The following is a 71,566-nucleotide window of genomic DNA, read 5'->3' as shown; positions in this document are numbered from 1 at the left end:
GCAAACGTGAACACATTCATGTACGTATTGTTATTGAATTTTAGCCTGGCGTAGAGGTTAGGATCTTCTGTTTTCAATTTTTCCCAAGTTGATTTTTCAAATATTTTTTCATACGAGTAAATAGTTAATTGTTAATCAATGTATTTTTAGATCTTCAAACGGTTTTTACAAGCCAATAAGTGGCTAAAAAAAATAATGCCTGGGGAAAACTTGCCACCACACAGGAAAAATCCTGTTATCAAAACACTGGACACTCCAGAGTTTAAATCAATTTTCACACCAGAGTTGGAAACGCTGGTTGATATGTTTAAAAGACACAAACATGAGTTGAGGATTGCAGGTGGAGCCGTCAGGGACATTCTTATGGGCATCAACCCAAAAGATGTTGATTTTGCAACAACTGCCACTCCTAATCAAATGAAAGAGATGTTTGAGAAGGAAGAAGTGAGAATGATTAATACTAATGGAGAAAAGCATGGAACAGTCACATCTAGGATCAATGACAAGGAGAACTTTGAAGTTACAACACTCAGAGTTGATGTTGCAACTGATGGCAGGCATGCAAATGTCGAGTTTACCACCGATTGGCTTTTAGATGCCAGTAGGAGGGATCTGACAATAAATTCAATGTTCTTAGATTTGGATGGCAAGGTGTATGATTACTTTTATGGCTACGACCATCTGATGCAGAAAAAAGTTACCTTTGTCGGTGACCCTGCTCGAAGAATACAAGAGGACTTTTTGAGAATTTTCAGGTAAAATTTAAAACGTCAAAATCGATCAAATTACATTTTTTGTTTGTTTAACTTATTGGTGCGATGTTTTACACAGGTATTTTCGCTTTTACGGTAGAATAGCTGATACTCCAGATAATCACGATGAACAAACAATACAGGCTATTAAAGATAATGTAGAAGGGCTTCAGAGGATATCAGGAGAAAGGATGTGGACAGAGTGGAATAAGATTCTGCAAGGAAATTTTTACAAAGAAATGACAACGATGCTGATAGACTGCGGGTGTGCCAAGTACATGGGTCTACCAGAGAATCCAAACGTTGAACATTTTTATGAAATCTGTAAAAAAGCAGAGGATAACAATGTTAAATTGCGATCTATTTCACGGGCTGCCGCTTTGTTGAACAGTCAAGAGGAGGTGTTGCAGCTTTTCATGAAACTGCGATTTTCCAACATAGACAGAAATATAGCACTTTTCATAGTAGAGAATCGTGATGACGATCTGCTGGGCGATCGTCCGTTGAAAAAATACCAGTCACATGTTTTGAAAACTATTGACAGTATCCGCGATCTGAGAGAAATGATATGCGAATTTTTAAGGTACAAGGGCGCTCTAAAGCTCCTCGAGGAGTTTGAAAAGTGGGACTCGTACTTCCCCGTAAGCGGATCGATGTTGAAACCCTACTTGGGAAATAAAAATCAATTGATTGGAATCATTATATCGAAGCTGAAGGATATTTGGGTTGACAGTGATTTCCAGATGACGGGGGAAGAGCTGCTAAAGTACGTACCAGAAATGGTCGAGGATGCAGAGACTGAATTCCAAGAGAATCTAAATAAACGGAAACAGAAGAAAATGGAATTGGGTATGAAACAGAAAGCACTCAAGAAATCAAAGATGAATTGATCATCCATTTCTTACGACTGTAAACTTATTGAAACGGACGCGTAGTTTAATAAAAACATTGTATTTTTCTTACAACAATTTTGTATAGGTTTATCTTCATTTTTACGACAACATCTCTACTTTTTTGTTAAATTTGTTAGTATACGAGAGAGTTCATACATCCACCGGTTGCTACGTACTTTATCGAGCGGGTCAGCATTCAATCCTAAAGCGAAAGTAAGTTTGTATGCCAATGATTGAATATTTTACGATATGCACTCGGTCCCACTCTCGCAGGTGTGTATACTGATTCCTTTTGGCGATAGATTGGCTTTTGGCGCTCTGAGCACGTGAGTTGGGGGAGCTGTTTTGAAAAAAAGGCGATTAAATCGATAAAATTCGAGAAACAAGAGCTGGAGACAGCTAGTTTGTCAGTTAGCAGCAGCAGCAGCAGTTCTGATTATTGCAAGCCACGAACTCGTCGGCTCTCACTCCCCGGGAAAAGAGTGTTTGTCAATAAAACACGCCGACACACCGGGTTAAACTATCCCCGGCTAGAGCTTTCAGTGGAGTCCAGCAGCAGCTTTGCTGTAGCGAATGAAGTTTTAATTAAATTTATTCTCGGTTCAACGGCTCGTCTCTCTCTCTCCCCTTTTCTGTATGCATGTGTACCTACACAGGTCCTACACACGTTTAAGCGTGTCAGCTTTTTTTTGTTATTCTATCTTTACTTTTATTATTATTTCAGCGCGTTGACGCGTACCTTTCAGTGATATTTTTCGAACGTCGAACGTGTCCTGGGATAACGATCCTGATTTTACTGGCGTGTGCAAACATCAAAAGCCCGGCAGAAGGGAAAAACACAAGAGAGACGATCGCTTCTGTGACACACTTATTCATGTATATGATGTAGGTACAAGCTTCGGCACTGTTTTTCTGTTTTGCACGTCAGTTTTCGAAACAACCATCAACCGTCCCGTGAAAAGCTATACATCGACTGCTAGATGATATTTAAAAAATATTTTTCCGATATCGCTGATGGAAGGATCGTTTGAATCGGCACACTTTCATCCAACTTGTACAAACAACAACGGGACTTATTTAAAAGGCTTATTCTTAAAAATAATTTTCATTTCCAGTGTATACATATATATTAGGCACACAAACATCCTACTCATCCAATATATTGTTGAAATACATCCAAGGAGATTTACTTTACATGTATCTTTTTTTTTTTCCACGCATACATGCAGGTGGGTGGTCTATATTGCACCAAATGAAGCTCATCGAGCGTATCAAAGCGAACGGAAAAACAAAATAAGCGCGAGCTCCAATAATCGTGCAAAAGAAAAGAAAAAAAAAAAAAAAAAGGACAAATTGTGTATATCGAATGAAGCTCAAGTAAATTCGCAAACCAGTATCTGTACAACACAGGGTATGTACGCATAAACGCAGAGAGGAGCGCGCGCGTGGGTATATATATATTATGTACCTATACCATATAGAAAAATCTCAAAATCGCCTCGAGCTTTTGCTTCCGCGGACAAAAAAGCACGCACCGCGTCGCGCGTATAATGAAAAGAGCCGACGCAGCAGCCGTATGGCGAGCAGATTCGAACGTATATATAGTAGTACTGGGCAACAACGATATAAAGAAAAGAAGGAGAACAGGAGGGAAAAAAAGCTTCATTCCCAATTGGACGGTGCACGGTGTACACCCCTGAAAAGGCTAAAGGAAAATGTGCTAAAAGCGCAGAGGAGACACACAGTCGTATATGAAAGGAAAAAAAAAAAAAAAAAAAGAGAGAGCTAGTGCTGGGGTAGGGGAAAAAAAAGAAAAAAATAAAGATACACACACACACACACACGTACGCGTTTAAAATGAACGAAAGCTGCGGAGCGCGAAATGGAGCCGGGGATGGGTATTATCTACTCCGCAGGGCTGGATAGCTGTCCTCTGCGTATACACAATACCGTTCATCCTATTTACAAATGCTCTGGCCGATGTCGTCCTCGTATAGTTTCGAAAGAAAAGACCCTGCTTCTCTCTCTCTCTTTATTTCTTTAATTACTCGCGAAGCTTGCAATTAAAGCTCGGTTAGCCGAGGAGACTCTCTCTGCATGTACCAACGTTGCATTTAGGGTATACATATATATACCTGCAGCAGCTCGTGCCCTGACTTTTCTCCTTCTTCGTGGTGGTATATACCCTTTTCTCCTTCACCTCCTCCTCATCACAGGGACCACGCACGTGGCTCGCCTTGCAAAGCAGCATGCAATTTTTTTTTTTTTTTTTTTTTTCTTTCTTTCTTTCAACCGGTCCCCTATTAGCTTTTATAGCCCGACGTGACGGACGTGGAAAGCTCGTGTATATTATTTTGCAGTAGAGAGAAAATGAAAAAAAACAAAAAAAAAACGGGCTTAATGGTGGGCGTGGGGGCTGCGTTGTTACCGCGAGTTGGGTATGCAACTCACTGTTTTCCGATTACCCGGAGAACGCTCATTGAGCAATTAATCCATGATTTTCTCGTCGATGATATTTACCGCTCGGAGCTTGACTTCCATCGATTTCACACGATTCTCTTGTACACGTGTTGTATCTTCGATGAAATTTGATAAAATACAATACAATATCTGAAAGATTGGAAATTTATTGGCACCGTATAGCTCGGAATTTCCTCACGGTACACCAGAACGAGGATCTATACATGCCGATCGAATGAAATGCATCTCCTTTCTTTCGAGCACACGCAATTCCTTCTTTCAAACGCGCGACTACAGCAGAGAAGAGACGGGGTAGATTGTAGCCCTACACATGTACGCCGTCGCAAAGCAGGTGTCGGCGCGTTCGCCAACACGAATTTGATAAAAATTAAATACAAGCGGAATTCGTTCCATTTGTTGTGACTGCGTATAGCTATACTATTTCTTCGCCTCTACGCGCTGCTTTTTGTCCATTTCACATCGAGTTACTCGATCTGGTGAGAAGAGACGTGATTGAATTACAGTTCAGTTCAAGCATCTTGTTTACGTTCTCAAGCGATAGAACAAAATTTTTGGATGCTATCACTGTATTGTATTGTACACCCACTCAGTAGAACAAGCCTGGTATGGTCAGACGTGGAATCGGTTCTTTGGCATTTAGTAATTAAAAGTACTACAGTTTTCAAAACATTAAAAAATTCCAGTGAAAAGAAATGGTTCTTTACTATTTACTGTTGAGTATTTTTAAAGTTTTAAAAAAAATTCAACGTGCCAGAGATAATGTCTTCCACAGAGTCAGACGTTAAAATTAAATCCGAGCTGTAGTAACGTCTTGTCAGAATTTTTTAAAAATAGTTTGGAGTACAAAACGTAGTCAACGTAAACTTTCCAAGTGTGTGCAATTAAAATGTAACAGTCGCAAGAACAAAGCTTATGCAGTTACAAAGTAACGATTCTTACAAGGATTATACACTTCCATAAATTCAAATTTTTTCTTTTTTTTTATGACCACACGATGACGTGACTTGTACATTAGACTCGTACCTTCAACTTTCATGCATATTATATATGCACAAATGGTTTATTGTCAAGCTGCGAAAGTTGTAAAAATCTGCAGACGTAGTATTCGTATTGTACTAATTTGTGTATAGGTAAAGTTATTTTTTGAAATTGTACAATGTTCAAATTGAAATTGGATAAAAACATCATATTTGCCAATACTCTCGTGTCTGGGCGTAAATGCGCGTCTTTAACAGAAAAAAAGAACCCCCGAAAAAATGTATCATCCACGTGAGTATGTACACAAGTGTTAATTAAGCGAAGCAAAATTATACACACCAAGTATATGTACGTGAAAAGAGCAGAAAAGCAACTTTGTGTTTACTCTCATTTTATGACTGAAATTCGAAAAAAAACCTTGTTTTTTTTTTATGTGCGTGTGCGTATCCTAATTGAAAAAAATTTACCGCGAAATGGAAAAAAAAAGTAATCATCCGCATGTGTGTACGCAAGTATAGCAACTAATTAAAAGGAAAAGAAATCACCCGAGCGCACGCACGTAGTATGTGTGTGTGTGTGTACAATACTCTCGAGATGGAAAGAGAAGGGAGGCGCACGGTGTGTATACAATACCCGGCTAGCTCGCCACGGAATCCTGTTTACCTTTTTATTACCGGAACTTTTTTAATCACCTCCTCCTCCTCCGCACTTGGACCCCGATCTCTCTCGGCTGCACGATGGGCTCTCGCTTATTATTCGCCCGTGCAAAAAAAAAAAAAAAAAAAGCAGCGCAGTGAAGAGAAAGAAATTAGAAATTCCAAACGATGCGTCAGGAGCACACCGCAAAAGGGAAGACAGAAAAACAAAAAAAAAAAGTAACCGATCAGCTGGTTCATATTTATATAAATTACGGCAGATTCAAAGCTCCGCTGCTCTCCTACGAGGACACGTCGAGGCGCCCCGAGTTTTCCACCGCTGACCCGGTTCCGCGCTGCCCAACTTCCACCACCAGCCAAGGATTTGGACAACCACGTAGCCCTCCCCAGGACGCTGCTCCCTTTCGCCATCTCTTCTTACTCCTCCCTCGTCCATCTTAATTCCACCCCTCCTCCTTTTTTTTTTTTTTTCTTCTTCTTCTTCTTTTCTACCCCTCTCGTCCGAGCTTTTTATCTCCCGAGTCATTAGGCACGAGCGCTCGCCGGCTCGTCGTGTCCCCCTTTTCTCGCTGTTCTCAACGAGTAGCCCCGTGCATGTAAATATACATACCTGTGTTGTACACGTTTAGGTGTGTCTGAATAACAACGTGCGCGACAATCGGGAGCTAAGCAAGAAATGGGAACAATATGAAGAAAAAAAAGCAGTACTTACACAAAAGGTAGAAAACGAAGCCACGAGAGCTCGGATCGAGAGGTCTATGCGGAGAAGGTGTACGTTATACTCATCGAGGCTGAACTGTAGATTATACATACCAGGAGTTACGAGAGGTATATATATATATATACATTTTTTTTTCCTCGACTTCTCAGGGGACGCCGTCATATCCGGCTCTTGTATATAATATACTGGTAGTATTTTATAATTACACCGTCCACGGAGCCATGGGACAGGGGCTTGTTGTCGCTGAAACGTGGCTTCGAAACTTTTTTACCTCCGTTGATCCGAAATCCCGCCGCTCTTGGGGCCAATAGACTACGCTTCGATGCTCGAATGGCAAACAACAACAACAACAATGGGGTTCGGTTGAAAAAAAAAACAAATAGTAAAATTGTCGCGAATATGAAAAGATATCGCAGACCCGGTGCAAATGGATAATAAAATACAATAGTTGTTTGCTTCGCTATACGGAGACACAAATTAAAACATATCTAGCGATTCTACCGTAAATTATACCCTAATATTTCAATGCGCCGTTAGTGATTAGCAACATTCATTACAACATGTACATAATATAGCAGAGATAAAACACTGAAAAACAGAAGGAGGGGCGTTTGCAAGTTTGATGAGTATATTTTTTATAATCCCCCATTTTCTTATATGTCCATGGTACAACAGAGACAACGTCGAAGACTACAGTCAAAAGCATCCCAGTAACAGGGTAGGAATCGGTGTACGGCCGATCGAGCACTCATTAGGGGATGAATTCCACTCGCCCGGAATTTCTCTCCTACAGGTATAGGGTGGATCGACCAAAACAGGGGTAGTGCAGCCGGTTTCGTATGTATACAGGACCGGCCAAAGGAGGGCTGTAGACAATGGGGCGCCGCGGGAGCTATAGGGGTAGGTAGTATACACGTGATTTGACTCGGCCCGGGAAGTTCGGCTACTCGCGTCCTCTCTCGGCTGAAGCCCCGGAATTCCGTCTGTTTCGTGCTTCCTCCATGATGATACTTTCCCCCCTCGCTGTATACCGATCTTTCGTCTTCTCCTTAGGTATCTGTGGGTTATACCTGTATGTACATATATACGCTTGGTGCGGATGTTTGGTATAAAGTGTACGTCTGTACCATCGCGGGGCTGAATAGTTGCGTATACATAGGTACACGTCCGGTAAATAGTCGGGGGATTGTTGGTGGAAATCGTCAACTGGTGACTGGGAACTATATGTAAACGCGGATAATAGGGAGGTTGGGCATCAAAATAAAATGTATACATATAGGTAATGATTGTGAACGACGTTATATTTGAGGCCAATCAAGCTTGTGGCCACCTGAGACCTCGTCGCGAGCACGTATACGCGATAATTCTGTTTTACCGCGTCACACACGTGCAATCAGTTTGGTAATTAGCAGTCTGTTTACCCCCGGCGTTGCCGACTCGGCTTCGATCCTCTCTCCCTCTAGCTAAAAGTGAGCTGATGCGATACTATACACGCATAGCATGTATAATTTTTATCTTTTTTTTTTTTTTGGACTCCCCCTTACTTTGGTTATTTTTGTTTTGTTTTATATTGTTGATGCTCTTATTTAATATTCCATCAGCTGGTTCGCCGTGATTTTATAATTTTAACTGTAAGTGTGTCTGCGTGTCCACTGTATATACACTCTTTGCAAGGCAATGTACAAAGTTTTTACCATAAATGGGCCATGAGTCCATACGATATTGCGTATGTAAATCTATACAAATAGTTGCGGATATTGTTTTTTTATTTTTTATCTTCAAGATATATATATATATGTCATTTTAGTGTAAGGATGACATGTTTTTAATATTATTTCGTAGAGGTGGGAGTTCGTGAAGTGGTTATCCCGAGGTAGAGACGAGAAAGATTACGGAAGAAAGGAAAGAAAAGAGGGTGTGGTGGCAAATTGCATATGCAAATAGTACGCAAGTGCACTTTTATTTTGCTTACCATGACTGTTACTTTATTTTTCATAAAAAAAATTGAAGATGCATATTCTCGAGTAAAAAGGGAAAGTAACCCTGATGACTGCCACGGAAATTTTGTACTTATAGCCGTGCATATTTAATGCATTTGCGTTGTCTTTTACGTAAAATGAACCACGAATTTCGAGCGTTTCCACGAGTTTTTTTCACTTTTTTTTTTTAACATATTTTTGCATGAAGATTTCAGCTGCGAGAAAACATTTGCATTTATTCAACCTTTTTTTTTTTATTCTTAAAGATATTCTAAATTTGGTAAGCATTTATTTATTATTCCCTTAGTTGTCCGGTGTTTGCTAAAGTTAGTGCCAGTTTTCCATGAAATTATTGGGTAAACATTTGGAGTAATTCTATATCATTAAAAAAAAAAAAAAAAAATCTGTATCATTTGAATAAAATCGTAAAATATACTTGTATTCAGTCGTAGTGTAAAATATAACATTTATATACACATATTTGTGTTCTAGTTTTTAAAAGTGTATCGTTAAATGAGATAATATCAAATGTAATAATTTATTTAAAAATCGTGCCTACGAAGATTCAGATTTTTCACTCTCACGAACAGTAGACTTCTGCAAATAAATCAAATTGTTAACCGTCTTTGCTGGAAAGCAGTATTCATCTTGCACCATGACATCACACTGTTCACAGGCAACAATCACCAAAATAAAAAAAAAAAAGAAAAAGAAAAAAAAGAGTTTAATCCCCACCGTCCAACTAGAGGGGGAGAGATGGACGAAAATATATACAAGGTCTTTCCATCGGAGGCGCGCACGGAAGCGCTAATATCGACAATCTCCCGAAATAGCTCGTATTCCACGTAAATAGGCTTTAAACGCGGAACTAGAGGCGCATCAAATTCTCGTGAGCGGAAATTGGCTCGTCTTTTAAATTTGCGCCGTTATATTTTTGAAGTAAGAGCCCAAAGGCCAGGTATAATACCGGAGCCCTCCTTAAAGACTCGGTACGCCCACATAATATACAGACACACTCCAACATGATCTCATGATACTTATCGTGTATATACACTGCGCGATGCACCGACGATGGTCGCTGCGGGAATTGGGTTTTGGCGTACTCCGTTATGGGATTTTCTCGAGTGCTGCTTCTCCTTTTCTCTATTATTGAACCTGTTTTTGGATGTGTTTGAGGGTCGAAACTACGCGAGACTCAGTCATAAGTTCATGCGAGGGAAGTGGAAATTTTAAGGCTATACGTTATTACCATACGCGTATCAAAATATTATTGTTTTTTTTTTTTTTCTTTATAGGTACACATAAGCACAAAGTTATTGATTTATCATTTTTTAAAGTCGATTGAGACAGTTTTTCGCGTAACGATAATACAAAAATACAATACCGATTTTCAACAAAATCTCCTTAATACAATTTGATAATGGAAAACAAAGTTTCTGTTTATAAATACAATCTCACTAACGCATACGCGATTTTATATTAAATTATTCTAAAAGCTCTCGAGAGAGCGCGTGGTACTACTTAAGCTCGCAAAAATCTTTGTGGTAGTGAATCAACTTGTTTCGTTAATTAATTCAGTACCGAACGGAGTATGATTAAAAAATGAAATCCAAAAAGTCCTTCGACAGTATTTATAGTGTAAAAAGGGATTTGCTACTTTTTTTTGCGCAGCTGTGAAATCCAGAGAATGCGTTAGAGGTATTTTTTGTATGCACGCATGAACATCACTGTTGTACTGAAAAATTAATTACAAGCCGTAAGCAGAGCAGACTAATTTTTTTTTAGTAATCTCTACTTAGATTTAACAACATTTACTTGCAAATACATGAATTAACACAACACAAAATTTTCTCACCCAATCATGTCCTCGGTGGCGGTATATATGTGTGTGTTGGCTCTTTGTAAACTCCATTGGTATTACAAATAAAAAAAAAAGAAAAAAAAAGAAAAAAAGAAAAAAGCACTTTCTCGCGCGCTTAATAAAGGTAGAGGGGGAAAAAAGTCATCGCTCCGGCGCGCACAAACGACTTCTCCTCGTACTCTTCAAAGAGAGAGAGAGAGAGAGAGAAAGATCGAGTCCGCAAGAGAGTAGCAGCGCAAATATCTTTCGAGCCATATCTACTATATACTTTAACCATCGGCTCTGCGCCTTGTCTATGGGCGTATGTATGTACCTTCGATCGAAGCGCACCGTAGAGCACACCCACACGAGACTCCAACGTATATTTGCTCGTCTCCTCCCCGTATACACCTAATACGTGTATATGAGCCGGGAATGTATGGTAGAAAGTGCACTATGACGCGTACGCGGTGCACTCGGAGAGAAATGGCGTATGGCGCGTTTCTCCCGTGGCTATGTGTTTTACCAAATAGAAGAGCCCGAGCTATGGGGGAGCGAATGAGGGAAAAGAGAGGAGCGAGCACACGTATATATATATATATACTTTTGAGAACCGGGTGGCTCCTCCGAGGCAAATTAGACGAGTCTCGTGGAAAGTTTGCGGCGGTGGCTGGTCGTCTCGTGTTTATTTGTCGAGCTCCGATGGATCGCCTCGCGCGAGTGGACATTTTTTTTTCTACGGAGGCGAGGATATATTGCACGAAGACGTGGGCCCCCCGAGGCCAGAGTTAACACGCTCCACAGGGACAACGAAGCCGGCACTCATTAAGTCGACTCTCCTCTATAGCTTTGATCGATCGATCGATCCATTGTTTTTTTTTTTTTTTTCCAACAACTGTGTGTAGTACAACTATCGTCAACATTTTTGGCACTTTATTTTCATACATTGATCTAGAAGGTGTATATTAATTACGAGGGGCAAAGCGCTACTATGTACCTTAAAATCAATCAAGTGGCTCGACTAAATGTATACCCTCGTTCGTTTCAAGTAAAGCACAAGGCTTTTATAAACGCACAGTTGTCCCGACAAAGCTTCCACGGTACATATTGAACTTTTCATAAAATTTGAAGAAAAAAAAAAAAACATCAGCAGTTATTTATTATGAATTGTTTTTTTTTTCGTGCTTTTTGAAATCGATTGTGCATTAATCATAACAAATGTAAGGACATGCGTAAACAATTTCCGATAAACGCATCATGATAATCGTGACGTATAATCGACAGTCCCCTCGTGGAGAGGTAAGATAATCCGATGGATCATCACGCCCGATTATTATTATTATTGTTGATAATAATGCCAATACTTCAAGTTTTGCCGATGCAGCGAAAAAAGTAAAATTTCTTATCGGCGAGGACCCTTGACACGGAAAATTTTAAATAGCACCGTCGATCGAATAATACGTATAGCTCATCTACACGTGTGTCCCGGTTAATGCAATCGGCGTTGGTGAGAGGAGGAAGGAAAAGTATCTGCATACGCCAAAACCAAAGCAATTGACTCGAATTCCACGTATGAAAAAAGCTCTTGTGCCTCCCCCCCCCTTGTGGAGCTTCCATCGTGTCGCGATGAGACACGACACCCGAGTATATATAGGTACAGGTAAGCAGCACCGCAGAGATGCTCCACTGCAGTTGTACCAAACTCGAGAACGAGGGGGTAGAAGGGCTTAAGCTGTTAATACTTCGCTAACGAGGAAGGCCGTGTCCGCTTTCGCTGGAGAGGGGCGGGGGCCCGGAGCTTTTGCTCCCCGGCGCACGTAGTCACTCGCGAAACACGAGAGGACACGACGACAACGACCCTCTTCGTGCTGCATAACACACAGAGAGAAAGAGAGAGAGAGAGAGCATATAACTATATACGTACAGGTACGCGCGAAGCGAATAAGGGCCGGGGAAAGAGGAGCGAGAGAAAGAGAAATGATAGATGAGCCTGGGCCAAACTAGGCGGCGGATGAGAGGATATGGAAGTAGAAGAGGGGGAGGGAGGGAGTGGCTTTTTGCTGAAATAATCTCGCTCGGGAGTTTTAGCGGTCGTATACGCGCGCGCTTTTGCTCAAAATGTGATAATGGCTCGGGGAGCCTCCCCTGCTCCCAGTAGCTACTTCATCGCGTTGTCTCCCCTGCACCGTATATAGCCGCTCTTTTGCGTGATTAATACATCAGAACGCGGTCCGTATGGCTTTTCCGTACCCCCACGTATATTGTAGTTACCGTGTATACACATGGTATACGCAGCTCCGGCTGCTCATGTTATAGGTATATAGTTATAACGTAGGTATTCCACTTTTAAAATCCAAGTGATAAAGGGGGGTGGGGCGAAAAGTTTAATGCACTGCTCGTTTGTCATAATGTACGTATACCCAGTCACTCAGCTGCTGATTCGCCCCGAGAACTCTCATATCCCCTTCTCGTATGTTAACCGGGTGTACGACTGAGGAGTTCTTTGGGACTTTGATGGGTGTTCGCGAGCTCCGCTGCTCGCAAACGCTCATCCTTCGTTGCGTCTGAATAATTCACCTCGGGATTCCTATCTCGCGGTGACTCGAGAGATACACTCGCCGCGGGTTTTGTTACTGGGAAGGAAGGGGGTGAGGAAAAATTTTGCGGTTCGCGTATATGCAGTGTAATTTGGTAATGCGCTTTTTGATATCTCGGAACTCGTTTGGGACGAATACTAAAGTAGTTTAATTACTGAATGTGTCATAGTTTCTTCGCGGTGCCCTGCAAATGATTAATCGATGCGACACGAGGGCAGAGATACCTTAGTTATACATCGACCCGAGATTTCGTTAGGTGACAGCTGCGGTTACCAATTTATTTTAGTCAATTAAATAATAGACCGCTACTTCGAGTTTAACGATCGCGTACTTAAAGATTCAGTTGACAAGTGAGGCACGTAATATTTGACGAGGAGTTTGATGAAATCAAATTGAGATGGTTAACCTGATTTTGAGCGGATAACCGAGATGCAATCGAGATAACTCTACAACAGCAGTGAAATACATTTTCTAGCTGGCCATAGTCAATGCTCAGTAGCTTTTCCGGAGATATTAACCAAGTATGACTTGGCTTTAATGCTCATCGTGAGCTGTACAACTCTCGGTGTCATCAGCAAAGTGCCTTTTTCAAGCCTGCTCGCGTGAGGTAGTCCCCTCACCGTTGTCTGACTATAACGCGATGTTACTACTGGCTCTTCCGACGCCGCTCAGCGAGATAACGAGGAATGGATGGACTACGGGTCATATATTGACTCGTAAACAATATGTTACAATAATACAGTGCACAAGCAAATATTGAGCATCTGTCTGTGGTGGCCTTCCGTATCAGTACGTGAGCTCACCTTTTTTTTTGTCGCTACTATCGTCAGTATTGTATATAATCTGCAATACAAATTTTGTCGGAGGCAGGGTCTAGACGCATCCTCATGTTAAATATCCCTCGATTCGAATACAATCGAATCTTTCTCCCACTGGAGCATAGACAGGAGCTGCAAACATACACGTTTCGAGGCAATATATCGAAATCGGCAAAACCGAGGGAGTATTAGGAAGCGAAGCCTTGGCTCGGTGTGTCAGGGGAGGTTGGAGTCTTGAGCTCCTGCTGCTTCTCTATTATTCCTTTATTCGCGTGTGTATACGCAACTTTCGCCGCATAAATGTTTGAGGATTTGCTGCAGGCTTTTCCAAGTGTTAGGCCTATACAGCCCCCCTTCCCTTCTCCCGGCTGCTACCTAAGCCTTCAGCGTGTATGTACGCACACACGTGCGAGCACTCAGAAACCACAGAGCTTATTCGTGTATCCTTGTGTACCACGTCCACCGCGGCAAAGTGCAAAGCTCCTAGCTGTACGTACAACGTATGTATTTATTATTATTATAACGGAAGTTTTTTTTTTGGATCTACAGGCGCGCGGGTTTTGTGGTTCACGTAGTTGTCGCCGTTGTTGCTATTGTGTTTTATATCACCAGTTGGCGATGTTATTATTGTTACTTCGATTGTTTTTAAATTCAAATTCAAGAAAATTAATGAATTCAAGATTTTAAGTAATGAAGTTTGGTGTTTTACTTTTATGTTGTACAGCTTGAATAAATAAATATATCCTATAACGTTGTTACTCGGTTCTGGTGGAAGCCAAGCCACGGAGTCTTTAGTAAAATCAATAACTTTTTCCTGTCAGCAAAAAAACTGACAATATTCTTTTAATGTAATGTTTCTTACTAACATTTTCGTTAACTTTTCTTTAATTACTTTAATTGCTTTATCTCACGTGCATGTAACGTTACAAATGAGCTCAACTTGACCTGTAGGTATTAATATCTCAAACCACACTCTAAAATAGCGCGAAAGTAGAGTTGAGAATCCAAATACAGCGAGTCGAAATAAAGATGCATCCATCGACGCGCTAGTCAAATTTTATCTGAAAGTGTAAACAAAGTTGATGGCAAAGGTGGATATATATATAGTCTTTATGTTCACCCGCAAGGAAAATATTTTTTACAGAGCACTTCTCCTTTCGACTCATAAAACGCGTTGAGAGGCGCGATCTATACGCGAGTCTGTTTATGCTTCAACAGTCAAGCACAACAGCATACCGCAAAATTCCGGTATGCTGTCTCTCCAAATTCTCGGAAAAGTTTGCATTTCTCGCATATAAAAAACACGGGTGTAAATACGAAAATTTCCACGATTCGTGCGGAATGGCTCTTTTTACCAAGAATTTGCCCCGAGAAATTTCAGACTCTGGTCATTAAAAATGCAGGTAGTTGCTTTTCCCATCTAAAATTCATTTGATCAGATAGGCCAATCGTATAATCCACTGACTAATAAATTTTTTAGAAAAAAAAAAAACCAAAAAAAAAAAAAAACCAATGTCCCTCTCCGCAGTCCCATATCGTGACAAGATCGGAGCGAGCGAGTACAGGAGCACCAAGCAAGCCAACTTCAGACGGCACTAGTAAAACTAAATTTTGACGTCCATCATGTAGGTGTACCCAGTAGATACTGTATAGCTTTGTGCACATGTATTCGGGAGACCGTATATAGAAGCACCGGTACGCAGTGCTCGAAGTCACCGAGAAGCCACAGACAACAACAACAACAACAACAACAGCCGGGGTTTACCCACAAGCAAATTACAAAGTTCGGAGCCACACGCGTGTGCAGCCATACGCAAAAGTCCACGGGACATACCTGCATCCTCCCAAAGTTTCTTACTGGCTCCATACATACACGGTCAAACGCAGCGCGCTCTGATGACGACAACTGCCGTCCCCCGGCCTTTCGAGCACTACTCCTCGTAACCTGTGCACAACAGCCTCCCGCACGCGAAATGGACTCCCTCGACAGCGAATCCTGTTTTTGCAATGACGACGACGAGGATGAGGAGGAGGAGGAGGAGGAGGAGGAGGAGGAGGGTGGAAACGACGGTGCGTCCTGCGGTCGATCGACCTGCTGCTGCTGTCGGTACGACCCGTTCGAGGACGACTCGCCCGAGTCGAAGATAAAGGACCTGCCGTTCGCCCTGAAGAAACTAGCGGTGATGAGGTGCCAGATGAAAAAGTGGCGGCTCGAGAGGCTCGAGCTCGAAAGCCAAGCCAGATCGCTCACGAAGGCCCTACAATGTCACGGTGGGTCATTCCGACCATTTTGAGGTTATTTTAAAGGCTGTATTTAAAATGTACGCGCAGTGGTGCACGAAAAAAAAAAAAAAGCTCTTCTTTCCACGCGATTGGAAAAGCTCGGCAGAGAGAGGTAAACCGTTGGGCCCGTGTATAGGCGTGGAGGCCAAAAGCGTGCTCAAGCCAGACCCGGTGGTGGTGCACCTGCGCTGCGAGAACGCGAGACTGGAGCGTCGCACGGCCGAGCTCGAGGACGAGGTGAGGGACCTGAGCGAGACCCTGGCCGACCGGGAGTGCTGCGAGGACAACTCCTGCGACGCGGTGGCCTACCTGAAGGAGAGGACGCTGGCCGTGAGGCACCGTTGCGCCGTCGAGAAGAGACAGTGAGGGAGCACCCAAGACCAACCACTCCCCCCCCACCCCCCTGTGCATCGGCATGATTTTTCCTTGCGTTTCCGGTGCAGCATGCGCGACGCGATAGCTAAGCTACAGCTGAGACTCCAGGCAGCCATGGACGACGGGTCGTGCGCGGCGTTGAATCGGCTACGGGCCAAGCTGGGGGAGCTCATGGGCGGGGACTGTCCCGAGCGGGTGGCCTCCGTTGCCCTCGAGAAGTCGATAGAGACCCTGGGCGAGGTGTGCGGGAGCTGCGACCAGCTGAGCCGGGAAAACGAGCGGCTGCTCGCCGAGGTCGAGAGCCTCAAGTGAGTGCGCGAGTCGGGTATGGGTACGTGGGGGAGCTCGAGATTCACAGGGTCCCCCTCGGTTGGATCGGGCAGGTGCGAGATCAGGGAGGAGCCAAAGTTAACTGGCGAGGGGGAGTCGGCGGAGCTGGCCGACCTGTCGAGGCGGATCAGGGCTTGCGAGTCGATGGCCAGCCAAATGCGGCTCCAGCTGGCCGAGCGCGATGACGAGATAAACGAGCTGAAGAAGAAGCTGTTCGCCGAGAGGCAGCGCACGAGCAAACTGGAGCACGAGCTCGAGGAGGTGGGCCTTTGCCGGAGGAGCCTCGAAGCCCAGGTCGAGAACACCACCGCCGAGCTGGGGGAGAAGAACGAAAAGGTACACAACACATGTGCACTCCGAGGCCTGGACTGCATTGTATACTGGTTGTGTGGGACAGATAACCAAGTTGTTGCGCGAGCTGCGGTGCTCCACGGAGCTGGCGATGGGGGCTGGGGAGTTGGAGTGCGAGCTGGAGCGTTCGAGGCTCGAGTGCGTCGATCTCAGGGAGGAGAGCGGGAGGTTGTGCGAGGAGGTGGCCAAGTTGAAGGCGGCGAGCAAGTCCCTCGAGGCGGAGAACGAGAGGTTGTCGAGCTGCCTCGGGGAGCTTAGGAGCAAGCTCGAGTGCGTGGAGTCGGAGAGGAACAAGCTGCGGTGCGGTGAGGATGACGCTCGGATGGAGTGCGCCAAGTTGCAAGAGGAGAGGGTGACGCTGCTGAAGTCAAGAGACGAGCTGGTGGAACGGGTGAAAGCACTGGAGACGAGCTTGGAGAAGGCGCGTGGGGATCTGGGGAGGATGTGCAAGGCTTGCGAGGAGCTCAAGAAGCAGCTGGCCCTGGCGAAGAAGGAGAGCGATAAGCGCAAAGAGGAGGGCACGCGGTTAAGGTGAGGCACTTCTGATTTCATGAAACGAGTGTGTACACACATTTTATTCGCATTGCGTATACGTGAGCTGTGAAATTGACGAGTTTGACGTTGATATCGACAAAAATTATTTCCTAGAGAGGAGCTTGACAAGTCGATAGAGGATTTGGATTCGGCGAATCGAGAGATAAAGAAGCTACAGGCAAATCTGTGCGCATTGTGTACCGTCAAGGGCAGGCTCGAGCGCGAGTTGGGTGATTACAAGTGGCAGTTGGACAAACTTAAAAAGGGAAACGAGGCTTGCTCCAACAGCGAGCAGTGCAGGTTTGAGTTTTCTCATTGATTATCTGTCAATGTATGAGAACAGTCGTCATCAATATGCGTTTGAGTGAGTCGTGCGTTTTAATGCCTTAATAGCATTTAAGCGGTATAAGTAGAGTAAACCTATGTATGGTCATCCAGTTCTGGTTTATCTAATTTTAAACACTTTTATCGGGTTTTCCATTTTACGAGGAAATAAACCTTGTTATAGAGAGCTTTTATTTCGAATTTGACATTTTAGTTGCAATACTGAAGAGCATTATTTTCTATTCAAATCAAAAAAGAAATGTTCGGTAGATGTAAGTAGAGTAAGTCCATATGTAGTCAGACAGACTGATATTTTTTTACATTGTGTAACGTTAGAATTGTACTTTGACAAGATTTTCCATTTGGAGTTATAATAAGTATCTAATTCATAGGAGTGGCGTAGAAACACGTAGCATCTTTTTTGTGATCTAGATCTCGCTTGCGTGTAATAAGGTGTCAATCAGACTATTTTCCATAATATGTATATTTCTACTTAATTTGGATGCGCTCTTATGTTGTTTAACATTGTACTTGAATTTTATCAAGATGTTATATTACACGTTCCTTAGTCCAATTACAACGAATCAATTCCATTTGACATAATTATAATCTCTTGATGTATATTAGTAGAGTATGTCCATATGTGGTCAGACGATGTAACGTTTTTTATACGGCATTTAATTTTTTGATAGCAGATCTTGAAAATAATATGTTATATTTTAACTAAAAATATAAAAATTTGGTTAAAGTTAGTATACGTTTTGTAAAAATTTCCTTTTTAACGTTCAAGGTTTTAATTGGCAACTTCCATTTATAATTTTTTCAAAGCGATAATAATTACTTAACAATATATACATCTATCAAGTCTAAACATAATCAGAAAATTTGATCTTTCTTTTTCAGCGTTAAAATATTTTTTTACTACGTATAGAAACAAGTGTTATAAAGTGTAAGTAGAGTAAGCCAATATTCGATCAGACAGGCTGATTTCTACTTCTCAGCATTTCATATTTTAATTGCGTACTTTAATGGGATTTTTCTATTTGATGTCAAAATAAGTATGTCATATACGAGCAGTGTAAGAATTTTTTTTTTTTTTTTTTTTTTTTAGAGTTAAACACACATATTAATATTTAAAAGTTGAGCAAGTTTTTATTATGTGGGATCAAGTAATCTTATTACTTTATTTTTCAAATAATTGGCTTATTAATTAGAATTTTTTCTACTTACTGATTTCCATATTCTTGAAGTGAAAGTTACGCCTGACAAATGTAAGTAGAATAGGTCCGTGTGTCATCAGACATCTTCGTCTTTTTTTTTCTTTTCTCATATCAATGCTTAGACATAAATATTCTTTTTAAAAGAACGAAAATAAGTATTCAACAATCGTAAGAAGAGAGTATGCTAGGTAGCTAGACAGTTTCATTCTAGACATAGTTAGATATACATTGAAAAAAAAAAAAAAGCATTAATCATATTTGTGTGAAAATAAGTATATAACAATGAAACGAAGGAAAAAATCCATCGGATGCGTTTGAAAAACATTAAAAAAATTATTAAACAACAGTTCGAAGTCGGAGAAGCCGAAAAAAGTAAAGTCGGAGTGCAGCAAGGCGAAAAGAGCACCGAACGAGCCGAGCCGGAAAAAGAGCGTCGACGCGTCTCGCTTGGCCAAGGAGCTCGAGGCGTGCAGGGCCGAAAACGCGGAGCTCAAAAGCAAGGCAGAAGCCCCCGAGCTCAAGGACGCCGGGAAAGAAAACAACTGCACCGAAAAAGTAACTCCCAAGGACGACAAGCTCGTGCAGGCCAGCAAAGCCCTCAAAGTCGAGATGGAGAAACAGATCGAAGGTGCGTCGGCCGAGTATTTTTTACCTCTTGGTTGGAACACTTTAGTCGCGTTAATCAAGCCCCACCGTTGACCGACTCGCTTAGCCGTGGCTCGAGTGCGGGGGCTCATAAATTATGCAGAGGGCAAGGCCGATGAGAAGCCAGGCGCGGCGGGGGACCTGTTTGCTGGGGGAAGCGACAGGAGGGAATGGTCGGTGGACGAGATAAACGAGCTGTTCAAGACGTCGCAGCTCTTGTCGGGGGCGATAGTCAGGACTGAGGAGGAAGTCAGGGAGCTCGAGGACGTGGTGAGCTTTTAAAACAATGGTTATATATAACCGAGACCGCGTCGTTTGCTCGAAATATTTTCCAGCTGAAGAAAGTGCAGCCGGGCGAGGGTAATTGCGCGTGCGACGCGGACGCGTGGCTACAGGTAATTACACCCTTTCCCCATACATATACGGAGGTCATCGAGTTGTGGACGAAAAAAATCTCCACAGTCGCTGACGCTGCCCGAGCTGGCTGAGCTGCACGACAGGGTTTGTCTGTTGACGTCGAAGCAAAAGAAAGCCACCAATGGTCGGGGCAATGCCACGGAGCGGCTGTTGGACGCGCGTATAGCTACTCTGCAGCGGCAAATTGGTGAAAAGAAGCGAGAGGCTGTGGTCAGGGCCAACGAGATGCAACGGGCCTTGCTTGCCGAGCAGGTTCGGCTGATCGGGGTACCGGACGATTTGACCTCGAAGCGCAGGTAAACCGGTGACGGTAAAATGGTGTTTAAAATATGTATGGAGTTTTCGCGTGAGCTTCCCAAGTGACGTGGATTAACAGTTGGCGTATTTTTGGTACGCTCCGAGTGACGTTACGTATGTGTCTGCCCCGAATTCTATTTTGGAACAGTGTGTACCGCGAAGCGCGATCCAATAATTCAGAGCTCCGTTCAATGGTCAATGCAAGCATTTCCGCTTTCGATTCAGTAATGCTACCGGCGATCTAAAATAAAAATTTGAATATTTTATTTGAATCCAGTTCCCGTACATGCCCTAAATGGATTTCCAAACGCGTTGAGGATTTAAAATATTCGTTGCCATCCTCTAGTTTTGCGGCGTTAAATATAGTTCCCACCTTCGATCCACAAATACTAATGCGGTAGTTTATTTGATTTTCTTGTATTTTATTAAAATTAGATTTCCCTTTCGTGCGCATACATTTACCATCTGGAAAAATCAATTTCCGTATCAAAAGCGTCCTTCCACCCCCTTTTCCGCCGTTCGTCTTTTCTATTTTTTCGGATTCACGTACAATTCGGGTCAAAGGAGGCTTTTTTCGTATCCACAGTGTCAACGCCGGCGTATTGCCGATGGACGAGAGCACTGGCTGCTACTGCGGACAGGAGGAGTGCACGAGGACCGGCCACGAGGCTTCCAAGCCGTCGGCCGTCTGGTGTCGGAAATGAGGTCATCCCTTTTTTTACCCGAAGAATAGCGAATACCCTCTTTTGATCGTCTACGTTTTTGTTCTCTTTTTTTTCATTGGAAGAGCTCTTTTTAGTGACTCCTTGGTGTCCGTCGGTCGGGTGAAATTCCATGAGCTCTGTCTTTCTTTTCTTTCTTTTTTTTTCATCCGAGAAACGAGTGCACGCGGATTTATGCAAATTTGATTTTGGATTTTCACTGGTTTCAAGCGAGTTTTGCCGAGAGACTTCTGGAACTTTTAACAATCAAACTTACCTGAATCATCGAACTTGGCGCGAGTTTCCCCCCCTTTTTTTTTATCGCTTTCTCCATGCGGCTTAAAAGTTTTCGAGAGAAACAATCGCTCCGAAGCTCGAACGATTTTCCGGCTCGAGCGCCCGTTCCTTTGCCGAGTACCCTCGTATAATGTACTGCTTTCTGACGCAAGACGAAAAAATTGCTTGTATAAACTGGACTCTGTTGAAATAAAAAACTCACCATACTTTCAGCCATTTAACTCGTCATCATTTAATTATTTGTTATGACCTCAAACAAAAGAATAACGTGATGTATCCATTATTATGTATAATATGAAAATTAAAAATCTTAACAAGAATCGTGCAATTGTTTTAAAACATGTCAACGAATACTTATAGCCTAGAAATGAAAAATGTTTTTTACCCCCACCTCGTAAAGGCTACTTCGAAAAAACAGAAGACCCAATCCTCGATGAGGCCATCAACAGACCACTCGCAATTCAACGTCACCAAGCGATGGAAAAAAACCGAAAGGAGGAAGGTCGAGAGAGAAGGAAAAAAGGCCGTGATTGAGCCCAAGAGTCGGGCGATAGCAAACGTCCTCTCGGAGCCGCATAAATCACAATTAAATAAATGCGTGCGTTAGTCTTCGGAAGCGGGTAGAATGGAAAAAAAAAAAAAAAACAATTTTCTCGGCGACAGTGGCAGGCTCGGGGTAGACCGATGGTCGACAAATGAGCCGGGGGCCTGGCAAACCGAGTAATTGGATTGCGTGCGCTAAGCAAGCAAAGGCCGATGATACCTATACATATATACGTACACCTCGGAGGGTTGAACAAATCAACGCGAGCGTGAACGGAGGAAGCGCGTCGGACGTTTTTTTTTGCGTGTCGTCTTGAAAGTTTTGCGAGTACATACGGCTACGCCACAAGGGGGGGAAAAAAAGCAAACGAAACATTTGTACACTCGAGAAGGGACGAGGGTACGCGTCGATTCAATATTATTTCAATTAAACTTGTCACGGGAGGCGTTGATTCGTCCAACTTAGCTGTTTTTTTTTTGTTCTTTTAATCGAAATTTATAGAGGCGTAAAAAGCAACTCCTTGTACGTAATCGATGCTCTGTAGATTTAACGGCTCAAAAAGCATCTCTATAGAGCCATTGCCTTCTCCTGTACTCACAATGAACAAGCGGCAGACGAAGGACTGCAGTACGCACACCAGTGTGTGTGCCACATACCCAATGAAAGTTACTTCGAGCTCGTACACACAGAGTTGCACAAACGATACATGCAGATAGTGGGGAGAAACTGCAGCTGTATAGTTGTGGCCGTATAGCAGCAGTGGTATTATAATGAAAACAGGTCACGGGTATACTACACCCACGGTATAATATACGCGAGTTTGAGGGGAGGCGCGCTTTTGCCGGGGCCAAACTGGGCGAATGCCAATGTTAACCGCGACCATACCTGTGTGCACCGCCTCCCCGTCTCGGCACGAAGGAATTTCCTAGGCTCCCGGCCGTTGACATCGTATTGAAAAATAATTGTGGCCACCCCGGTCATGCCAGCCCATACCGATGGAATTTCACAATTAAAACTCGAGGCTCCTTTTGCCTTTCGCCTGAGCGGATGATCGACCTCTTCCGCGGAGTTGCCTTTTGTTTTCTTAATTGCGAAATTCCTTGGATCCTTAAACATCCGTGGGACCTCGAGCACCGAGGACTAGCTTTCTCATTAGTATTTATATACACGTGGGGGGTTGGGGGTGCTCGAATGATCTTTGCATTCCTTTTCGCCGTCGGTTTGGCTCGTTCGGCAAATGAAAATTGAAAGCACCGGGTGCCCATTGTGCCCGATATTGCTCGCTTCGTTTTTCGAGGCGCGTCTTGTTTTCCGCGCACAATCCCGGCCCCTCTTCCTTTCATTCGAGCAGCGAAACTCTCGTGCACACGCGTGCACGAGGACTGAAATTGTCGCGCACCAGGTGCACGGGGGCTTTGTGCCCTCGAGGGGGGCTGGAAAGCAATGGGAAATAATTAAGGCGCTGCCGCGTTAATTAACGCGAGCGCATGCGTTTGCTCCTTTCGTGCCTTCTTTTGCCCCATAAACGCCCGCGTGTATAAAGTCAAAGAAACCCGTAGACGGACTGTTTTTTTTTTTTCTTTCTTCATATTGCGGCACGCGCTCGCCCTAGATTAAACTGTAAATAACCCGCGTTTTGAATTAGAGACATGTAGGTTTACGCGTGCAATCACCGGTATTTTGGGCGAAAATCACGTTGGTATTGCCTCTTACGAGTGAGGAGGGTAGGAAAATAACGAAACAATCGTGCAATTATCGCGCCATCAAAGTTTCGGGGGACGGAGAGAAAGTAACAAAGGGGGCGTTGTGGATTCGCGAAAGCTCGAAACAATTTCTCGGAAGGGGAATCCAGTTGGACGGAAAAACGTAATAAGCTTCTCGTTGACGAAAACTAATTATTCCACGAAGGAATAATCCATACGCAAACACAACGGCCAGCCGGAGAAACGCGCTCACCGTAATCCACGAAATCTCCATGGCTGGCGAGCAGTTTCGCGTGGTTTATTTTTCCCGACCACCTGTTTTATTCCGCGGTCGTTTGCTCGCTCGCTGGCATCTACATTTCAGTTTTTTTTTTTTTTTTTTTTTTTTCCCTCCCTCATGCAACCAGCAGCAGCTTGACGGTGGGTTTCTGCAAAAAGAAAGAAAGAAGCGCGTGCCTCAATGTCTCGCAGACGGCGCGTGAAGAGCGGAGGGAGGGAGAAAAATAGAAGCTTCATCTCTGGGATTGTGGGGTAACGAAGGGGCGCGCAGCTGCAGCGGCGACACAATGGCACAGAAGAGGAGAGGAGGGGGGGCTTTATTTACGAGAGAAGCGTCGAGCTCGGCTGACGACCGGTTGTGCTGGGAAACGGCACGAAAAGAAGAAAAAGGTGGGACGAAAAAAAAAGGCCGACGAGTGTTGACGTGCGTGCTTATAGTGCGGGACCGAGCTCTTTCTCCGATGACGCCTGGTTTTCTGCGTCCAAGCTTATGGAGACTGTACTCGTGTTTGTCGAAATAAATAAACAAGCGTACAATAATAACATGTAACAATTTTGAAACAAATAATCTTTCTTTTTTTTTTTTTAAAACCAATGTAAAAAAAAAAAAAAAAAAAAAAAAAGGAATCATGCGCTGTAAGTAGAACAAGTCGGCGTACGGTAAGACAGGCGCATAAGCCGCATCCATTTTCCGAGCGGTTGAGTGGATCTCTTTCCCCGCTCGAACGGATGTAGAGAGGGAGGGAGGGAGAAAACGGAATTTATTTTCTCCAAGTTTCCGAAAAGCGTACACCATTCCGTCACGAGAGCACGTACAAAAACTTGGCAGCGGCATACAAGACCCGAGCCGTGGTGCAAAAATTTAATATCGCGCGCGGAGCTTATCCTCCCCGAAACTCCGGGGCTCGGCAACAAATCGCATTAAAAGCCGAACTTCCTCCGGCTGCCCGACTGTCTCTATTTTTCAGCTCCGACAAATTTAAAACGCCTCCACCTCCTCACCCTCCCTTTGTGCCAAATACACAAGTATTATCGTCAACGTTTATGAAAACTAGTGCGAGCTTTCAGGAGTTGCAGCTGAAGATTACTCGAGTAATTGCGCACTCGAAAAACCCGCGCTCGTGCACCGTAGAGAGGGATCATCTCTGTCGTGCTTCTTTTCCGAGCACTAACGCAAAATCTTGAAAACTTTCCCCCCCCCCGGTTCGCCCCCCCTCCAACTCTAGCGAATCCGTAACTTTCGCCACATTATGCTCTCGAAATAGTAATCATCTTCTCGGAAATTTCGCTCCGATTCGTCTTGCCTTTTTCCGCGCTCGTCGGTGGATGTATATAATTTGAAACGTTTCCTCGGCACCGGTATACGGGTTTTACTATTTTATTTCCAAATTGTCGCGAGTAAACTCCACCCGAGTACAAATAACTTGGCGAACGAGCCATCGGATTAATGCATCAAAAGAGGCAGCGCCGCGAAAGAGTTGGCCAAAAAAAAAAAAAAAAAAAAAACAATCCAGTAGGACTAGAGACAAAAAACACGCGCCCCAGGAGAGTAGGAGAGCGCTATGGCGAGGGGCTAGCTCGTTCAGACTCTGTCTGGGCTCCGAGCGAGAGAGGAACGGAGGAGGGAAAAAAAGAGAAAAAAAAAGGCGAGATTTGAGCTCTCTTCGCTTGTCCCTGTGTACACCACACGCGGCACGCACACACACACCGCATCATCCTTTTGGCACTAGAGTTCGTTCACGCGAGCGCAAGGCGCGAGGAAGAGAGAGAGAGAGAGAGAGCGCATCCACCCCCGACTCGGAGTAGGGGAAGAAACGAGGCAACCCATACGCGCTCGTGTACCCGAGAGAGCGAGATAGCCCACGTACCTGAAATATAGTCGCGGGATGTGTATATATAGCACACCAGGGGGCCTGCGAGAGGGATGAATAGCGGTCGGGAAAATGCCTTAAACGGAGCCAACGGGGGCAGCGGTGGTCGTTGTAGCGGCGGAGGAGGGGGTAGCGCCGACTCCGGACGAGGGTGGCCGAACCCCTCCGAGCCGGGGCAAAGTCGAGCTCTGGAGTGTCAGTTGTGCTGCCGCGACGCAGCCGTGCGACCGGCCGAGCTATTGGCCAGCGCTGTCGCCGCTCTATCCTGTTTCTCATTGCTATACACCGTGGATCGGGATCTCGGTTAAGTGGAAGAGGTCCGCGTTGCGTCGGACGAGACTGTTCCGTGTGCTTTTTCCCAATTTTTTTTTTTTTTTTTTTTTTTTTTTTTTTCTTTCTCTCTCTCAGATAGGCACAACATTTGCTGGAGCTCTGGATCGCCAGGAGATCGATGAAAAAGGGTCACTGGCCGCGGAGTATACTACCATATTTTTACAATCATTTGTGTGAAAATTTGTTATTCCACCTCGTGATTTCAAATAATTGACATTTCCGAAGAAAAAAAAGGCAACTGGGTCGTCTTATCGCGAAGGATCTGCCCACTCGTGGAGAGAAGGGTTTTGCAAACGTCGGCAGTTCCCGCGAAATCGCGCCCCTAGGCTACATTGAACGTAGTTACGTGGATAGCTGACAAAGACAAACGCAGATCTTCGTCGGCCCGGGGTATGTATAAAAACTCAGGGCGGTAATTGAGACGCGGAACGAGCCAGCGATCCTCCCGGGAGACTATTAAATTCACCGTCGCGTAACCGTATCGACGGAAAAGTCAAATCGGCTCCTCGGCTAATCTTCCCAGAGTTGATAACTCCCCGCGTGCACGCAGGGGAATGAAAATAGGGTGGGGGGGTGGCCCGATCTTACCGGCTAATAGAAGATCATTTCACGCGCACATGAAGCCATCGCTTCTCTCACCGCCATGCCTGCGTGTGTAAGGGTTTTAGTCGTAACGAGCCCGCCAATGATCCACGCGCGGAGAGAGGAGGAGTCGTCGTGCGTGACAATGACCGGCGCGAGGAGGATAAGCTCCTCGTCTTAGTGCACACCTACTGTCGCTGTCCCTCGAGTTGTGATGACTACTGAGATAATAAGTGCTGGTGCTTTCGGTTGTGGTAACAGTGCTCGAAGACTACGCCGTGCCGGTCCCAGGATGACGGTGGTGCTGGTGATGCTGTTGACGGGCGCGCTCGTCCAACTGGCCGACTCGGAGGTCGTGGCCGGTACGCGGAAGGCCCAGAGTGCCGGTGAGTATTGCAAGAAATGGTGGGAGTGTTAGGGTGATCCACCACCGATTTCGCGCTTCGATGCACCGTGATGGAGCGCTGCCCACCCCCACCCGACCCACGGCTAATTTTTGGCTGCGGTGGATGCTATACGGTAGTCGTGTCCCTGCCTCCCCCCCGCCCTTTTGTTCGACATCACGAGCTATCTGCAGCCTCTGGAGTCGGATAGTTCCCTCGTTTGCCTTGTAATTTGAATCGCTCGATCGGAGCAGTTTCCTTTTTTCTTTTTTTTCTTGTCCAATTTTAAAACGAGTTTTCACTCGCTCCACTGCTCTAATAGCAAGCTGGGGATCCCTCCTGCACGTAGATAGTAGGACGTCGACTTGGCGAGTCTATCGATCCCTTTCTCTGGGGCTGGAATTTATTCTCGTACAACACACACCGCTACTCTAATTGTTTTTGATTCTAATGCATATCCGTTTGGTGATTAATAATCGGATTTGGTATGGCGGGGAAAGCGATTTTTCAGTAATCCCCCCCCAATTAACTTTTGATGAATGAGGTATTGTTGGGATCCCTATACGGTTATTCCGAGCTCGTTAATGCCGAAGGAGAACGCACGTAAGGGGGGGATCATTGGTGATTTATCCGATGCGCGGCTGAGAGCATTTAATTTTTACCCGTAGGAAGACGTGTAATGACTCACTGATTGAAAAATCTCGATTTAATGTCAAGGAATTTCGTACATTTACTCATATATTTTGTTTAATGAGATGTTGTGTTTCACTTGAAAAAAAAAAAGAAAAGAAAATATTCAGATTCTCATGCAAAACCAAACGGAGCGCAGCTATAAAAAACGCGTACATTTGTTATTATTGTCGGCTCGAAAAAAGTTTTACCCACGTGATTTATTATTATTATTATTATTGTCATCATCAACGTATCCAGCACAGAGTCGTAAATATATACATAGGATGAAATAAAAGCTCAAACAATGGGTGCAACAATAATGATAAAGTAAGCAAAACAACGGTGGTATTTCTTTTGTTTTCCTTTCGACGGAGCATTGTTTTCTGTCCGTAAAAGTACAGCGTATTATAACGTAGAGGAAAATGAGACGTAGCATTAATAGCTGTTGCTTCCGACGCGACACATTTGGGCCCCGGTATCACGGGTGTGTACATGGGCATTCAACAACGCCAGACTTTGTACTTTTTCAAAAGCATTCATTGTTTGCGCTGGAATATTTTTTTGTATTTTTTTTTTCGTCATAAACTCTCACAATGGAGCATTTGACCACTTTCAGCAATAGTTGCATCACAAACAATTCATAAAAAACTTTGCTCAATAAATGTGTACAAATTTCATTGCAAATCATTCGAATTTAATTGTCAACAATAATAATGCATACTCGCAAACTATTACACTCCCCGGCCCATGGCCATGTTTAGCATCGCGTAAAACTCGTCACAGAGGCGCAATTTCGCGGAAATACCCGAAAACGAAGCGGAAGCAGGATCGGCAGGTATGGCACATTTTCCGCTACTCGAGAAAGCGGCATCAGTATTGGCCACTCATGGCTCAAGTTTTAGCGCACTCACGTAAACTAGCTGTACCCGATGCTCTCGGCAAACAGCAATTTTCGTCGGTACACATAAAATTTCTTCCCCCAAGAGTAGCGCGTACGGGAATCAACTGGGGATGAAGGAGTGTTTTTACCACGAGCAAGGCGATGGATTGCAACGTGTGGTGTGTGTATACATATGTATATGCCAACGATTAACCGATGGAAATTAAATAGTCACGTAGAAGGGTTGGAACTTGGGACAGTCTTGGCAGGTGTAGCGTACTCATACTCCGATGCGTAAGCTCGGAAATCCTTTGCAAATTTTTTTTTTGTTCTCTCAAAACTTCACCAACCCACGATTTTAGGGTAAATCTGAAATTTTGTATGAAAAACAGGAAAAAAAAAAAAAAAAAAAAAAAAAACTATTGATTTACCAAACGTATCCCGAGCCTACGCGCAATTAACGTCCAGCTCTTGAAAGGCTTTCTTTTTGCGGATTATCCGCAGACTCTGTGTGAGCACACACTGCATTGCTGGTGGAGCCAAAGAGAGTTTGCGTACCCGCAGACTGTATGTGTACGCGTCGACGGCTAAATTGACCGGAACGCGAAAAAGCACGTGTAGGTACTTGGGTACTTGAACCACCACGGTTTGTGTGCGTATATGCGGGAGAACCGCAGGGATGAGTGGGAATTCCAATGTAAATATAATTAGGCGGGGCGAGCGAGTGGCAGGGGGTGGGAAAAGGCGCGTCGAGGTATGAAAGGAGCCTAGTTTGATCGCTCGGGCGTTAAAAGTCATTGAGAGAGCCGCGTTGAACCCCATCGTATGGCTATACCGAGGTGGGCTGAACTGTAGGTGAAAAGACCATTGGTAACGTAGAACGCGCCTACGGTTCGCTTGCGAGGAATGGAATGGAGGGAGGACTAATCGTTGCGGGAAAAAATTCTGATTCAATTGACTCTGTGGGTGAGCCCCTTTTTCTCATTCTGAGATGCTAACAAAGCTCCTCCACTCCGTTGGGGGTGGAAAAAAAAATTGTATGCGATCTAAATTTTTTTTTTTTTTTTTTTTTTTTTTTTTCATCCTGTACACATCGCTAGGGGCAATCAAAATGTTAAACCTTTGCTTGTGATCAAAAAAGAAAATCATATCCTAGCTCATTCTTATTTTTTTTTTTTTCTTTTCGTTGAAACGTGAAAGCTTTGCTTTGATGATTTTTGTGAAAAAACAACTTTTTATTTTTCGTTTCACCAGCCTGGCATACAAACGTTCTCATTGCGATTTTTTCAAAAGTAAATACTTCTCGACCCGTCGAAGCATAAACAGTTTTTAAAAATTTTTCCCGCGAAAGACCGAATTTCTCGGAACGTAAATATTAAAAAAAAAAAACATTTTTATAATGCAGAACAGTTAAAAACAAAAATGATAAAAATTTTTACTGGAAAATATTGAAGAGCCAGTTTCATTTACCGTTTCTTCGAAATTACACTAATAACGAACGCAGCTCTCGTTTCCAACAACCGGCTGTAAAAAGTATATTTACAACGGCTCGGGAATATCAACAGCCTGGACTGAGCGAAAAAAAAAAAAAAATAAATAAAAATAAAAAATAGAATCTCGCTCGAATGGTCAGAACGAAAAATCACACGAAACGCCGTGTCGTACGAGTATAGCCAGGGATCGAAAAAATTTTGCTCGGCTCACCGTGGCAAGGAGAGAGGGGGCGTAAAATTTCGCGGATGCCGATAGTCGCGCATCCGCGTTGCTCTGGAAACTCTTGTCGAGTGTAACCCGGTGCGTATACGCAAATCAACGATCAATTTTTCACCATCGATCCGTTCTCGCACAACTTAAAAGTTGTCAAGTATCGCGCAGCTCCCAATACCTGACGGATATCCGAGCAAACAGAGCGCGAAGTTCCGAATACGCGCGTAAAGTGATGTCGACAAAGAGGGTGTGGAGCAAATCCATCGTGTACACTCGACGTTCTCCTCTAGGCTGTCTCTATCTACCTCATTATAAGACTACTATCCACCGCGAGTTCTTCCACGTACATGGTACTCCTTCTTCCCTATGCTCTGCTCCTTAAGGAGGTACGGCACACGATATCGACTCCCCAGTCGCAGCTAATGTCCATTGTTTTTGGTAGCTACAATCATTACAATACTATACATATTGAATTGCTAATCTGCGTGTCCTGTATAGCTCGAGATGAAGATAACTCTCTTTTCTAATAATAACTCTTTGCTACTGCAATCGGGAGAAGTACAAGGGAGAATTTTTTTTTAATCTCCATTACGGGGAGTCTGGTGGATTATCAAAAAATATGAAACCCGGAGATTTTTTTCTTTCGTGTATAAACAAATAAGTGACGAAAACAGATAGACTCGTTGGCGTTAATCAAGAAAATTTAATATTCTCTGTCTCCATCAGTTGAAGTTCATAAAAAAAAAAAAAAAAAATGTGTGTATAATATTTTTTGATAATATACCTGACGGGTCGAATTAACTTTTTTGGTATTCTTTCCTATCGTCATCCCTTACAGGTACGCGTTCAATATGAAACGCTGACATTATTTTTGCATCTGTCCATCTCGTTGAAGGAAAAATACAACAAATAACAATCGCACCAACAGTAACGCTGAACATTGGGGAGGAAAAAAGGATGCAGCTACATAAGCTCGAAATCAATCGATCCACCCGCATACATACACGAGCGAGCTGATTTTAAACTTCGGCAGTCAACATCTGTCGCTGTTGTACCCATAATATACGTACCTACCCTCGTTACACTATTGTACGATGTTTAGTGTAGGTGAAATAATACGTACCTACGTTTAAACTTGTAAATAGCACGTTTCGAATATTCAGATTGAACAAACGAAAACTGACAAGCGCCGATCCATTGGCTCAGTAAATTCAATACTACTGCGTGCACTAGGTGGTTTTTCTCGTGTAAGTGTAGTAAACACACGTTTCTTCTCTCGTGGTAGGAAAAATAGGGGCTGTACCCTAGAGTGTACGTGAAAAAGAAATGATGGCGGTAGCATGGGATAGGTGCTGATTTTTCTCAAATACGCGTCTTTTTGACTAATAGAGTATAAATATTGAACGGAAGAGCTTTTCTAACTTGTTGGATTCTAGAATAAAAAAAAGCTCTAAAGAGTGATTGTTTTTTTTTCCAAGTTGTTGAAAAATCAGGTTTCTAGGGCAACCATGATTCTCCCGATTTATCACGTGCTACAAAGAACTGCGTAAGGTTTATTTTAAAGACTCCACGAACAATTTCAATAGCGTGCAAACAAAAATCACTCATGCAAGCATGTACCAATATCTGCCCTCGGAACAGAAAAAAACGCGAAAACGATGGAACAAAGTCGCGCGGTTGGCCGTTACCCTATTATCGAAGGGTGAAAGCCACACGGTTGGCCGTTAATAAAACGGTGCAGCCGATGGCGATGGCGAAATTATAAGCCGCGAAGCCACTGTGTATATACTTACTCGCATACAGCGGCAGCGCACGCGACGTGCGCCCTGAACTCGAAACAAGTAGTAGCGGTCCGCGTCTCGTCAGACGCCCCGTAAATCGGCGAGTGCAAGCTGATACACCAAACTCCCTTTCCTTCCCAACTCGAGCGCTTTCGTTAACTTTCGGAGTTATGAATTAACTTGGTACTTATACTCTTTTTTTTTTTTTTTTTTATAGTATAGTGTCATACGCTAGGGTCTACTACCAAGGGCACTCGACACTTTGAAAAGGGACAGAGAGGGGGTAGGAAGCAATTTTGCCGCAAGAAGGTCGCATTATAGGTACATTTATCATCGAAATTGTTCCCTAATGCTATTGTTACTTGTAATCCGTTGGATTTCCTATTATCACCGTGATGAGGATCGATCAGTTTTAATCGGGTAAATGAGGTATTATTACCAAGTCGGTGTAAACGCGCAGCTTCCGAAGGGAAACTCAATTCCCCAATTGTGTGAATACGCGCGCCAGAGTATAATGTCAAAACTGGGGCGAAGACTTTTCCAATACAGCCCATCCACTCCCTTTACGAGGTGGTGAGGGGGGTGGGGGTGGTTTACATCGAGTGGGAAGTTACCTATAGATGCGGACGTTGACACAAGTAGAAATGCATTAACACCCCCCAACCCCCCGCGCGCGCCCTTCATGTAGCTCGGAGTCGTCAATACCGGGATGAAACGGAAGGAGGGAGTGATTGCACCGTTGGATCTCCATATTCTGGATTAGTTATCCCGACCTCTTCGGCCGGCTGCTCGAGCCACGAAGAGTGATTGACTGTCTGATTGATTGCAGCTGTACTTGATTCATCAAGATCGCGGAGTTTTTCCTTCCCTGTGTCGTCGATCCTCCTCCCAAACTAGGATGGATGCTTTGTACGAAAGATGGTAGAACATGAAAAAGAAAAAAAAAAAAAAACCATGCAGTTTTTCGAGTATAGGTATGCGTGTTATGGTTACGTATACGATGCTTGGCCTATATATAATCGTACCTTCGATTATCGCATTAAGCGCGAGCGCTAGCACCGATGATTATGATGGTGATGATGATGACGTCGATGGTGATTACAGTGACACGTTTTCCTCTACCGAAAATCGATACGCGTTGCTCGCCGTGCACGTACACCAGGAGGATTACTGTCATCTCGATAAGCGAAGGGCCCCGGGTGTTCCCTCCCATCCGCATTAATTAAAATATCCAGCCACTATAGGTTATTATTTTGTAATACGATCTTGCACGGGCATATATATTGTATTACACCTAACTACGAACCTGTTGCGTATGAAACACATATTCGCTCGACGTTGAAAACTCTGACGCACGAACTTTGGCTCGTATCGCCGCTGCAATCCATCACACCCCTAAGAGCTAATCTCCGCGGGGCAATTATCGCTACGAGTATACGCTCGCGTATCTCTGTCTCTCTTTTTTCCGGCTCTTTTGAAAATGAAAAAAAAAATGTTGATGTACGACCTGGGATTTGGACGCTCGGATGTATGTATTTTTTGCTGCACACGGGCACGTTTGGGCTAGAAAAATGGGACTCCCCCCGTTGCGCTCGAACTTTTTTCTCGACCTAGTTTTCTCCCCCCCTTTTTTTTTGTTTTTCACACTCTTGATAACTAATACTTTAATGGTAAGATGTAGAGAGCTTTTTCAAAAGAGCCCCTTTTTCCACAGTCACTCGCCAAGCGAGTCAAACTTGGTACTCAAATTTTTACTCTCCGGGGGAAAAGTCCAAAAGAAATTTCGCTCTAACGGAAATGAGCCGGAAACTCATGCGCTTTGTAAAATACTCTTTCGGGAAGTCTCGAATTTTTTCGAGCCATTGAAAATCACTATCCAGCCAACAATTGACGATTAATCGGCTTCCCCCCCGTTTGTATACTCACGCGGGCGAGCTAGTCCGCAGACCGCAAAAACACTCGCGCGACATTAACTTTGCCCGGTAGCTTGCGCGGAATTCAAAGAGAAAAGTTTCAGAGAGCGCTGAAATTATCAAAACGCGCGCTCTCCCCGGGAATACAAACACGGCCCCTGTCCCCCTGCCGTGGTGATAATTGCAATTAAATGTCTAGATCGCGGATTCCTCCGCATTTCTTAATGGTAAACATCCCCCCTTTGGAAGTTGAAGAAAGTCGCGGGTGGAAGGATGTTTCCATTTAAGGACGCTGCTGTAGGTTCTTTCACGGGTGAAGGGGGTCGGGGGGTGCTTCTTGCGAAACATCGTCCCGGTGAAAAGTCTCGAGTGTCTGCGACGGCGATGTAATTATGCCGGGTCGATGGCAGATTGTGAATGTTCCTTCGAGTGTTTTTACGGCCGAGTTTCGAGCAAATGTTTGCCCAGCCCCATCGGTGATGGACAATTTTTTTTAATTAGCTAATTTTGCCGCCCGCGACCTTCCCCCTGGGCTTGTTTACGTTACCGTCTATACATATATGCTTTATTAGCTTTTATCTGTTTATTTTTATTTTTTTCGAGGACACAACGTCTGTATACGTATAGCTGAAACATCGGAAAGTTTGTCGCTGCTGGCAGCGTCTTTTCATCCATAAAAATTTCTTTTTACTTCTCCGTCGTAATATGCAAAGTAACGAGTTGGACTTGCAAAGTAGTGGTATTTTTTCGAGATCAAAGCCATCATACTTCCGAACGAAAAAAGATGGATGGATAAGCAAATAGTTATTTTTTATTTGCGCCTTGGGTAAATAATGTAATGAAAAATATGTGATTTGCGGTCTCATCCCAGTTGATTTACGCAAACATACAAGTTACAGTATAACACAACAGATACGTGATTCAAAGAATTTTTTACCACAGTCGTATCTCAGACTGTCCGAGCGAGCTTATCCAATTCGGGACATCCACAATAACACCGTTGAATGAAAAAAAAAAAAAAAAAACACGGGGAAAACGATAACGCCAACAAATTGAGTTACGGCGATGTAAAAAATGCCAAAGAACCAACAACGTGCTCGATCCTCGCGTTCACTTACTGCCCCACATTGGCAAATATACGCTGTAGCGCAGGCTATAAAAATAACCGTGTACCCCGTCTGTAGGGGATGCCACGATACATTTCATTAATACAACGAAGAGAAAGGGGGGGGGGATGGGAGAAAAAGAGGATTAAGTCGACAAAAAGGGAGTGGGACTGAAAAAGCGCTGCTCCAAGAGTGCGCGGACCGTAACGCAATCTCTTACGTAAAAAGGGGAGGAGGGAGATACACAACGAGGCTGGGAGGAAAAAACAAAGACGCTCTCCATGGGGGAGGGAAAAAGATGCTCGCGCGGCCCCTCTAATTCTCCATCTCTCTCTCGAGAGAGGCATTGCCAACAAATGGAGCGTGTGGAACTTTGGCCGAAAAAGAGATAGAGGCTACTGCCGGTGGTCCCAAAAGTTGCGATTCGTAAAATGAGATAAACGGAGCTTCCGAGTTTAGCTGCTGGACTAAAATTCCCTACCGAGGGAGGTAGAGCGGGACGATCGGGGTGTATAATATGTACTCGGGCCAACGCGTGGGCTTTCGCGTACACGTGTGTACGTATATACGGACACGCGGAAGCCTGAGATCGACCGTACGTGCCCGACGCAATGTAGCCGTGCTTTCGCATTTTTGCCCCCCCCCCCCCGCGGCAATAAGTGTATATGTATACACGCGTATGGATTTCTTTCTCCCTTTTCGTCGTTCGATCTCGCTCTTTTTTTTCCTATCTCTCGGGGCACAATGGATATTACGCAACGGGAGCGGCTGCGCTCTCAATTGAAATATAAAGTATTGAAATGCGCCAAAGCGAGCTTTATCCTTTTTTTCTTTTTTTTTTTTTCTTGTTCCTTCGATGAAAATTCAAAGTCGTTAAATGGTAAGTTTTCGCGGAAATTAATGAGGTATTAGTACTTGACTCGAGCTGCTTTTCTCCTTGGTTATTTATTTACAGCAAAGCTCTCTCGGTGGAGCTTCGGCTTTAAAGTGATACTCGTTAGAGAGGCATTTTGCTTTGAATCGACGGAAGAAATGCTAAGCTGCTTTTCCGAGGGCTTTGGTTTTCCCATTGAGTCAAAAGACTAATCTGCCAGCTTGGGGACCGGCAAATTCCTTCAAATGCAGGGATTTTTCGAAAATTATGTGATGCGTCTCTGTTTCAAGAGCCGCTTGCAGAGTACCTTTGACTTTCAAAATATACACGTGTGGATGTGCTCGAGTGTCACTATATGGTTGGCAAAACATTTGTATACCCCCGGAGCTTTTACATCGAATCGATATACCGAGTCAATGCCACGTGAAAAACGTAAACCTTGTTTGATCGGTTCTCGATTATACGAGGTAAATTAGCAATAGCAGTCCATTAAATCCCTCTTGTTAACGTCAAACAACCAATTACCCCTTGTTCTGTAACACGAACGCGGGAGTAAAATTAGCCGTCCAACGAGTTTTAATCTTTATTTTTGGCCTCACCATGATTTTCGCTCTACAATTCGTAATACACGCACACGGACATATCGCGATTTATCACGGCTGTATCAGCTATGATGATTCATTTGCAACAACACTGGCCGATTAGTCACATACACACACACACATACATATGTACAAATAACCAGAGCGATAAATCAGTGCATTATTCCATTTTCCTCAAATATACACATATATATGTGAGCAGTATGTAGCTGTGAGCAATGTGTCAGTCGCATTTTTGGTTGGCGCCGACGGTGTAACAATTACAGTTTGCAAGCCAAAGTATTTATCTCAATTAGAGAAAATGATGATGGGCCTAATGAACCGAATAACGACGATTAATTGCCACGGACTTAGGCATCGCGTGCGGCACACGAGCGTGTAATTGATACCGGTCGGACCGCCAATTGTTCAGCCGTTGGCTCGTGGAAATAAATAATCCGTCGAATGTGATGGATCCGACGAGAGCTTTCTTTTTTTGGGAAATCTTGATCCCCGTTTTTTTTGTGCCTTCAGCTTTTCCGATGTAAAATCCATCGGAGGGTGTTGATCGGCTCTGCAACCCTACGTGTCCCTTTGAGCTCGAGTATAAATTCATAAAATGCGAAATATGCTCGTACAGCTTCCACTTTGGATGGCTCGGTTTGCACGTGTAACGGGATAGACGTGATATCAACTTTTTCCCTAATTGTCTTGAAAATATTACATTACCGAAAGCTTTTACAGAAATGAAGGGCTTTCACCGCGGGTTCGCATTATAGTTTGGGACGCGCGTTTGATGGAAATGGAAATACGAGGCGCGTATGAATTACACCGGCAATGTTTGCTTTTTGATCCCGCGATTCGTTCAATTTCTGTATTTTCGCTAATCCAGCGGCCGGACGGGGAGATCGGATTTTCGTGTGGCCGGTCTTTGACGGATCGACTATATATGCGGTCGACGGCAAAGTTGAATGCCGAAATTGGAATTTGGATTTGTGCGGGTGCATTAGGTGTGTTTTCGCGGTTTTACCCACAGATCAAAGCGGAAACGGACGTAAAGTATTCAGAAGCCGATCCAAACGCATACGCGATTCATGAAATTACAACCAAAGTGCGCTCACATTCGACACAATGTAATGGAAAAATTTAACTTTTATTTTTCCCTCGTCCGAGAAAACGCATTGGTATTGTTTTTGTGGGTGGAGATCGCGCGTCTTTCCCGCAACTCCGATGCCCCGTCGAAAGGGAGGCAAAAAACCATTCGGGAGGAGAACGAGTCTCGCGATGATTTACCGAGCGGCAAATATTTTGACGCCTCCGTCTGGCTGAGAAAAATGTGTTTGCACGCGCGCACGGCCACTCGCCCGGAAAACCGAGGGAACAAAGGAAACTCGTGACAAACGGTATTTATTCGCCCGAAATACTTTTGGACTCGCAGGAGTATTGAAAGAAAAAACGTTCCTCACATCTCTGGTCGACCAAAAGAGGTCCTCAAGGACGCGGGATTTTAGCGACGGGGCTCTCTCGATCCTCTCGGCGTTGAAAGCCGAAACAAAGCCGGTGGAAGAAACAAGGGACCCCGTCATTTGGCGACAAATATTGCACCAAGTGTGTGGTCGCCTCCAGAGTTTGTCAAGCGCATACACGCTACAATGGAAAAAGAAAAAGAAAAAAAAAAAAAAAAAAATAGCAACATAACAAGGGAGAGCAAATGGAGCTGCGGGTGAGGCGTAAAAAAGACAGGAGAGCTGGAAAAATGAAGCTCGCGCGAAAGGATGACCCGAGGCTGGTGGGAGAACCAGGTGGGATTTTCAAAGAGAGGCACTCGAGCCTTCCGTCGCACGTACACCCACACCGACTTGCCGACGGACCAGAGGGTAGGGTCAAAATTGTTGGCGGCACCGTGGCGTATACATATCTCGTGGAAACGCACGTGGACTCGGCAACCAGGGCATTTTTAAGGGCACCAAGTGTGTGCAAACGAAATTAAAAATAAATTACTAACGAGCACGAGAGGCGAGCTTATATATACGTTGCCTCCCCCCGAGAGGAATTATCATTTTTTTTTTTTTTTTCGGCGTGTCCCGTGCTGTTGTGTTGGTCCGAAATTCATTCTTGATGCCGTTTTTATTCGTATCTCCCGAGCAGTCGCGGCTCTCGGTAATTAAAGTTGCCAAAATATTAAGCCAGTCACGATGGTTCCGTTGTTAAAGCCCTTGCGTGCAACGGGGGAGAAAAAAAAAAACAATTGCACTCTCGGCCACGCGTTTTCAAACAAATGGCCCCTCCTCCCTTCGTTTCGCGAAAACGCGCGTAATTAGCGGTTGGCGTATTTTTCCGTTCCTATTTTTTTCAACACCCGGAAATTTAAAAAGATCTCGGCTCAAGTTACCGAACGACCCGCCGACTCATCGATGTACGTGCAGGTTGACGGACGCATTTTTGGAATTGAAATACGGTTCATTAGTCATTTTAACGCGAGCGAGAGGGGCCGTAAATTCCAGATTGCGCCGACAGCCGCGTGGATCCGATGATGAATTATCATCGCCGGCTGCGCACGGATTGGAAAACACCAATGGCGGAAAGGATTCGTTTTGCCAAGTATACTCCCCTCGTTGTGGCAAATCGCGAATAAAACCACTGGCCGTATTGTTTTCCGGGGGTGAGCCCAAGCGTTGTTTCCATTTCCTCCACGGCCGAGGTGGTGCAGGGCTGTGCAGGGTACCAAGTTTCCAGTCGAAAAAGTATCCTCTTCGTCCCACGCGTTTTGAAATGCAGGGTCGGGGGGGGGGTGTGCTTGGGCCGTTTAAAATGCCAGGGGGCGAAGGGGAGGTTTTTTGCAGTGCTCTAGACGCGCTCGCGTGTTTTTTACGTTGTGTACGAGCTGGTGGAGCGGGAGCTAGAATGTGCGGGGGAAACTAGGAAGTAAAAAGTAATAATGACGATGAAAACAAGAAAAAAAAAAAATAGGTTATAAAACGAAAGGTAGCAGCATCACGATGTGCGTTGTTGCGTCGTGTATATATTATGTCGTGGGGGGGGGGGGGGGGGAGTCGTGACGCGAGGACTCGTAATTGCGGGTGCAACATGTTCCGGGGAATATACGTGTTTAGGCGGGGTAAAAACTTTTTTGATAAATTATGCACGTACGAGGCGAGAGTTTTTTGTTTTTTTTTTTTCGCTACTGTTTGGGCGATGTTTCGAGATTTTTTGTTTTTATACTTTTTTAGTTTTATGTTTCGAGTACTTATTTGGAGTTTTTGGGTCTCATCGTTACATGGAAGGCTTCATATTTTTACCAGGAAAGAAAAGTCTACTGGAGTTTGTCATTATAATTACCATCTTTGAATTGTTCATAGTTGTATTTAAAAAAAAGAAACAATAATGATAAAAAATGCTATTTGTAAAAAATGCTATTAGAGAAGAAGAAAAAAAAACTGTGCCAGGTAGGATGAACAAAAAGCCTTCGTGAAAGTTCTACTGATTACACCCAGATACCTCGAGCCGCACACTTCCATTGAAGCGTAGAGACGAAAATTTTTTTCGGGGGGGGGGGGGGAGTGCATTTTGTTTGCAAGACGAAAATCTCGACGTTCGATTTTTCGTCCCTCACAAAAAGCTTCCTCCGAGAGAAAGCAAGATACGAACACCATTTCTCAACCAAAACATCGTGTGTCGACGGTATTGACTGATTGCCGTTCCTATCTTCATCCCCGAGAAGGAAAAAAAACGCCTAGTCTCTCGAAAAAGCTCCGAAAATGAATAAGCGATTACCGTGGGAGCAAAAACAACAAAAGGAAGACCCCCCGGAATTACTCGCTCGGTCGTTCATCACGGGGGAAAAAAAGAACAACAACCTTGTTTTCAGCCAACTAACGAGCAATTTTGAAATAAACAGAGTGAGAAAAAAAGAAAATCCAAAGGGGAAGGCTCACCCTACTCTACTATGCACTATATACGTTTGTACATGCGGATATAATATATATATATTTTTTTTTCTTTAATTTTTTATTTTCATCCCGCAACGCAAATCACCCTGTAAATGAAAACATTTGGCCTGATTGAACGGGGCCGTCGTTGGCCTCTTTCGCTCCATCCTCTCTACTCCCCCTTTTGCAAGGCGGCGATGCACGTAACGAGTTTGCCCCGACCTATAGCATAGTCTGATGCAACGCTCTTTCCTCCTCCTCTTTCTTATTGGGTCGAACAAATTAAGGTCACGCAAGGAGAGCGCCGGTGTAAAAAAGACGTCGGGGCTGTGAGGGGCAGAGGGTGAGGAAACGAAAGAAGAAGGGAGGAAAGTGTAGGAAAGCCAGCGAGAATCTCCTCGCGTACAGTTTCCTTGGGCGCGAAATCCCCGTTGGCCGAGGCTTCCCCCCCCCCTCACCCCTGTTTTTCGTTGCCTCTTTTTCTCCCACTTTGCTTTTTGCTCTCTCTCCTTTTATATCCTGGGACTTTCGCGTATTGGATTATTTCGCTATTTTTTGCTTTCTTGTGCCGCTGGACACGTTTTAAAAGCTGGAGAGCCGAAAAAATCGATACGTACGCGCTGCAGGGAGAGGTGCGCAACTGGATTTTCATTTTGTACCGGCGGTCGACAGTTTTCACTTTTATTTACATAAGAAAATGCGGGCACTGGGGCTTACATTTTGGACGAGAAATTCGTGTAAATAGACGCTTTTTTTTTTTTTGGGGGGGGGGGGGGTTCACAAACATTTTTACCGTAAGCGAACCCTGCAGTATGCAAACTGGGAAATTCAGTTGTACCTCGGGGCGTACACAGTAACTTCCGCAAAATATTTCTCTCGTTTATCAAAGAAAAGAATAAAAACATCCATATTTTTCCCAAAGAAAAATATCTCCCTCCTCGAGCAAACAATGGGGAACGAGATTCCTCGATTGGTCAGCGCAAATTGGCCGTACGTCGCCCGACCTCTCCCCCTTTCTTTCTGTATATACGAAAGAAAGCACCTCAATAATGGACCGAACAAAAGTCCCCGTGTTTTCTTTCGGATGGTCTCGACACCTTATTTTCTTTTCTTCGCGTCGATCACGATTAACACGGCCACGGAAGAAAGCAAAAGTGTCGAATAGACGGAAAGGCGAAAGAAGAAGAGGAAGAAGAGTCGGCGGAATGATAAAACAACTCGGCGCGGGGGCGATCGCATGCCGGTCGATACATCGGACAGAACACTCGAGATCCGCCGGAACAATTATCCCCCGCGTTCGGCCGGGCCTTTTTGCCTCTCACCCGACGTTAATCTCTTGGACGATCGTCTTTCACCCCTTCCCCCCGTTACTATAGCTCTCCGTCTTTTTCTCTCTATTTCCAATGCACGGCTGGGATTTGTGATGTGTGCACACAACTATAGTCTTTTGTCTCTCGTTCGACTGGTTACGTTGCTGTTGGATATATTTACAAGGCAAAATACATGGCTGCAGGTGATTTTTTAATCAAAGTGATAACAAACTTTTTCTGGCTTTCGATTCGAATAAAGTGCTCTTGGGTCGTCGGTTAATCGACTCTTATCCGGAAAACACCACGAGTTTTTGTTATTTACCTCGTTGTTTTATTACAAGTGGCGTGTGCACGTTGTGGATACAGGTATATTATGTGCCCGCGCACACGGAGTAGGTGTAAGCTGTTCAGAAGTCGCTTTAAAACTTTGGAAATTTATTCGGGTAATTATTCCCCGTCGGTTTAATAGTGAAGTGAGCTTCGCGGTACTCTCACTCTGGGCTATGTTGTTTCGAAGCCTACTTGTGTAATTACTGGTAAACTTTTAAGCTGCAGCGAATTCGTTTTACAATATATGGAAAACGATGGGTTTTCTGTATATATATGCCCTACTATCTGCGATGGATAAAACGAGTGGCTGATTTATCGCCATTTTTCATTATAAATTTCATAAAAATTTGTCCGACGCCTTAATCAACTACGCTACGACAATCGAAAGTATAAGTTTACAAGGTTAGGAGAAAGAGCATGGAAGAAAAAAAAAAAAAAAAGGGGAGCATTGGGCCACTCGTGGTTTCAACTGAAAATCGCTGGAATTATGAGGTACGTTGAGCGTAGGCACCCTCAACGCGACGAGTAGCTCAATTAACGGGCAATCATCCGTACTTGGAGCAGAGTTATTTTCGGAGTCGGAGGAAGCGAGAGGAAGAGGTAGGGGTGGAGCAAGAAGAAGAAAAAAAAAAAAAAAAGGTAGGGACGAAAAGTAAGGCGCGCGCGCGCGCTCTCGAGAGTTTTTTCCGGCAGGTCGGCGTGACAAGTAGCCCTGGGCTGCTGATGGCAGTGTACGTAGGTATGCGCGTACACGAAAGCGACCGAGAGAGGCAAAAGAGGTTGAGTGCTGCGCTCACTGCACTGCACGAGAAAACGATGTCGTAGCCAGTAGGGTATACTGCAGGATGAAGAAGAGAAAGGGAGAGAGAGAGACGCGGAGGGGGTGGGTAACGAGGTATTGTAAAACTTTAATGAGATTATTTTCTCGCTCTCTCGCTCCTCCCAGGCTGGATGCAGCAGCTCCCACGCAATTACAGCATTTTTTTCTTTTTTTTTCTTTTTCTTTTTTATTTATTTATTTTTTTTTTTTTCTTCGCAAGCTCAGTACGGGTAGTATGAGTGGCTGCGTCTGTCTCGCATCCGAGCTGTTTTTTTCGATGCACTCGCATACGTCACATTCCGTTTGTTATACACACGTCATGTCCGACGTACACGTACATATAGGTATTTTCCCAAGACTCCCTTCGACGCGGGTATGCGCCTCGAAATATTTTTCTACTTTGTTTTTTTTTTGTCTACGAATCGTCTCGGGAATGTATTTTCATGCGTTCTCAACGGGGCGCTTCTCTCTTGACATACATACTATACGCGCACTTACACACTCACGTTTTGGTATAACGAGTATTTATATCTCGTTTTGGCAAAAAATACAAAAATGCTCGTAAAGTCGTTTGACACGATATGCCAATAATGTATCACTTGAACATGTGTGCAAATTTTATTCGGTTCATTGTAACGTGAAAGGAGCACCGATCGCACTTACCAATGTACATACCTATCGACTGTTTTAGCCTTTCACCTTCGTGAATCGTGTAACTTGATCGCAATATCATCTGTCAAAATGCGAAATCAAATTAACTATTGAACCATTAAAACGGGGTAACTAGTGTAGTTATTTATGTACGATTTTTAACAGAGATGTGGTCAAAGTTTTAAAAATAGTTCAATTTTATCTCACAATTAGTTATTCGTTCATCAAATTTCCAACACGTCAGTTACCATACGTCCGATTGACAAGCCAAATTGATTCGACTGCTTGCACCGTGAATTAACGTCGAGGAGATAAATTATAGGTAATTTTTCAAATGAAGCGTTGAAGTACAGTTATTGACGTCAAGTCAAACATAACGATAAAAGGCTATTGCCACTGTAAACGAAGGAAAGAAGTGAAGAAAAAAAGTAGCGTAGTAGATTAGAAGTGAAATAACATGTAACTCGGCGGCGCGTGGGGTGGGAGGGGCAACAAAGTGGGATGAAAGTATCGGCAAAGTTATTTCCCGGATAATCGGTCGGGAGCACGTGTACGCCAAGCTCGTTCCTCTCTTTCATCGCGAAACAATCGCTGGGGAACGGCTTTATATTGCCTCGTGGGCTCCTGCGAAAAGTCAAGTCGAACACGTGCGTACACGTGCGGGGGGGGGGGGGGGGCACGTACACACGAGTGTGTGTCTGGCATTAGCGTTCCCATCGTACGGCGATCGGAGCTTTTTTTTTTTTTTTCCTTGCCAAGTGCAGAGGGGAACCGCCAACGGTTGATACCAAGTGGAAACTTTGTGTCTCTTGGGTTGGCCTTTTTTCTCCATTGGAATGTAACGCGATAGGGGTACGAAGAGCCAGGCATCACTCGTCGAGGAGCGAAAAAATGACTGCCTTTGAAATCTTAATACCATAGTTTAACGGCTCTCGGCTCCCACAATGATACCTGCTTACTTATGATGTATCTGTTTTTATTTTTCTGTCCAATTTATGAGAAAATGCAATGCTATGTAAATGATTGCTAAGCAAATTAAAGCGTAAAAGTTATCACTACGTTGCTAGATAATTCACGAAGTTGCAATGACAATGACTCCCTCTTTTTGATGTACGGACATGTATCATTTATTTCATTGCGCACGTGCGCGAGTACGAAGGTGCAGTTATTTTTGAGTGTAGTCGATTATTTTTTAACACCGTAGCTCAGTGGTGGGCGCACACCTACTCACGGATGAGAAATGAAGTTCGAAAATGCAAATGGAAAATTTTAGTTGAAACTCTGGTGGTGGGTGTAAGAAGAAGAGAGGAGCAGCTGGCGCGCAAGAGTGTAAAAATTAATTTCAAAGTTTCGCAAAGTCGTGGAATAAAGTGCGAAATGGAGTGCACTAAAAAAAAAAAAAAAAAAAAAAAAAAAGAAAAAGAAAAATATACGCCTCAAAGTTCGATGGAGAAAAGTTGTACTACGCTCTCGTTGATTAACATTTAAAACGGGTCGTTAAAAATAAAATGCGCGACTCGGACCTGACGATACAAGTATCAAGTGCACGTGAAATTAAGAACCACGTACCGCATATACATCTAACCATCGTCGTCTATTATGTTAATTTAAAAGTAACACACGGCAGTAACGAGCAAACGAGTGGAAATGAGTTTTTCCCACATCTTGTGCGTTCGATGGCTGACCCATATAATACACACACGCTAACAAAATTTACAATCCTCCGAACGAAGATCATCTCCATTACGCTTCCCCCATCTCTCTCTCTCTTTCGCAAGCAATATCTCTTTCTTTAGCTCTTAAGTCTTCGGGGCTCTTCGTTTTTTACCCCCGCCCCGCCACACGGAGCATTTTTATGCGAAAACGAATTGGCCGAAGGAGAGATTTTTTTTTTATGGCACTCAAATGGGAAATTATCAGCGAAAAATACTTTTTCCGAAATCGCACCCGAAGGGTGTATTTTATTGAAAATAAACCGTCCCAATTTACGATCGTCTCTACCCCCAACCGCAGGTTAGGCTCTCGTAAAATTGTTTAATAATTTACGCTCTCACGTCCACGTGCGTGTATAACGTATGCACGGGGTGTGCGACGCCTTTATTTACGCGTTATCGTTGCAACGCTGCTTTTTTACCCCATCATCGATAATACACTATGCTCTCGTGGTATTATAGCGACGAGACAAAGCAGGGGGCCACAAAAGCGCGTTTCTGAAGCGAAGAACGTAACTTATTTTGCACGAGTCCTCTCGATAAGGCAATTAGAGGATATTCCTCCCTATATGTAAATTTCACCCACGTACACAAATATGATCGAGAGCAGGTGCCTCTTTACACGCGCAGCTATGAATTTTAAAACGTTGGATTTTATTTCACGAGGGCACGCGGAAATTAATTTAAAATCCATTACTTTGGAAATTATTCATTTCACGGGGTGAAATACACCGTTTTTGGCAAGTACAACATTAGGGAGGGGGGTAAAAAAATACAAATCCCTCGACGCCCCCCTGGTATACGTATATTTCCCGACTATAGTTAACGAGTCTATCGCAACCGACATGCTACAGCGTATATATAATACACATGTACGAGTTAGTACAGGGCAAATATCAGAGCAGCCGAGGGAGTCCCGGTACCGCGGAAAATCCAAAGGCAAAACCGTTCGGGGAGCAATTAATCACATTAACGCGCGAACGCCAGCCCCAAATGAGATTTAAAGCAAAGCCGAAAGGCGCAATCGCACGCATATAGTGCCCATCACAAGTCGCGTTTGCACGAGCTCGAGAAATAAAAGCCGGGGGCCGGTGATTAATTTCCGAGGCTCTAGCTTGGCTCCACATCGGTAATAACGTACGTGTACCGCGCACCGTGGGGCACCGCGGATCGTTGCGGTTCGAAGAAAGAAAAGGAACAACAAAAAGTGCATTATAAATGACAAAATCATCGGAGGCCATCAACTCGAGCCGCAAGTTTTCAAGTCCAGCTACGTATTGGGCACCCGTGCGACGAGCACACCATAACGATTTTTCGTTATTCATTCCATTAGATTGATTGCAGTGGGCGCGTAATTTCATCCTCCGTCACGAAAGTTAAACACACGTATACACGGGACACACAGTTACGGGGGAGCGTGTGGGCAGTTGTCCGTGGAAGGGCGGAACAACAACAACAGCGGCAAAGACAAACAAAGAGGGAGAGCGATAATGTGAGAAAGTATTATGGCCATACACATATTATGAGCTGGGGCCGAACAATTGATGGTACGGTAGAGCGGTGGCGGTAGAGCGTCCGATAAAAGCATCCGCGCTGGGAAGGGGGGGGGGCTATCTTTCTCTTTCTCGAGTGCGCGCGGGTATCGTAAATATCCGAGGGGGCCCGACCGATTAATTGGCTGTTGCGCGAGTACACCTATACATGCATACATAGGTGTATGTACCGGCTCGTACCTTATGTGCGCACATAAATATATTTCTCTCCCGTTTGGGAGTCGTGCGTGTATGCGTGGACGCAGTGCGCAATACGTGTGTACACACCCATTCATTTCGTCCTGTCTCTCCTTCTTTCCTTTGGTTGTTTTGCGCGTTGTTGCCGCACACCGAGTTTATACTCATCGGCATCGGCAGCCAACTCTTTGTTACTGCACACCTTGCAATGTATACGCGTAATGTCGTGTTGCGTGCCCCGTACCATTTTCGTGAGTACGGGTGAGTTGAACACCGAGCGTTAGCTGAATAAAAACAATGGGACAAGGGATTCTTTCGTTGATACAACGAAGAGGGTCATCGGTGCCAGTGACAGCGATGCGTCACTGCTATTTCAAATTCTTTTTGTTGGGTTGAGAATAAAGAAGAAATAAAAGAGTTGAGAAATTCGGAAGATAATTTTGGCAGTAAAAAGTTCCTCGGGGACTCGTAAAGTTCTCCATCCGACGTCGCACTTGTTGGAGAAAAATGTTCATTGGCTTCTTCACGAGCCGGATTCTTCCATTTGAAAATTCAAAGCCAGCTTAGCAAACGAAAAAAAAGGAGGGTCCAGTAGTTCTCGTTCGATGATAAATTAAAAGATTTGGGAATAAAGAGCAGCGCCGGTTTTTCCCCTCGAAGCTTGCATCTTTGTATGAAAAACCCTTTCCCCCCCAACGGTGCACTTACTTATGAAGCGTGGAGGAGCTCGCATTTGCATTATATTACATCCCTCCCCGGCAAAGCCCTCCCGTCCGCGACCTACATTTTATTACTTCGCAAAGCGCCCGATGATGATAATAACTCGCCCGAGCAATTCTTTTGACTTTAAACGCCTCGGTTGTAAATTCACCCCCTCCGCGTACCCTGCTTTTCCGCTCCCACCGACTCTCGCTCTTGATATTAATAAATCGCGCCGCTCCAGGTGCTCTTCGCTTCAAAGGCCCGCGCTTTTTGAAAAATCCCCCCTGTGGTACTCGAAACCCCTTCCTACTCGGATAATCGTGAAATGCAGTTGAAAGACACTCGATTTAATTACGTGTTATCACAGTAGTCCCCTTATCCCCGAACAATTGTACAAAAAAAATGGCACTCTATAAAGGTCCGTTCCGTTTGTTGTCTGTTTCCAGTGCCAGCAGTGGAGGTGGCCTCGGTCGCGGGCAGGGAGGCCCACCTCGCGTGCGACATAACACCGCAGACGCGGAGCGAGGAGGCTTACATGGTGTTCTGGTACAAGTCGGACCACGAGGGCTCGCCGATCTACAGCGTGGACGGGCGCAAGGGTGCGCTGATCGAGGGCAGGCAGTGGTCGAACCCGAGCGTGTTGGGCGAGCGGGCGCGCGTCCGCATGACACCCCAGAGGGCAGAGCTGCAGATCAGGGAGCTCAGGACGGAGGACGCTGGGTTGTACAGGTGCAGGATCGACTTTCGCAACAATCCCACCAAAGCTCAGAGGTTCAATCTCACGGTCATTGGTGAGTTGGTTTTTTTTTGCAGAGAAGGAACGATCGATTTTTGATTGTTTGTTCGATATGGGGTGTCGAGGGAGAACATTTATCAAAATGACACATTTAGAAGTGATGCGGGGACGTACGTGAAGGGCAGTTGAATTATTCAGACATCGAGATGGGAATTCACACTCGAGACTGGGAGCTCGTCGGATCGCGTGCTCCGTGTGTTTTATGCTCACAAGTGTACGAGTGAGCATCGTTAAATTACCGATCTTGGAATAAAAACGTGTGATTTAGAAGAAAAAAAAAAAAAAAAAAACTACAGTATCGGCGCTCCGTTTTCGTAAAAAAAGTCATCGAGATGTATCGTGAAAGAAAAAAGGATAGGGGAAAAAATATCGATGAATGGCACGGCCAAAGCCAAAATATCAATTACGAACGTGTCAGTGCCAGGTCGATTAATCTCCTGTAATTAACATCGTAACGCATTACCGGCACATTACGTCCACGCACGTATTTCCCTAAATATTCTCTGATGTCGAAACGGTGTAGAATTTCACGGACGCCCGAACTTAACTCGATGTTAGTAGAATCCGTTCCTGAGCTGATTGTAACACCTATGCCGCGACTGTTAGCCAGTCGATTATTTTTTTAACCAAAATACCATTGATGAATGACGAAATTACCATTGTAGTAGCTTTGGTGTTCTCTGCCGGTCGTGCCCCAGTCTCGAACGGTATACTTATCGTCCGAGCGAATATTTTTTCCAAGGGCAGAGCATTGCTTTCTCGTCACGAGCTTTGGAAAAGCGCACTCGCCCGCCCCATGCTAAGACCCGTACTGACCCCCCTGTCGAGTAGTTCCACCGCAGTCGCCGATAATCTACACGGGAGAGCACGTGCTGGCAAAAAACCTGCAAGCCTTCAACGAAGGCAGCGAGCTCGTGCTGTTCTGCGAGGTGTCGGGGGGCTGGCCACCACCGCGGCTCACCTGGCACTGGCAGGACCGACTCGTCGACGAGAGCTACACCCGCGAGTACGACGTGACGGTCAATCCGTTGAATTTTGGCCGCGTCGCGCGCAACCTCCTCGGCGCCAAGTTCATCTGCCAGGCCAGCAACACGGACCTGGTAGCCCCGACAATTGCCGAGATCATCGTCGATGTTAACTGTGAGTGACCTGTTTTCCTTTCTTACTCAGTTATTGTTATTTTTGTACAATCTATGACCAATGATATACCAAACGTGGGAGGGTTTATATTCGCTTGAAGGTGCAGTTGATGCATCAGCGTTCAGAGCAAAGATGCTATAACCATTTCCACTCTTTTAATTGATTCAACATGGCTTCCTAAATGACAGTGCCGTGATTTCGTTGCAGTGAAGCCGCTGGTGGTTAATATTACGAACAAAGCGCCCTACCTCGTGGCCATGAGTACTTACGAGATCGAATGCGTAAGTTCGGGCTCGAGGCCCGAGCCTGTCATCACTTGGTACAAGGGCAGCCACCAAGTCAAAGAGATGGCCAGAAACGTGAATATGCTTACCTATTTTTGTTTTTGTTTTTCTACTGCAGGCTGCGTGCACCATTGACTTTTGTATTTAATTTTTCATCTACAAAAATCGTTTATGGGTGAAATTACCACGAATTCGTGGTCGAGATTCAATGTGTTGTCATCGAGATATTAAAATTATCAAATTCGCGTACTTCAATCTTCTGTAGAATATCGTTAGTTGATAGGGTAAGAGTCAGCACTCCGATCAGCAAAATTGTTTCCATCTCTTGGTTCATTCATACAATGATAGAACTATGTTCAGCTGTATCTAAATGGTAAAATGGCCGTAAAAATTGAAAAATATGTACAAAACTCAAATTGTTCACGTAGCGGGGTATTTAAACTCGGGATATTGTGGTTGAACAAAAAAGTGTTGCACAGGTGATAGAGGGCCCAAACATGACGAGGAGTACGCTAAGTTACGTGCCAACGATCGCGGACGACGGCAAAAATCTGACCTGCAGAGCCGAGAACCCCGTCATTCCCAGCGCGCTTGAGGACAAGTGGCAGCTAGAGGTGCACTGTGAGTCTCCCAAAGCTTTCCTTTTCAACACTATAAAAGCAAACCAAACTCGTTCGCGAAAGTTAACGATCCGCAAACACCTCTCGCCGTCGCCTTTCCTTCCTAATCGCACCCTAATCTCGCAGACATCCCGCAAGTATCAATCAAGCTGGGCTCGAGTTTGCGAGCGACGGACATAAACGAGGGCGACGACGTGTATTTCGAGTGCGATGTGACGTCGAACCCAACGGCTTACAAACTCGTGTGGTTCAAGAACGGCCGGGAAATCCAGAAGAACGCCTCGGCCAACGTGATGCTGCCGGGCGGCAACTCCCTCGTACTCCAGAGCGTGACCCGCGCCTCCGCGGGAGAGTACGCCTGCCAAGCCACCAACGACGAGGGCAAAGCCATCAGCCGGCCGGTCACACTCGACGTAATGTGTGAGTAATGCACCTTACCCGCTCCCCGGGCCCGGGTAATTAAGGGGTATAGCCAAAGCATGCGCGCCCTTCTCGCCAATTAAGGTGGCTCCTCGTTTATCATGCATTCGCACGCGTCCGCAAGCTCCGTCCTCGTGGCCCCCTCGTATTCAGATGCACAGCAGGCTAGAATTAACGTATCGGCTTACAGAGTACTACTACCTTACCGTGGCTCCTTTTAACACGCACGCGTTTGACCTCTGTTTAGTGCAATTACCAACGACAAACTTATTTCACCTAAATGGCACGTGTCGTCAAACGTTTTGACCATTTAAAAAAGAAAACTGAATCCACTAGTTCTTTGGTCTCTCGTTTTTTGGGATTGTGGAGGACATTGCATCCATAATACTGCAACTACTGTTGTGATTGCGATCGGTAAACTTCACTACGCAAATGGCCAATAATGGCACACGTGAACCTGTATATGTTCATTGATAAATATGTGTTATAGAAGCAGCAGCGCGAGTCGACAGCTGGCGGATGTGATGTCCTGGCGCGAGACGATAAAATTAAACTGTCTCGGTGAATAAATGTGGCCCCGTACTCGGTGATGTTTTAATTAAAATTTCCGTGTTTACTTTCGGGTGAATACGCGTAGACGCGACGATTGTCCGAAATCATGTTGTTGCAGCTTTATTTTAGTGATGATCGTAGTTACAGGTTTATTTCGTGGTAGCCGTGCATGACTTTGTTTGGAAGCGAGGTTTATTTACTCTGAATCGAACGATAAGAGTGCTAAACATTGTTATTATTAATAATTATTGTTACAATTATTGTCAAATCACCTTGTTAGTTAACAACATTTTTATGTGAAATTAATATGTCTGACTATACAATGACTTTTCTACTTAATTATGCTCTTACTATTTTAAAATAATTTATTTATGAGTGTAACGACGTAATGCTTTATCTACTGAATTGTGTTGTTACAACTCTTTTGTTTAAAAAAATCAATGCGTGCTAATCCGGTGCTATCTGTATTAAAGAGTTTAAAGAGTGTTCTAACATAAGTAGTTTTTTTTATGAATAAATGTTATTCTATAATTTTTTAATCGAAAGGCATGTTTGACCATACAGTTATATTTCTACTGAAATTTTTATTTTCAATTTGCATAAAAACGCATATCTATGATACAATGGTTTCTTATCAAATTTTGTTATTTCTTGTCTTATAATCCATGATGCATGAATGACTACACAAGTTTACTACTTATCAAAGTCATTTAAGAATTCAACATGTCTGACTAAAAAATGATTTTTCTACTGAATATCAATCACTGTTTTCAATTAAAATTCATGTACGACATTACATATATCTTTATACTGAATAACGCTATTCTAATATATGTCTGATTATGTATTAATATTTCTATTGAACACAATAATTTTCAAATTTATTTAAAAAATGTATGTCTGACTATGAGATAATTTTTTTTACGCAATAATATTGTATTTGAATCAAGTCTGACGATGGAATAATATTTCTACTTGAATATTTTTATCAGTGTGAATGTCTGATAATCTAAGGATTTTTCTACTGAATAATGTTCTAGATATTTGAAATTAAAAGATATGGCTGACCATACAATTAATTTTCTACTGAACAATACGATTCTAGACTTCTCAAGTCAAAACGCGTGAATGAACATGATAATGTATGTCTGACATGGTTATACAATAATTTTTTTGCTCATTTTTTTGTAATAAAAACGCATGTCTGACCAAAATTATTTTTGTACTGTGAAATTCTGACCTAAATCGTTTGAAATAAATCGCTGGGCTCACGATGCACTAATTTTCTTCCGAATAATGTTCTTATGTTATTAAATTGTGTTCCTACTTATGTAGTGACTTTTCTATTGAGGAGTAGAGTAGAATATAAACTTATGTCCAACTACTCTGTAAGTTTTAAACGAATAATATTATTTTTCAGAGTTGTTACTATGAAACAGGAAGCCTGACCATTCGTTTATGTTTCTACTGAACAGTGTTATAGTATTTTTTTTAAATAAAATGACCTATCTGACAGTACTATGCTTTTTGTACTAAATAATATAGTTTTTAATAAAAACGCATGTCTAAGCATGTATAAATATTTCTACTGTACAGCATACTTTAAATCTACTTAAAAACTGTATGTTTGACTATACGATAAATTTCTTACTGAATAATGTTGTTTTTGAGCTTTTGTTTTCCGTTAAAACGCTTGTCTGTTTATAGTATGGATTATTCTACTGATCAATGTCATTCCAAATTACTTGAAACAAAATGCCATGTTTGACTATACAATGATTTTTCTACTGATTGATGTGATTTTAGACTTTTCGAATTGAAATGGCCGAATAAATACGAAACAATTGTTTGCTGGTCAATGCCTCTCTAAATTTCTTAAATCATTGTGCACGGCTGACTATACAGTGATTTTTCTACTAAATGTTTTATTTTTTATCTTTTAATTCCATTTTGATACCTGACTATAATATACTGTAATTTTTACTATGTAATACCCTATTACATTTTATTAAACTAGAAGGCTGAATATGCACTAACTTTTCTACTGAATTTTGAAATTTGAAATTTCAAAGAGGTCTGACGTTGCACTGATTTTTCTACTGAATAAAATGTCTCACCTATTTTTGAATATGTGCTACCGTGCACTGCTATTTTCGATGGTGTTGCGTGCTTGATTTTGAACTGCCACAAATTCCTTACATTATTTTTTATAAATTCATGCTATATTTACTACTTGTCTACACAAAAATAGAGGAGAAAAAAAAGGTTTTGAGCGCGTGTGACCCTTTTTAGGTACAATTAACGCAATTTTACATTAACATGCCTTGCAAGCTGTCGCGATAACTCTGTAACGTTAATTACAGCAATGTCGGTCGTACTATGCATGCAGCTGCTGCTGCTTCTACTACTTCCACCGTTCAAGTAAAATTTCGCACCTGTAATTTTCACCTCGTGCACGTGCACTTACCTTCAGTCTGATTCCCAACATTGCCCAACTCGAGACTTTGCGTGCAAGTCCGAGGCTTGCTATTATCTCATGTAATCGAGGCAAAAGAGGCAGCTGCTCTTAAAACTTGGAATTAAAGTGACGGCGCAGCTATGAGCACTTAAAAAAGAAAAGGAAAAAAAAAAATTACGTGTTTTAATGCATTTTTTTTTTTTTTCTTTTTCAACGGGCACTTACAGACGCGCCGGTATGCAAGGACGGAACGACGATGCAGGTGGTTGGGGCCCTGAAGCAAGAGACGATATCACTGGTGTGCGGTGTGCAGTCCAAGCCACCTCCCACGAGTTTTCAGTGGACGTTCAACAACTCGGGCGAGCTGATGAGCGTCCCGGCGACGAGGTACGCCCAGGTGCGTCCCCAGCACCTGATTACAAGTCACTGGCACGGTTCGATGCTGAATTACACGCCAGCTAATGACATGGACTACGGGACCATATCGTGCCAGGCTACCAACAAAATAGGCGTCCAAAAGGTGCCCTGTCTCTTTCAACTGATAGCTGCTGGGAAGCCCTACCCTCTGCAGAACTGCTCGGCTGTACAGTCGACTGGACCCTACGCCTATCGCATGAGTAAGCTCTACATGCATGGTCCTCTGACCCTCAGATATTCTTTTGGTTTCTTGTTTTTTTTTCTACCATTTCTCGGTGATCTCCAATTTTTTTTTTTTCGCTCTTGGCTGGCACGCGCAGTTTTATATCAATGACAGATAAGAGGAATATGCCTCGCGAAAGTAAATCCAGCGATTTATTTCCATTTGGTTTCCGAAGCTTTGAAAGGACTCATCTATCGATAGTTTTATTCGTGCGACTCTTTGCTCAAATTCACGGTTTTTAAATTATTTTTCTGTAAGGTAACTTTCTCCAAAATAAGAGACTACGTTTGTTCAACGCCAGAGTGAAAATCACCAACTCCACTCCACTTTTTAATACACCGCAGTGCAGAACCGGAATGGGAGGACAGAAAAGAGAATTCGTTGGGTTGCGAGAAGGGAACAACACGTGACTGTTAAGAATCTCGTGGTCTACACGGCAAATAGAAGCGCGAGCTCCTTTGATAATAATTAGCCGTCCACGTTTACTTGTGCACACGCTATCGCTGCAGGAAGCGCGGAAATAATTTGATCCCTTATCTGCGGACGCGGAAGGGGTGGGGAGAAAGAGGTGACTAGAGAGTCGAGTGCCGATAAACCGCAGCAGGAGGCCAAAAGATTTCGAGGGTATCTTTTCGGTGGGGCTCTCCTCGTCTTATCTGCCGGTTAAACGGCGATTAAATGAAAGATGTTGGCTACATTGCGGGGTCTTGAAACGCTTACGCTGGAAAAAAAGGAAAAAAAAAAAAGAAAAAAAGAGCAAAACTGTCGTACGTCTAGTTTCCACGCGTTCGTCATTTGTTATTTGGTTTCCACAGCTCAAGAAGATATCAGGGCGACAGACGCGCGGGACGCGGATTGGCTAATAGTGAGCTGCAGCGAGGGCTTCAACGGCGGCCTGCCCATCAAGAGTTTCGAGCTCGAGGTCTACAGCGACGAGAGCGTTTATCACGTCAACACGATTTACATAAATCACACGGATAAGGCGTCGGCGGCCGCGAGCACAGGGGCCGGGGGTGGTGTTGGCGTCAGCATCGGGGCTGCCTCGGGCGCGGGCGGTCCGATCTTCGAGGTGCCGGGTCTCGAGCCCGGAAGGAATTACCGGCTCTTGCTCTACGCCGTTAATGCCAAGGGCCGGAGCGACCCCGTCGTACTCGAGCCAGTCACGCTCAAGGGCGTGGCCATGTACACCACCGGTGAGTCTCTCTCTCTTACCCCTCATTTGACCATTTTTTTTTCCTTTTTAACCCTCGGCGATCCACAGAAAAAGTTCCGCACTTGCGTTATCACTTGTCCTAGGAGAGGCAATGGAATTTACATGGCAGAATTTCTAATGAGGCGCACTCGCGGAACTTTACGAAAATACCCTTCCTTGCCCTTCTCCCCCACAAATGCAAAAGTCACTACTCTGCTCTTGAGTAATTACGCGCACACCTGTATACAGAAATGATCCTATCTCGCTACGGATCATTGCAGACGACACATAGCTGTTTCAACGATCGTTATCATCCCGATCGTAGGGGTGGGAGGAGGAGGGAGAGCTATGATTGTTCATCAGTCGGAGAGACTCGCGCCCATCAATCGTCAAGGCTGCGACTTTGACCCGCGTCTCACGAATAGCCGAGTGGGAGGTATTTTCCGCGGCAATTCGATCAGAGCCACCGTAGGAGGACTCCTCGGAAAGTTACGGCCCGACAGCGTGGCCGTGCGACGGGAGAGACAAGTGCATGAAAATCGAATGAGCTGCCGAGTGCTGGGAGCGGAACGCGCCTCGCGACTCCCCTTCTGTACTCCTGGGGGATCCACCAACTTTCGCCTCTTCCTTCTTTTCTCTTCTTCCCGCCACTCCGCGTTGGAAAGTATTTTCTAGTTTTCCGGGGCCCCATTTGCCGATGGGGGGGGGGGAGAAAAAAAGGTAGGAATAGAACTCCGTTTCCGCGACTCGTGAATTAAAATCCCATAAAACAGGGAGGTAGACAACGGTGTCCCCCGTACAGCTACCTCTGTTTCATTCGGAGCACATTTATCGTCTTTAATTTCCATCTTCATGGGTTATTCATGCACTTTTCTCCCACCCCCCTTCATACACTGTTCTTCTCTCTTTTGCTACGTGGTCTGTATCGGTGTATACTCTTATTATGCACAAGCAAAAGAGAAACCGTGTGGTGCGCCCACTGTAAAATGCACGTACCATTCTAATTTCGACTCGCTGCGCGTGGGGGGATGGTACCGTGCCACCCGTGAGAAGAATAGTCAGGACAGGCGAAAGAGAAGGGGAGAGCTGGTGCGACAAAGTTCACGCGTACGAGCTAGTGGCAGTGTAATCGACAGCGTGACAGGCAGCTGTTGCGAAACGCGGGGGGGGGGGCATTGGGTTATTGGGGAAACGTGGAAGAAAGGATGAGTGGGAGCAGGCGGAGGAGCTTTTACACGAGTCGACTGAACGGGCACTTAACTCGATCGAATGTAGGTCTGACGAGACTCTTTATTCTTGGATAAACTTGGGCGGATGAGCATTTGTTCGAAACCACTTAGTTCACTTAGCCATCGCTTTTTCGGTAAGTTTGTCGTGTGTTATTTCGGCTGATATTTTCTTTTCGAGCCGAATCGATCGACTCGTAAAACAGTATCCACTGACTGACGTATCCCCGACTCACTCGGTTTATTAAATTGTACCAGGAATCGTATAAAAAACGTCGGACCCCCTCGATTAATTAATTTTACGTATGAGAAAGCTTTTAACATCCTCTAAGCCGCACCAGTACAACTTTATAGATTTTTCCATGTCTTGCTTGAGCTGCTACTGAAATCATCTATAAACGATTTATACTTGTTAAAAAAAAATGGTGTAATTTACAAAACTACACCATAACTTTTGTACAGTATATAATTATGGATAAGGAAGAAAAGTCATTTTTGTTGGGTGTCGATTAGTTAGAGTAAACGCGAGCTCCACCGATCACTCGATATAATCCAGTCGGAGGAAATCGCGGCAGCAGCTGTCGAATGAAAGCCAACAACGTCCCCGGGGCCACCAACAACATAAACATCGGCAAGGAGGAAAAGACAAAGTAGCGCTTGCAAGGGACGGCGTGGAACGCCGACTCCCTCGGGGAAACGAAAGGACGGATCGGCGGGACGAGCCTCCGCATATATATATATACACCTGTCCCGTCTTTGTCTTTGTCCCTCCGCCCGCCCGCGCGTGCACAGACACAGACGGACGGGGGGACTGTACGCGAGGGCGCGGATATTTATCAAGCTGCCGCTGCTCGGCTAACGAACCTGCGCGCCGTCTGAATTCAAAAGTGGCCACCTCGTGCTTACGTGTATATATGTACGTCGGCCTCTCGCAACGCGCATCCGGCGCGTTTCATTCTACCCTCGTCCTCGGGCCTCCCTTTCACCCCTCCCCTCCCCTTTTTTCCGTTCGTGTTCTACATACGTAGGCTGGTGCGAGTATCGTGTGTATCGTGCGAGAGCAAGGGAAAAATACACGATTAACCCTTGATCCTTGCCATCGGGCTCCAGGGAGAGATGTCTACCGGTACGTGATTGCGAGTTTTGCCCCGTACGCGCTTAGGCTGTACAGTACGTTACATCTGGTAACGAGTTCACCTGTCAAATGTAACTTTGTTTTTTGACCCCCTCCCCCCTTTCTCTTTGTTTTTTCTGCAGGAAAACATTTTATTTTTTTTCTCCATGTACGAAAATTCACATCAACTCCACACCTGCATAAAGTAACCTCGGTCGATCCATCTGTTTGTTTATCGGGATGCTCGGCTCGCTGAAAATCCGCTCCTTCCTCGCGTCACTGCTCGCGCGCCTCGTATCTCTCGTTTAGTGGAATTCTCATGCCTTCCCTCCATCCCATAATTTCCGTGGTCGTCTTATCCCCGGCTCCCTCCCCCTTCACATTCACCCTGTCTAGATTACTTTATAGTCTTACACGCTGTTGGCAAAATTTATCCCGATTGTGCTGGTGTTGAATGGTTGGCGGAAGTAATGGTATTTCACGTGGGCGAGATTGAGTTGTTGATTGCTCCGCAACAGGTCGAGACTCGAGCGGTGACTCGATGGATTACAGTCTCCTGGTGGCCGTCTTCGCGGGTGGCATTACTGCCGTGTGCATCCTCATGGTGGGCATTACTCTGACCCTGTATCGGCGCAACCATCCACCCCAGCCGAGCAAGACGCAAACACACTTGGTACACGTGGCCGGCACGCCGGGCTCTGGTGGTGTCGGTACTCACGGTACTCTCGCTGCCGTAGGAACCCACGTGGATCACCAGCAGCTGCAGCAACAACTGCAGTTTAGCCCGCGAACGGTGAGTCTTTGTTTTGTAGATGTGCATGTTACATTTGCAAGCAGCAAATCTTTGAAGATGTAAGTATATGTATACAACATAGGAAAATGGTGCATATGTACGTTTAAACAGTGACTATTTACTTTTTCTCAGTAGAATTAAAACTATTTGAGTGATGTCACAGTTAATTTCACTACTTCCTAGTTTTATACTAGTAGTTTGCTAAAATAGTTCATTTTCACCATGAGCTCGTCGGTATTTACTATTTTTATTAATTTCAATTACACCAATTTAATGAGTTGGCTGATAAATTATTGATGGCATTCGAAATAACATTTATCGGCTATACAATTATCTTCGATTGGATTAAAATCTCTTATTCAATCGCTCATAAATATTTGAAATTCCGAATAGTAGCGGCTTAGCGCAGATCAATATCACTCTTTTTTTTTTTTTTTTTTTTTTTTTTTTCAACATTTTTATATTGTGACAATCTTGTTCACTAAGCAAATTGTGTAAACTGTTATTTTTTAAATTCTTTTATTTTTATATTTTTTTTTTTTTCTAAGATTGATGGACGAACGAGAGAGGTTTTCAAAATTAACTTCCATTTCCGCGTGTTGAGTAAATTGAAAAATTTAACTCTAAAAAAATCGGCATGGCGTTCTGTTATTCCATGACATCCTCTATCGTTTTCCATTCTGATAATTTACGAGCTTTTCAGATATCGATTTATTTTTGTACGAGTCATACAGTCACACAAATACCTCGAATTCGATTGGTAGAATAATTTACAAGCTCATCGCTGTAGAAATTAATTTTAATCTTAACTTTTCACGTTGATCGATACCGGGAATCACTTTATTCCAAAACCCGTATCGTTACGCATACGTACCGTATATTTTTACTCTGGCACTCATCAATTTTTCACCCAAAAATTTTCCACTCCAAATCGATCGATTGAATTCCACTCCGTATAATAAACCAATTGTGAAAAGGTAGCCACGAAGTAAAACAAAATGTGTACCTACTCCCAAGAAAATCGTCAACACAACGTACGGTTATTTTATTGACTCTAGTCCTAGTTGAATCCTCTTGAGGAACAAGTTGTCCAAAGCAACCAAAGAAACGGGCTTTCCCCAAACAGGTACGCCAAGAGTACGAGGTCCACCAAAATTGGATGAGCGCGTCCAAGAGCCCCCACTCGCCCTTCGACACTTTCGCTCGGCTATCAACGGCGAGCGCAACCACCGCAACGACAACGACGACGACGACAACGAGCCCAACGACGGCAGGCGTGTCAGGGGCACTGGCATCCTTCGGCCAGCAGCAGCTGGACGCAGAGGACGACCCGGACGTGATAGCGTCGAGCAAGTCCGAGAGGCGACCCGAGGTCTTCGAGCCCAACTACGCGTCCAAGCCCGAGCGGATCAAATACTTTCGCCGGCACCTCGAGCAGGACGACCGGCCTTGGCAAAACGGCGACTGCCAGCAGGTGGGCCCTGACGACTCGAGGATCCAACTGGTGGCTCAGGGGGGTGCGAGGCCCAGCACACTGCCGGTGCAGCAGCACAAGGCCCCGGATGTTTATACCAAGAGCTTGCGCGTACAGGAGAGTTGTATATAGGGGGACGCGCCAAGAGACTCTTTTAGGCTTTAAGGTGATTTTGATTCTTGTATACATGTTATATGTATGATGTACGTGTATTGTACGATGTGTTCTCTGTTCGAGAAGAGGAAGGGGCCGGAGGAGGCGGGCGAGAAACGATTGTACATATAGACAATAATAAAGGATAAGGGAAATTTCGTTGTTAAGACTGTGGATCCTTTTTTTCTTTCACCCTTCGACGACAAGTGGTTGGGAAATTTAATTGACTTGATATTCATTTGCTTTTCTTTTTATTAATTTTGAAGATTTTTGTTTTTTTTTCCCTCCAACTTTTGAGTTTGTGTTTTATCACTTCAAAGGACACGAGGCTTCAAGTACACGACTCCTGATGTCTAGAAGAAGAAATAATCCGAGGTAAGATTTTCCTTTTTAAATTACTTACTTATCTGCGACATCCACTTTGACATACACTGTTTAACGTGTGAGATATTGTAGAAATGGATAAAATTGAAAACAGAGCCATATTGGTAAGGACTAATGGATTTTCAGGGTATTTTTGCCTAATTGGTTTGAAGCCCAATCAATACTCCAAAGTCAACCCGAAGCAAATGGCACCGGCGTGCATTCAAATTTTCACTATCGATACTTTTAATTAACAAAGTGTACTTTCACCAGTGTCACTTTTTTTTTGTGACTGAGAAATATTCAACGACTTTTTAGTTCCCTCCAACAATGTACTTTCGTGAAAGGAGGTCACACTGCTTGTTTAATTTTCTGGTTACGAATGGTTCTTGAAAACTTTTAGTTAATTAAAAGTTTGGTTTTCTCCTTGTCGCTTTGCCCGTAAAGATAACAACATTGGTATGCAAGAGATGGATTTGACGATCGGCTTTCATAATTGTCACTTTGTTTTTTAAAACGTATGGAAGATGGAAAAATATAGTTTGAAATTTCTTTTTTTTTTTTTATTTAATTAAAATAATTAGAATAATCGAGTCAAGAAAAAGTCGGGGTCACAGATTGCACGAGTATTGTCGCAATACGCAACGTTTGCCGATACGGAGTAATATTTTTACTCCGGATATATTTATACGGACTTTTATTTTAAAAAATAACAATTAATTACTTAACGTCCCCGGCTTGTGCATATAATTTCAACGACAAATACCGAGTTAAACGAAATACCAAACTCTTCTCTGCGCACACTGTGCAGCGATATTCGGATTTTTTTTTTTTTTAAAGTTAAACAAGAATAATATATCCTACAGGTACATTAAAAAACCCCAGCCTCGTATATCCATAGAGTAGATAGTCCCTGGCATAAATTGTACTTTGACGAGGAGTGATCGATTAACCCCTGAATGATCTATTTAATAAACAAATCAGTTGGGCCGCCAACAAAACGTCAAATTAACGTCGAGCTCAATTACGGCTCTCTTGTCTAAAGCTGACACACACGCGTGGCCTCCGCGAACATACATGTACTCGCCACTTGAAGCGTCCCTATATTTATGAGCTCTAGCACTCCCTTACGCTCCATGCGAAACAAACAGCTATCAAATAATCCAATTATTAGTCACTCTTGACGTTAATTTCCGTGGGCATCATATATTGTACAATGTTGCGTACGTGCGCGTTTTATCGTGCTGATATTACGAGGTAAACGCAGCAGTTTGTAAACTTTTACGGAAAATGCATGCGATGCTGCAAGTTGATACAAAAGTTTGTGGCACTGATACGAAAATAAATTACGTGGTACGCTGCTGCCACGTAGATACATTTTTATCCCAAGTAGAACAAGCCAGTTTCGGTAAGACGTGACGCACAACCATGTATCATTGCTGTATCAGCCAGTGACAACGATTGAAAGTATTTTTCGCTCATTTTCCCCGGAGATAAATATAGTGTACCTCTGATGTTGAAGCTATAATAACATCGGAGATCGGAAAAACAAGCTCCGCGTGTACGAACATGAAGAAGAAAAATCGATAAAAGAGCATAACGAGATGAAACGGTGATGGAAAGGAAAAAAAAAAAAAAATCAGCTAGAGCTAACGAGCGAGCATCGTTACATCCCGAGAGATTCGATTTGGTGTTGGATAAAAGACGCCGCGCAAGAAAAATAGAAGGCAGGCCGCGTTTCAGAAGCTATGTGTTTTTCTGCACCCCCTTTCTCTCTCGCCGCGCTTCAGGAGTGAAATGGCCGTGAGATAACGACTTGACAATAACGATAAATCACACAGCCGTTAGCGGTGAGCCGAGAGACAGAGAGAAAGGAAACGAATAAAGGGCTTGTGTGTATGTGTGTGTATATATATAGGTTCGATTTTTCGAGTCACTGCGAGAAAATAAAGTGATGCCGGCGATCGGGGCTAGACCGATCCCTCTCGTGTAGGGAGTAGAGCTCCTTCTGCTCCTCCCTCCTGTTTTAGGTTTGTGAATATGGCACTGCTCACGGGGGTACAAGCGAGCGGCTTACTTGCAATGCGGTAGGAGTACAGCTGTACCGTCGAGCTGTCGCCGAGCTGATATTTTCCGTCGAATCTTTATCCTCTTCTCTGTGTCTCGGGTTGACGTACGCTCTCCTCGTCGTTCTATTGTGGAACGATCATTTTTTCAGGTGGCATAGGTTTTCGGAGCTTTGGGATTTTATATGACGTTTTTATTCCGTGAATCTCTTAACTGCCTCCTGGTTGGGTTTCAAAAATATTTGCAGGTGTTGTCGATTTTTTTACACTTTCATGCCAGAGATGATCAGATTTTATGCGAAATTGCAAAAGGGTAACATGTGGACGCGGTCGCAGCAATAGCCGCAGTAAAATTTCCCCACGAGTCGAGGACTGATTTTCCCGCGAGACAATATCGAGACAATTTATTTCTTTCACGAGCGCGGAAGAAAACGAACGAATAGAAAGAAAAAAAGGAACGTCAGAGATGCGAAATCTTGGAAATTCGATACGCAAGTTTCAGGGGTGCTTCCTATACTTTTTCCCCGTGTGCAAGTTTGTTTCACCAAGCGATACTGGATAAATATATATATGTGTGTCTAGTGCTTTGATCTCTCCCTACCGATTCTTCTTTGATGTTGACGCTCGGCAAACTTGGGAAGACGCGCATAAAGAAATATACGCCCATCCTCGATCATTACGGCTGCTCGAGTATTTACTATACGACGTGTTTGGTCGTGTACGTCTGCACCACTCACGCGACTGAAAGATAACCTACGACGTCATTATACTCGTTAAAAAAAAAGTATGGACATTGTTTTCAGTTGTTTTTTTTCCATCCAACTTTAAAGCTGGGAAGATAATTTCTTCTTTCTTTCGTGACCCAGTACCCAGCATTGCAAACATCTTGGATGAGACAAGCGCACAGAATACACGGAGTTTGTTTTGGATGCATTCTTGCAAAGCAAATAACGTCGAGAAACATTATCCCAAAGCCAGAAAGCAGGAGCGAAGGTAGAGCGCAGTTTATACTCAAAAGCTCCCCTTAGCTGTTCCTCCTCATCTTTACCATCCCAAAGATTTAACCTTCTAGTATCGAGTATTTTATGGTGATGCATACTTTGACGACACAGCCGAGAATGTAATTTTTAAAAACCAACTCACCAAATGAATTATCGTTCCGGTCGATATTGATATAGTTGTTGCCCCAAGACTGAGAGTACAGCCGTGGATTGAAGTATCCAGCATAGACGCTGCATCAAGGGAACGTGAAAAAAAAAAAAAAAAGAAGAAGAAGAGCGGTAGGTAAGTACAGCAGAGGGAGAGGAATAAAGAGAGAGAGAGAGAGAGAGAGACAGAGAAGATTAACAGAGGAGTTATACTTACAGTGGAACAGCCCCCGTGAGATAAGTAGGAGGTCCGGTACACGCACATACATCCCGAACGATCGTTCGTTATTGCAGATGGTCCGATGCTTAACTAGACAGATAGCCGGACGGGCATAAATAACCGACCGATAGCTACACGGATGGAGCGAGGAAGGATTTTCTCAGGTGCCGGCCAGAAAGAAAGAGAGAGCTTTATCGCAGCTACCGGTTGATGCTTCTTTTCGGTGTACTCCCGCTCCGATTCGATCTTTTTCTCTTTCTTTTTTCCCCCTCTTTCTATCTTTTTTTTTTTTTTTTTTTTGCTGCCAAAGAAAACGTTCCGCGTTACTCGGAGAGGCTCGATTGAGTTGTTTGTATCCTCTCTGAGAGTAAATTTTTTTTCCTTCCGAATTTTCGGGGATCATTTCGGTTTTCCTCTTTGTATCCTTTTCTTCTCTCTTCCAACTGATCAACGAATCATGTTGGATCTAAGGAAGCAGTTGAACAATTTTCAGAGGATGTAACACCTCCACCTTTCCATTGTTCTTCGTCTACGATTTTATAGATGGACTCTAGGGAAGACAGACTTATGGCTCTTTCTCTCACACGCGGCTATGAAAGAGTAACGCGTCGAGCAAAACTTTTGTTAAAAAATGTGTTTTCCCTTTCTTCGAGTCTCTGCACTGCTTTTTACCGATGTTTTTTTTTGCGTCACCACGAGAGAAGTGAATTGCAAAAGAGTCAATCAATCAATGACCTTCGAGAGGTCAACGCGGGTTTTTCTCTTCGCGTGAAACTGGTTATTATAGATTTTTTTTTTTTTTTTTCTTTCCCGTCGCGCACCTGGAATGTAAATATTTTAGCAGAGCGCAGTGATTTATGGAGGGTATATATTTCTTGGCCACGTTGCATTTTTCATATTCGTTTGTTCGTCGGGTCAGAAAAAAATGTACACTGTACTTTTTCGTTATAGTGGGGATGGGGATGCCATTTAACGGTGTTGACGCTACTTTGTTGAGAAAAGCCGAATTTTCCATTTTTTTTTTTTTTCATTGATTTGCTCTCGCTTACTTTCAATCAATCAAGCTTTTTCGGATCAAGGTGTCAAGTGTTTGTCCTACTTTCATGTTTTGATTTTCTGGTTGTTAATGACAATAACATATATTTCATATAAAAGTACACCGTAGTCCATGAAAGGGGACGTTAATGTTTCGATCGGGCGATTTCACGATAAGTTGGGTAAAGCTGGCAAACCATTTGATTTTTTTCCTTCACTTTAACGTCATGCGAAAGTGCGAGATTGGATGTGATAATAAAAAAAGGCCCTTCCAGTCTGCTGCTATTTACTGCTCAAATGTATGTCAAAAATCAAGTGTACGTTTGTTTTTCTTTTATACTCCGTTTTCGTATACACTTAGGCGACTTGCTCTATATTGTAGAAGAGTTGAATGTTTTATTGACATCTTTAAAAAATACGTGTATCTTTAAAAGTGCCATTTTCACGATTTTTGATAAAAATTAAGTTCTTTTTAAAAATAAACAAAAAATCCCTTCAAACCTTTTTAACATTATTGCAATATCACTAGATATGTTTAAAGTGGCACTTTTAAGAAGTTGAAGATTTTTAAGAAAATCGGCTATTAAGATTTTGAAGAAAATCGTAATCTTCTCTACATAGAATAATAGAAAAATATACATTGTCTGTGATCACGAACAAAAATATATTGAAGCATAAACTTAGAATTTATGCAAGTAACCTTTTGAGAAAAATGGAAGTTGAAAAAAGTAATTAATTTTCTGGTAGATCATCAACTCCATTGTTTACAACTAGTAACATAGTCGCAGCATTAAAATAAAAATACAAACTACTTGAGGTATCAATAAGGTATAATTTTAAATACATCATTGATCGTTGCCAGTTAAGCAGTTGGTTCGTTTCACTAATAATTTTCACGCTTCGTTCAAAATACGCACCTTTTTCTTTAAAAGACGGAGTAACATTAGCCATTTTGACATTTTTGGTATTCTGTTGTACCATAAAAAAGGAAAAAAAAAATTCCCTTTGTCCAATAAAGCAAAGAAATCAGAGAAAGCTACAGATGAGCAAACGAGAGACAAAAAAAACTTTGCTGACTGATATCCACGTCAATCACCATTTGAAAGTATGACAAAGTAAAGCACAGAGCATCATCATTGTCGCCATCGTTGTATCAAATACATACACGTGCACAGTTCGTGAAAAGTAGAATGAATGCATAATTTCGACACTCGGAAAACACAGCAGTGACAACTATGGTACGCGTACCAAAATCGAAAATTATTTTCCGATCGTCGATGCAAATCCACCCCGAGGCGCTCTCGACGTGCCAGTAGTGTACCGGAGGGTGTACAACTATATACAACCATTATACCGGGCACCAATATTCGTTCACTTTTGTGTGACTATTTTTTCTGTTTCTCTGAAACAAGAGAAGCGAATCAAACGAGCAAAATTAGCTTCTTTTTGCCGAAGAGAATCACGCTGTGCAAATACCTTTTCCAATTTCCTCACTGTGAAATTACAATTGTGAACTTTCGTTCGTCCATTTTGTTACTTTTTCCAAAATGTCACTGAGAGTCATTTGGTTTTTTGCATCATTTATCAGTGCTACGACTATGATGAAAAATTTTCGTTCAAGTCCTGGAATAAACATTCTTTGACATAGTATATTACATTAATATTTTTCAAAATTTTACGTATTTTATGAACGTCACGTATATTCAAATTATGATGTTTATAATGCTAAATTAAAACAGTTATATTTTGCAGTAAAATTTTAATTTTTTGCCTTATTTCGATTAACCTTTTTAAGTGCGGGAGACGAAAAATGTTTACCATTGTTTCATCTATTTGTATGCTTTCCACTATTTTTAACTCAGAAATAAGCAAACGGAACAGTAGGTGAAGTGGACATTCCTTAGGAGCAACGTATCTTTGCTCGTGACAACTCTCGAATTTTCGAGCGAGCAGACGAGTGCAGGCACCACTTGCTCTCTTGAAATTCCAGTCATGTCTCGTTTTCCGCAAACTCTCCACGTTTTCAACTTTAATTTTAAAGCTCCCTTTTCTGCGTCGATCCAACGATTGAAGCCACCACACACCAGTACACAGTACTTGGCAAAAGTATGTTCTATGTACATATGTACGTGTACATACATGGGCATGTATATTGTACAGTCTCTGTTATTTGTCGCAAAAAGGCAGGGGCAGTTCTCCATCAAACGCTCGTTCATTTGCATGGCAATGCATAATAATAACCGGGAAAAAGCTTATGGCTCTCGTCTCCTCGTGTCTCCACATCGCTCGTGGGTCGCATCCTTGTGTACAGGTCAAGCCCTTTCGAATCAGCAGCGCCAGCTCGAACGATTTACGCCAAAATTTGAGTAATTAATCTTTGTAGTTATTGTATTTGTCGCGCACGTTAAAAATAAGCTAGAAATTATCGATGTATTAATTAGGAGCTCTGTGTGTATTGCAAACAGAACGGCAATAACGTAAGCAGCGATATTGCACATTCCGGAATTTCTAATTTACATCTACAACACGCGAGTTACACGGGTATGCTTCATAAATCGCATCGTATTAAATCGCCACATGTAATTTAAAAGTTTGTATACATGCACTACGGTGGAATTGTAGTATGATACTGCTACTTTGCGCAATCAGGCCAAATTAAAAATAAAAGAAATAATTTGATACACGACAAAGTTGATCAATGGGAATACCTACTGTACAGAGTCGGATCTGCAAAACATCCCCATGTCGGCGAGGTGCATTTTGGGATAAAGCGAGGCGGTAAAGCAGCCATTGCCGCTAACGAGAGAGGGAAAACACGAATGGGAGGGAGTCCAAAATTCATTAAGCGCCCCGGGGCAGGAATAATTTTCTCCTCGCGTGCAGTGTAGAAACAAGCGAGAGTGGGAAGGTGGAGGGGGGATGTTTATATGATTTTTCCCTATTGCTGCATACGAGGGGTGGCAGTCGCCGAAAAAAAAGGGGTGGATTCAAAATTACCGGGTGAAACAATTTGGGCTCGAGCGAGTAATTTATTGATAATCATACCTACGGAAAGTAAACTTGGCCACGTCGAGCAGCACTTTTGTCCACTGCAGGCTATCTCGATATCGAGCTTGACATCGGTAAACTTTTACAGCCAAATATTTTTCAATTACTCATACGGAGCTTCGATGAATCACTTCAGTCATTGTTAATCGATTAATCGTCGTGACTACAATGTGCTGGTGGGGCTCAAGATTCTCTCGCATTTATGATGCATAAAGATCGTGAGTGCTTGAAATTCAAAGTATGGTGGTACAGCACAGTGTTGTTTCACTGGATGACACAATTTTGAATTTTTTAAATATAGTTGTTGATTTTGTAATCGCTACGTTGGAAATGTTGAAAATAAGCAAGATATGTGTATGTGACGTAGGTACGGACTCTTTTTTTTTTTTTTTTTTTTTTTTTTTTGCTCCCAACAATACCAAGAGTCACCTTTAACGTTTCATGCTCTAATACGGCCGAGAAAAGATTTTTTAGAAATTCAATTAGCTCGGGTGCGATAAAAATCCAAGTTTACCGCTGCCACGCGGTCGGTCGAGTGATTCGCTTTCCGAAAAAAATATTCCCCGAACGCAGGTAATAACAATAATACGAGAAAAGTAAGAACGAGGGATAAAAGAAAGAAGTCCGAGACACTTTTGCGTGAGAACTGGTATAAAAACGCGCGCATATAAATTTCATCTCGTATACACCGCAGGAACGTTATAGCGTATTCAATTTTTTTCTTTTATTTATTTTTTTTTTTTTTTACATGAGATTGAGGTGCCGATCTCTTTCACGTGGGCGGTGCAAGCGAGTAAACGACCGACCGATTCGTCACGCGTCTGGACGGCAGTATCGAGCGGTTTCCATATTTTTAAGACTTCGAGAGACCACGAGCGGTATTCTTTTGTGAGGCAACAATGGTGTCAACTACTTCGTAGTCGGACAAGATGTGTATTTTTCATAGCTCAGGATTTTTTTTTTTTACCTATTGATTATGAAAATTACTCGGTGGCCACGACACGTTGGTAACAAAAAAAGATTCATCGATGTGTTCATACGTGCTGTCAATTATTGGCATTTATGCTAATTACACGTAGTAACTGATATGAATAAACTGATTGTCCCGTTTGCAACGTATACCAAAAATCTATCTAAAAATTGCATGATTATCAATATAATCCATGTCCGATAAATTCTTGAAATGACCATATGTTTTAAATAAAGTAGAGTTCCAAAATCGATGCTGCAAGCTATTCAACATAAAATACTATGACATCTACGCGTATGATATATTATGATGAATATGTATATGCTTTGAGCATATTTCGCTAGGGAGACAATGTAAAGGCTTCATGTTGTAGCTCCGCATGGAAATAAGATTTGATATGGGACGACTATTTTCAGCAGTGGCGCGTAAAAAAAAGTCTTGTGTGCGTTGTCGCCGCGTGGGTATAGATACAGAGAAAGAAACGAGAAATCGAACATGTCGGCTTACATTTGTTTTTTGAACGAATGCAAAGCTTGTAGTAGTGGTGGCAGCGAGTGAGAATCACAGATTGAATGGTGGAGAGTTAACTGGGTGCGAGGCCAGAATTTCAATTAAACAAGAGCACGCACCACCCCGATTTTTCCCTCCCTCTTTCTCACAGTTGGGACCTTTGTGTACAGCTTGGGTGACACGTTTTTTTTTTTTTTTTTTTTTTTTTTCTTGTAAAATTGAACAAAAAATAGGTCGTTTAGTCGAGTATCTACCTCTTATTTCTCTTTTGTGCATCGAAGGGCCATCTAGTTATAAGTGACTAATGAATGAAAAATAATGGCTCTCTTTTGTTGGGAACAATTCATCAATTATAATTTATTACTTTAGAATCGAGAAGTTTGGTTTTTTTTAAATTCTGTATAATATTCAGTATTTTAGAAAGGGTTTATCAATTAAAACAGTTTTTATATTCAGATTTTCAATTCAACCATACTCTATTTCAGTTAAAAAAGCTTGGATTAAAATATTGTAAAGCTTTAAATGAAAGTTGGCTTAATTATGCAGTACGACAACATCTCCCCATGAATGTAACACAAAAAGCGAGCTCGTATTTATTTATTTCGTGTAAAAACAATATTTGTAACTTTGATTTAAATTTCACTGTCTTATAAGGTATCCCGTTAGAGGACAAAATATTCATTAACAATGATTAATGAAAAAATATTAAATGTTCCATTAAAATACTAATCTACTGTTATCATTTTAAAAAATGTTTAATGAACATTGCAACGTTTTATCATTTAATTGTAGATATGTCCTACAATTATAACTTTCATTCACAATTTCAACCGAAATATTTCAAATTTGATTGTTGAACATTAATTTTAAATCAAAATAAACACATTGGGCTCGATAAACTAATTTGTTCTTTCGAGTGTCAACAATACAAAAACTGTATAACTTGGCGCGAAAAAAAAAGCAATGTATACCGTAATGAAATTTTCTTTCCTTCAACGCCGTTTCACGCTTTTCTTTTCTTCAATTGTAAAATAATAACGCAGCCGGAGGGCGACGAAGCGAAACCTAAATAAAAGACAATGAAAGGAAAAAAAAAAAAAAAAAGAAGAAAAATCACAAGAAGCCAGCATTTCCCCAACAAAGAGTCGAGTTAAGGAAGCCACGAAAAAGACAACCCCACAGCTGTTGAAACAAAAAGACAAAAGAGGAAGGTGAAAAGGAAAAAGTGAAAACAAGAGCGGAGCGCAGGCGAAAAAAGAAAAGGGGGAGAGATAAAAGTAGCCCGGCATATCGAAGAAAACGAAAGGAGCAAACGAAGAAGAAGAACTTCATTCCGTTTGCTCGACCATTGTGCCTCGGGCCGACCATATACCCATTGTAGTGGTACTCACTGCGGGTGAGGAAAAACAAAAAGGGCAAAAATAACCCTCAACACGAGAGTCAAGTCTTGTGACACGCTGTC

At 43.4% G+C, this 71,566-nt stretch overlaps 3 protein-coding genes across 3 annotated transcripts in view; all 3 read left to right on the top strand.

The window, feature by feature from the left end:
• LOC106637563 (CCA tRNA nucleotidyltransferase 1, mitochondrial) overlaps positions 1 to 1,693 on the top strand; it is a 1,854-nt gene extending 161 nt beyond the window's left edge. Inside the window, exons 1-3 of the mRNA XM_014350380.2 lie at positions 1 to 20; positions 151 to 755; positions 832 to 1,693. The exon at positions 1 to 20 is cut by the window's left edge and continues 161 nt beyond it. Coding sequence (XP_014205866.2) covers positions 1 to 20; positions 151 to 755; positions 832 to 1,642 — 1,436 coding nt within the window. The 3' untranslated portion in view covers positions 1,643 to 1,693. The remainder of the gene's footprint in view (positions 21 to 150; positions 756 to 831) is intronic.
• Positions 1,694 to 15,688: 13,995 nt separating this feature from the next.
• LOC106637492 (uncharacterized) lies at positions 15,689 to 21,195 on the top strand. Its single transcript, XM_089590823.1, has 11 exons — positions 15,689 to 15,986; positions 16,135 to 16,360; positions 16,442 to 16,681; positions 16,757 to 17,039; positions 17,101 to 17,585; positions 17,703 to 17,888; positions 19,480 to 19,760; positions 19,845 to 20,047; positions 20,083 to 20,172; positions 20,240 to 20,490; positions 21,078 to 21,195. Exons 1-11 carry the CDS (start codon positions 15,689 to 15,691, stop codon positions 21,193 to 21,195), a joined length of 2,661 nt encoding a protein of 886 aa, XP_089446949.1.
• A 5,674-nt stretch (positions 21,196 to 26,869) lies between these two features.
• LOC106637521 (neural cell adhesion molecule 2) lies at positions 26,870 to 60,888 on the top strand. Its single transcript, XM_014350322.2, has 10 exons — positions 26,870 to 27,187; positions 48,329 to 48,673; positions 49,510 to 49,818; positions 50,026 to 50,177; positions 50,582 to 50,723; positions 50,849 to 51,142; positions 54,380 to 54,769; positions 55,608 to 55,985; positions 58,843 to 59,117; positions 60,244 to 60,888. Exons 1-10 carry the CDS (start codon positions 27,016 to 27,018, stop codon positions 60,721 to 60,723), a joined length of 2,937 nt encoding a protein of 978 aa, XP_014205808.2. The 5' UTR covers positions 26,870 to 27,015; the 3' UTR covers positions 60,724 to 60,888.
• Positions 60,889 to 71,566: the final 10,678 nt, after the last annotated feature.

This window comes from Copidosoma floridanum, unplaced genomic scaffold (assembly GCF_036245765.1).
Source record: "Copidosoma floridanum isolate Cflo_tuat_1 unplaced genomic scaffold, Cflo_Japanese_pri ptg000013l, whole genome shotgun sequence".
NCBI classification, from domain to species: domain Eukaryota; kingdom Metazoa; phylum Arthropoda; class Insecta; order Hymenoptera; family Encyrtidae; genus Copidosoma; species Copidosoma floridanum.
This window is presented reverse-complemented; position numbering and strand designations above follow the sequence as displayed.

What these genes read in the sequence shown, in the direction of transcription:
- LOC106637492 (XM_089590823.1), top strand. Translation starts at nt 15,689, where the DNA reads ATGGACTCCCTCGACAGCGAATCCTGTTTTTGCAATGACGACGACGAG. An exon ending in TCAGGGAGCTCGAGGACGTG is followed by an intron (nt 20,048 to 20,082) that starts GTGAGCTTTTAA and finishes TATATAACCGAG; the next exon opens with ACCGCGTCGTTTGCTCGAAA. An exon ending in ACGCGGACGCGTGGCTACAG is followed by an intron (nt 20,173 to 20,239) that starts GTAATTACACCC and finishes AAATCTCCACAG; the next exon opens with TCGCTGACGCTGCCCGAGCT.
- LOC106637521 (XM_014350322.2), top strand. Translation starts at nt 27,016, where the DNA reads ATGACTACTGAGATAATAAGTGCTGGTGCTTTCGGTTGTGGTAACAGT. An exon ending in GTTCAATCTCACGGTCATTG is followed by an intron (nt 48,674 to 49,509) that starts GTGAGTTGGTTT and finishes CCTGTCGAGTAG; the next exon opens with TTCCACCGCAGTCGCCGATA. An exon ending in GGTCACACTCGACGTAATGT is followed by an intron (nt 51,143 to 54,379) that starts GTGAGTAATGCA and finishes GGGCACTTACAG; the next exon opens with ACGCGCCGGTATGCAAGGAC.